We start from the raw sequence: 72,089 nt of genomic DNA on the forward strand, positions 1-72,089 counted from the left end.
AGTTAACCATACTGCATTGCATATTTGAAAGTTGCTGACAGAGTAGATCCTAAAAGTTCTCATCACAACAAAAAAACACTTTTAACTATATGTGGTGATGGGTGTTAACTAGACATATTGTGGTGATCAACACTTATTATAAAATAAACATATACCAAATAATTATGTTGTACACCTTGAAATTTATATAATGTTATATGTCAATTATATTTCAATTATTAAAAAAATTTTTTTAAAAAGATGGTAGAATACATACTAGCTAGAGAGGGGAGTGAAGCCACATTACTTAATCAGTTTCAAATAAATAAGACAATATTGGATAATCCTGTCTTATTTTTTGTTTATTTATTTTTTTATTTTTTTTGTGAGGAAGATCAGCCCTGAGCTAACATCCATGCTAATCCTCCTCTTTTTTTTTTTTTTTGCTGAGGAAGACTGGCTCTGCAATAACATCTATTGCCAATCCTCCTCCTTTTTTTCCCCCAAAGCCCCAGTAGATAGTTGTATGTCATACTTGCATGTTCTTCTAGTTGCTGTATGTGGGACATAGCCTCAGCATGGCCGGAGAAGCGATGCGTAGGTGTGCGCCCGGGATCTGAATCTGGGCCACCAGTAGCAGAGCACGCACACTTAACTGCTAAGCCATGGGGCCGGCCCTTATTTTTTGTTTAAACTACTGTCTTGATATTAAATTTTACACACACACACACAAACACACATACAACATTTAAAAGAAAGGGTGGATGTCATTTGCTCAAAGTCCTCATATTTCAAACTTATGAAAAATCAGCACTGAACAATAAGATACTGTTTTCTAATTATTTAAAAAAATCTGTAAGACACAATTGTAAAGGATAATCCATTTTTATTTTCTTATACCACCAGAGATGGTGTTTGATGGTGTCGTTTCTAGATTTAAAAGACACACATGCCAACTTTTGGAAGAAATATTTCCAACTGTGTATTTCTAATGACGGTACTGCCCTGTCTCTTCCAACTGTTAAAGAACAGCTCTGCTCACCTTTAGGGTCTTATACTACTAATCTCTGTGTATGTTTTATTATTAATTTGCGAGAATTTTGATCTAAGGATCCTCCATTCGGTCAACTTCAAAGATTACCTCAGCAGAGGCTGAATTAATTACACTTGAATAGTTTGTTCTCCAAGGCAAATATCTTAAAAAATACATTAGTGCTAGTAAAAAAAGTCCTTTGCGTATCTTAAATTACCTGCAGATCACGGGATAAAATGAAAGAAAAACAGCAGCAGAGCAAGTATTTTAGGTGTATGTATGAAAAAGCACTGATAATTTCGTTAGTCTTAATTTCAGCCCATAAAAATAGTACACTTTCATGGGCTCAATAAATTAAAACCTAGACTTGGCAATGTTGATATACCCGATGATCCTTTGTGATGGGTAAATTGCCCATAATTAGAATGATGCCTATTGACATTTTCACTATCTCATTTCAAAATGTTTCAGAGCTAGGAAAGTATTTCTGCAAACTGAAATAATCAACTTATTTATGAAAATAAAGAAGGTTATTTCTCCTAACTATAATGGTTTAGACCAGACTCAGTCTTCAAACGGGGGTATTGGCAATCTACTAGGGCATGGTAAGAAAATTTTTAGACCTACAGTAATATATTTTTTCCCCATCAGCATTTTCTTATTGTTGCAAATTATAATAAAAATAACTTGTTGGTTATGTAGAATATACATATATCTAACTTTAAAAAATCATTCATTGGGCATTTGAGGGTCAAAATTAATGAATACATCTCAGATTATCTGGGTGAAGGACATTTTGCTTGTTTGTGTTCTAATTTCCAGTTTATCATGAGCTAATCTTTGGGTCTATATACTATTCAGTGAGGAAAGTCCACTGATCACTATAACTTGTGCTGTTTGCCTAAAATATCCAAGTAAGCACATTAAAATTTTACATTTGTGTGTAGAGAAAATAAATTTAAGTTGAATGAACCCATCGACACTGACTACATCTGAGATTTGATTTAGAATAATACAGTATGTGATGTAATATCTTAACATGAGATTATTTAATAATACAGTATTTTAAAAATAAAATATAATATTTAGAATATTGTATAATGTGTGAGGTACAGTATAGAATAAAGGTGACTATTATTCCTTCAGAAATATCAATACTTAGCTTTGTTTATAACTGATAAATAAAGCTGTATATCATTTATTTATTTATGATTCTTAAACTAAAATTAGGAAATTTTCAACAATGATACTCAAAAATTAACTGAGGTAAATAAGTGACATAGCTGCCAACTTAATTGAATAATTATAATTTATCACAAAAGTACTTGTCTGAGTAACCTGATAAACGACATTGTTACCAGACACAAACAAGGGTTTTTACCCACCACTCAAGAGTGACCAAATACAACTGGAACACCAGGCTTGCAGCGAGGAAAGAGTTTTTATTTTGGGTGACATCAGCCAGAAGATGAGAGTGAGCCCTCAAATTCATCCCATCTCCCCAAAAGATGGGAGGCAAGGGGTTTTAAATGTTAAGAGGAATGTGGCTGCTTGTAGGGAGGGGGAGCCTATAGCCTTGCTGGTGGGTGCTCTCCCACCAGCATGTGTTTGGCCTTGTGAGGCTGCTGGCCAGGAGGAGGATGGTGAGATAAGGGAATCCACAGGTGACTGTCCTTGGTTGTCTGTCTCCATGGTGGATGGTGGATTCTGGTGCCAGGAAGCCAAGGACTTGAGGTCTGGGAAGCTTTAGCTTCTTGATATTCTCTGGACATCAGTTTTCCTGTGACAAAACTCAAGAGCTAGTAATTAGCCAAAACTTCAGTGTGAGCCCAGGGTGAGGCCACCTGGGCTTTTTAGCACTTTGTAACTTCTATCTACCTTGTGAAGTTCAGGACACAAAGGTTTAAAAAAAACGATATTTACATATGAATGTAACTTAGAGAAGCAGGGAAAGGGGATGGGTGCTTTTGGTTTTAACCTCATATATGCTGGGTTTAACATAGGGAAACTGATATCAGTGCAGGCATCAATGTGTTTTAAATAATTTACATATCTTTCTGTGCCATTTTTCATTTTGCTCAAAGGCTTATTTTCATATTTTATTCATATACGCCTTACAAAAACACTTTATTTACATTGATTTCCCAAATAATGACTCTAACTTAGTGCCTTTCTCAGCATTCTCTTTCACTCTAGTTCCAAAATTTCAGGGATCTAAATACTCCCACCTCCCTTTTCCTCCTCTTCTTTTCCTTTGAATTCTCAGGCTATTCTCTCTGAGTGGAGGTGAATAGAAATGATGGTTAGTAAACAATGCAGCATAAAAAGGAGAACAGAGTCTTTTCAAAACAGGCTTTAAGGTCACTGAATGGAAATGATATCACTGAACATGGGCATTGTACATTTACACGTATTTCAGTGTCTTTCACAAATATCCACGAATTAGAATCTCAACAAGGGATCAGGTGTTGGAGATGATTGTCTCGGAAAGGAATCTGGGCAGGAAAATGAAGTTGAGAAGTAGCCTAGCTCACATGTGTGATGAAGCTAACCCACTGTTTCCAGCCCCGCTCCAGCGTTTTTCTTCTCTTGCTCTTTAATGCAACCTGATTGTGCTGAAACTTTTAGGCAATACACTTGAATAATTAGGTTTAGATAAACAGGAAAGAAAAATACCGTAATTCTAGGGACTGGACTAAATGAAGGTACAGAATGAAAAATGAAAAACTTCTTTGAACTCTTCTTTTGAAATTTGGTAACTCAAGGTCAGGAAAAAATTACTGGATAAAGAAGCAATTAAACTAAGACTTCACACATGAGGAACAGTTATTTAGAAAAAGAGGGACAGGAAGGATATTCCACCCAGAGGGAATAGCACGCGTACAGGCCCCTGGAGGGGAGAAATAATGGTGTATATCAGAGACTGACGCCAGTGTGGCTGCAGCCGAGAGCCTGAGAGATGTGTGGATCTTGAGTGGGCTGAGAAATGAGGCAGGCAGCAGTGCAAGCTGGCCAGAGTCCTTGAAGCTGTGGAGCAGGGAGATAATATGCTGAGATTTGACATTTGAAAAACAAATAAATCATTCCATCTAAAGTCTGGAGAACAAATTAAGGAAGGGCAACGTGTCCAAAGGTAGCAGCAGGAAGCTGTTGCTGTAATCTAGGAGAGGCACTGGTGGTTCTGGTGGAGATGAGGAAAAATGGTGGACTTTGGGGGAGATTGATGAAAGTTTTTAAAACTTGTGATGATCTGGATATAGGCTGCGAGAGGGAGAGTAATATAAAAGATAAGCCTTAGGTTTCTTGTTGATTTAGTTTGTTGACTATACCATTCAGTGAGAGAAGGATATGGAAATACAACTTTGGAAGAGACAAATACAAATTAAAAATCTGAACAGAAATCTTTATTCAATAAAAGCAAGTGTTGGAATCCAATCATTAATCTCTTCTTAATCTGTGATCATGACATTTCCATAATCGTGCTACAGAAAATTATACTCATCATACATAGACAAAATAATGTGTTTGCATTTACTATTTGTGCTCATTCTATTTTTTTCATTTAAACATTTTTAAAATGAGGATGCCTCTAACACTTAATCAATGTTATTATTGTAGTAACTTTTAACATAGTATTTGTCTCTTTTCCTGCTTTCTTTTTTTTTTTTTTTTTTTGATGAGGAAGACCAACTCTGAGCTAACATCCAAGGCCAATCCTCCTCTTTTCTGCTGAGGAAGACTGGCCTTGGGCTAACATCCATGCCCATCTCCCTCTACTTTACACGGGACGCCACCACAGCGTGGCTTAACAAGCTGTGCGGCGGTGCGTGCCTAGGATCTGAACCAGAGAAACCCAGGCCGCTGCAGCGGAGCGCGCACACTTAACCGCTTGCACCAGCAGGCCGGCCCCTTTCCTGCTTTCTTTTGTTTCTGAAAAGCTCTTCTTAATGATGTATCTTACAAAATATGGCAATTGAGAACAAAGAAAATTATTTATTCATCAACTCATTTGAACAACAAGAGGTTGACCATAGAAATCACCAAATCTATTTGCCTAAATACTGTTTCAAAGAAAAAATTTAGTAGTAGTATGTCTATATGTTAAAGAAAATGTGTTATTTTAAGCTATGATTATATTTGGGAAGGTTTAAAAAGTACCCATATGTTCATTATTATATAGTGTATTTTGGAATATGTTTTAAAACATTTAATCACAAGAAAATGAACTATTTTTTCAGCTGTTTGACAACGTTCAGCTCATTTAAAAAATATTTTGTTGAGTAAAATATTTCTCCCAAAGGACAAGATTAACAGAGCTCTATTAAGATTATTACAATGTAGAGGAGATTGCAGCAACAGTCAACGTTTTCTTTTTTGTGCTCAGAGTCGTTTTGGTTTTATACAAGTATTTTTCTTTAATTTAATAAAATTGACTAATGTTTATATGGACGTACTATGTGCCAGGTACCAGACTAAGTGTTTTCCTTAAATTAAGTCATTTAATAAAAAACATCCCTGTTTTACAGGTAAGGGAACCAAGACAAAGAGAAGTTAAGAAAGGATCTCATTGTCATAAGTAGCAGAGTAGTGAGAGACAAGGAAAACGTCCTGTTCGTGCACCTTACTTTTCAAAATATACATTAATTCCAATGTATACTAATGTTTTTCCAAACACAGTAATTTGCATAATATTCTTAGGCAGATTCCCTACTTCAACAACTTGTGCCCTCTCTCAGCTATGCCTTATGGGAACCTATGCAGCACCTCAACACCACTCATCAGTCTGAGTAGAAGACTCTCCAGCAGCTGACCCTTCCTCTGGTGTTCTGAATCACAGGAGCCTGCGTTCTCCAGAGTCTTGCCCTTCCAATGAAACTTCATCCTCTTCCAATGAAATCTCAACCAGACCCATTTCAAAACAGAGAAACAAGGGGCGGGGCCGGCCCAGTGGCGCAAGCTGTTAAGTGCACGCGCTCCACTGCGGTGGCCTGGGGTTCGCCGGTTCGGATCCCGGGCGCGCACCAACGCACCGCTTGTCAAACCATGCTGTGGCGGCGTCCCATATAAAGTGGAGAAAGATAGGCATGGGTGTTAGCCCAGGGCCAGTCTTCCTCAGCAAAAAAAGAGGAGGATTGGCAGATGTTAGCTCAGGGCTGATCGCCTCACAAAAAAAAAAATAAAATAAAATAAATGAAAAGAAGTATCAGCTTTTTATCTGACTCCTCTAGCTCCTTATATCCAATCTTGTCGCATCCCTGGAGTCACTAACCTCTATATTTACAGTTCTCAAGTTCCCAGTGTTACATCAGCCTTGGAAAATTGTTTCTATCTAGCTTCTTTCTGTAGTATTTAACACTTATGCTGAAATTGCTTCCCAATTCTGTGACAAGTTTCTGTGACTTATTTTTCTCTACCTGTCTCTGGCATTTGCCTTTGCAGATCCCTTCCTCTTTCCTGGGAGGGCATTGCCATCTGACCTTTTTCCCACATTCCCTGGTGTAATCCAAGGTGTCATTGCTACTTTCTGCAATGACTTTTTAATTTGTCTCCTTCCATTAAATGCAAGCCCTCTCTTATCAGTTCTCCACAAAGATGCCAGAGAGTTCTACCTAAGCCACGTATCTGATAGTGCCTCTTGTCTGTTTGAATGTCATTGGGATACATTTTACTGTTTTCAGTTTAGAAACAAAGCAATAGTACCAAGTTTATTTTTCAAAGGTGGTTATGCAAAAATATCCCTTCCTGGGGCCTGCCTGGTGGCATAGCGGTTAAATTCGCGCTCCCCGCTTTGGCGGCCCGGGGTGTGCAGATTCGGATTCCTGGTGCGGACCGACACACTGCTTGTCAAGCCATGCTGTGGCGACATCCCATATAAAGTAGAAGAAGATGGGCACGGATGTTAGCCCAGATCGGCATCTTCCTCAGCAAAAAGAGGAGGATTGGCAATGGATATTAGCTCAGGGCTAATCTTCCTCACACACACACACACACACACACACACACACACCACACACACAAATCCCTTCCTACATGCTCTTCTTTCAATGTGTAATTGACATTTATACATTGAGAGATGGGGTCTAATTTCCCTTCCCATGAATATAGACTGGATTCAGTGACTAACTTCTAATGAATAGCATGTGGTGAAAGTAACAGTGCATGACTTCTAAGGCTGGGTGATAAAAGGCAATGTCCATCATCAGAGCCCAGTACCCACCTGTAGGGATTCTGATCAGAGGCCTAGCTGAGGTCTCAGCTGTCTGCCAGCATCAACCATTCAACACCTGAGTGTTGGAGTCTTCAGATGATTCTGAGCACTGATGGAGGGTAGGGCAGAGACGAGTTGTCCCTGCCGTGCCCTGTCTAAATTACAGATTCATAACAGGTAAATGTTCTCATTGTTTTAAGCCATTAAGTTCTGTGAGGTTTTTCTTATACAGTAATAAACAAAACAAATATTTTTCTTTTTTTTAATCTTTAGCCTAATCCACCACTCTGTAGTACATCCTTAGCTCAAATTATATTAATTCCCTATAGACACCATGTTTTTTCAGATCCCAAGACTTTTGCAAATTCTATTCAGTTCTTTCTAGAATACCTCCCAACCACCCCACTTTTTTGGGTAGGGCTATTGTTTAAGGCTCAATTCATGACATTTCTCCTAAGTGACTTCTCATAACCCCCAGTTTGCGTTAGAATTCCATTCTTTCTTTTACCTTAGCATCATATATAATGCTATATCGATGTTGGATTAATACAGAAATGAATTAATAAGTTGCAAGTTCATTGCAATAAAATATATAACACCAAAACATAAGAAAAATAATGTAGAGAAATTTCTCTGTTACCTTTCTAGTAAAAGTAAACCTTAGTAACTAAGATTAATGTCAGAATCTTAAATGTGAGCTGACAGCAACAAATGGAGTAATGTTAGCTCTGCTATGTTTCTGTTTCCTATCCTTTGGGGAGATATAGTTGGTTGATGATTCCATTCATGAGTTGTAATCTTATCATTTCAGACACCTAGGAAGTAGTGACAGTACTGACATTTTATTGTCTCTTTTGAATTGTATTAAAAGTAAACCATCTCCTTGAGGCTCTTTGATGTGTAGAAATGTTCTTCTCCTGGATTTGAGTTATGGATACAGATCTTGCTTTGTAAACCTAATCTCTCCACAGTTCGTCTCCTCTGTCAGTGCTATCATTATCTCTCATCCCACCTCCACTTCCCCTACCACCTTTTCTCCTCTCCCCGTGCAGCTGTCTCCAATCACACTCTTTCATGACCACTCCACTTGCTTTCTCCAGTCTCCTAGGAGTTCATACCCTCTGGGTATACCTGTGGCAAATTATTATGCTTCCTTTAACCATGACAGATAATTCACAGGGGTCCGGTGAATAGCTGTATGGCTCTAACATTCACAACTCTTCTATGAATTTAAAATTAATCGACACCATGGTTCGGTGATACTTTTTGTCATTTTTTTCCTCAGTAAAAGAGATATCAGTCAAGTACAGTCATGTGCTGCATAATGCTGTTTTGGTGAATGACAGACTGCAGATATGATGGTGGTCCCATAAGATTATAATGGACCTGAAAAATTCCTATCACCTAGTGATGTGGTAAAGTCATAGCACGATGCATTACTCATGTGTTTGTGGTGATGCTGGTGTAAACAAACCTACTGAGCTGCTAGTCGTATAAAAGTATAGCACATACAATTATGTATAGTACATAACACTTGATAATGATAATTAACGACTATGTTATCAGTTTATGTATTTATTATATTATACTTTTTATCATTGTTTTAGGGTGTACTCTTTCTACTTATATTAAAAAAAAGTTTACTGGGGCCAGCCCTGTGGCTTAGCAGTTAAGTGTGCGCACTCCGCTGCTGGCGGCCCAGGTTCGGATCCCGGGCGCCCACTGACGCACCGCTTGTCCGGCCATGCTGAGGCCGTGTCCCACATGCAGCAACTGGAAGGATGTGCAACTGTGACATGCAACTATCTACTGGGGCTTTGGGGAAAAAAAGGAGGATTGGCAGTGGATGTTAGCTCAGAGCCAGTCTTCCTCAGCAAAAAGAGAAGGATTGGCACAGATGTTAGCTCAAGGCTGATCTTCCTCACCAAAAAAAAAAAAAAAGTTTACTGTAAAACAGTATGCAGTGTTATGCCAGCAGTAGCCTCAAATATCTCGTGTTTACCACGTCTGTAGATTGCATCATTTTCTCTCTGCTTGATTTAATCTCATGTTCTTTTGTTCGTCATGGCCTCTAAGCCATGATGCAAAATCCACTGCTAATGTTGCCGGTAGGAGACCATATCAAGTGATTGAACTGGAATTGAAATTAAAAGTGATTAAGGGCTACAAAGGTGGAAAATCAGTGATGGTTATTGCTTGCCAGTCAGGCATGTCTCATTCCACCATAGCTATGATCTTGAAGAACAAGTAAAAGTGACTGAAGCCATTAAAGGATCTACTTCATTAAAGGCAACAAGGCTAACAAAAATTCAAGAAGGGCCTATATCAGACATGGAGAAACTTCTAACGATCTGGATTGTAGCCCTCTCAGCACCATGACGATCACAGCCAAAGGAAAAAATTTGTTTTGAGGTGTTGAAAAAAAGATCTGGACCCAACTATGATGTTGAACTTATTGCTAACTCTGGGTGGTTTAAATGATTCAAGAATCATTATTCATTATACAATGTGAAAATGAGTGGTGAGTCTGTGAGTGCTGATGTGAAGGCAGCTGAAGAAATTTTTGGAAACTCTAGATAAACTGATTGTGGATACTTGCCAGAGCAAATATTCGATATGGATGAAAACTCCCTATTCTGGAAATAGATGCCTAAAAGGACTTTCACCCATAAGGAGGCCAAGTCAATGCCTAGTTTTAAGGCTTTTAAGGACAGAATAACAGTCTTGCTTGGGGGCAATGTTATAGGCTACAAATTGAAAACTTTTGTGATCTGACACAGTGAGAAACACAGGGCTTTCAAGCATATCAATAAGTACAAAATGCCAGTGTACTACATGATCAAAAGAAGTCTTGAATGACTCAATTACTCTTCAAAATTGCCCTTCTGAATTGCTATGCCAGCAGAATGAAGAATTACTGTCTGGAGAAGAACATACCTTTCAGGATTTTGCTTATTGTTGGTAATGCTCCCAGACATTCTCCTTTTATTGGTGATCTTTATCCCAATATCAAAGCAGTGTTTCTCCCTCCAAACACCACCTCTTTGGGCCAACCAATGTATCAAGGAGTTATAGGAGCCTTTAAGGCCTACTACCAGAGGTGGATCTTTGCCCAGGCTATTGCTGCAACTGAGGAAGACACTGAGAAGACACTGGTGAAATTCTGGAAGGATTACAACATCTATTACTGCATCAAGAACCTTGCTTGAGCTTAGGGTGATGTCACCAAGAAGTGTATGAATGGCATTTGGAAGAAGACACTCAAGAGGTTTGTCTATTACTTCAAAGGATTTGCCAAGGATAAGGATGTTGCAAAAATCAACAAGGTTGTGGTTGAGATGGCAAACAACTTTAACGTGTGGATAAGGGTGACATTGAGGAGCTCCTAGAGGTAGTTCCTGAGGAACTGCCTAATGAGGAGTTGTTGGACCTGGAACAGAAACACAGAGCTGAAGAAGAGGCAAGAGAAAAGGAAATAGCGGCAGAGAAAAAATAAGAGCCCTCAAGAAAATTCCCAGTGAAGGGTTTAGCAGAAGCTTTTGCAGACCTCAACAAGCTCCTTAAAAATTTTGAAAACATCGACCCCAATACCGGAAGATTTTCATTAATAAAAGGAATATTCATGGTGCATTATCTGTTTACCAGCAAATCTATGATGAAAAAAACCCAAACCACCGTGGACATATTTCTGAAAAGAGTGATACCTCTTCAAGAAAAGCCTCAGCCAGGTCCCTCAGGAGGTATTCCAGAAGAAGACCTTGTTATCATAGGAGATGATAGCTCCATGCATGTTATTGCCCCTGAAGACCTTCCAGTGGGACAAGACTTGGAGGTGGAAGACAGTGATATTGATGATCCTGACCCTGTGTAGGCCTAGGCTAATATGTGTGTATGTGTCTTAGTTTTTACCAAAAAGCTTAAAAAGTTAAAAAATAAATAAATTTTAAAATAGAAAAAAAAGCTCATAGAGTAGGGATACAAAGAAATAAAATATTTTTGTACAGCTGTACAATGTGTTTGTGTTTTAAGCTAAGTGTTATTATAAGAGTCAAAAAGTTAAAAAAAATTTAAAGTTTATAAGGTAAAAAAGTTATGGTAAGGTAAGGTTAATTTATTATTGAAGAAAAAATTTTTTTTATAAATTTAGTGTAGCCTAAGTGTACAGTGTTTATGAAGTCTACAGTAGTGTATAGTAATGTCCTAGGCCTTTACATTCACTCGCCACTCACTCACTGACTCACCCAGAGCAAATTTCATGCTGCAAGCTCCACTCATGGTAAGCGCCCTACACAGGAGTATCATTTGTCATCTTTTATACCATTCTTTTACTGTACCTTTCTTTGTTGAGATATGTTTAGATACACAAATACCATTGTGTTACAATTGCTTACAGTATTCAGTACAGTAACATGCTGTACAGGTTGTAGCCTAGGAGCAATAGGCTATACCACACAGCCTAGGTGTGTAGTAGGTTATACCTACCAGGTTTGTGTAAGTACACTCTATGATGTTCACACAATGATGAAATCATCTAACGATGGATTTCTCAGAGTGTACCCCATCACTAAGCAACGCATGACTATAATCACAATTGTATGGGAACATATTATTTTCTTTGGGTATTCAAAGAAAAATTGTAAAGATATTTGTAGACTCATTACTACATATAAGTCCCAAGTTTTAAATTTCATATTTATGGAGTGGTAAAAAAAAAGTAGAAATAAAGGATAAATAAAATGTTGAGTAAAGTTGTATATAATAAGAGGTTAAATTTCTGCATAACATTTTTATTGAAAGCATTCTTACATTTATTTGAAATATAAATGATTTTTAAAAATATAGTATTTCAAGATAATGTTCAGTTATTTTTCTGATAAGCAATAGATTGTAAGTCCAAATTTGAGGTGCACTGTAATTTATAAATTCAGCCACAGTTAATACACGGCTATGAAACTTAGAGAATATGAAAAAAACTTGAAAATAATATTGAGTAGATTCCTCAGCAAACGCAACAAATGTATGATTCCAAAAATAAACATTCTGGTCCCATATCTTGAATTTCTCTTTTTATTTTCATTTTGTATTTCATTCATTGGGGTTAGCCAAAAGTGTGGTATCCAGAAGAGATTACGTCCATACAATCAAGTAAAAATAGACTTTTCAGCATGTATTTATGCCCAAATATCCTTTGTGTATAACCAAAAAGGACTACAGAGGTTGCAGAAACATTATTTTCCCTCTTATTTGAAATATCCCCTCAAATTGTTCAAGAAGTCTGAAAATACTCCTGGGAGTCTCTTGGTATTTAGGGTTTAAAATATTAATAATTGAAATAAGCCAAAATTGGAAAATGAGATGTTCTTGATATTAAAATGACCTACATCACAAAAGGTAGATTACCAAGTTTAAGCTCTTGTGGTTTCAAGTAAAGACGTTAAATTTTTCATGGACCCGTGCAAGATTTGTTCATTTAAATTTTGAGCATATGTCTGCCCGCATACCTCTGTGCATTTGTTTAGAACTGAAGTTTACATGTCATTTTTACTCCCTATAACTATTCATTTCTATAGTAAAACAGTGCACTAGACAGTAAAAGACTTATGGAACTTTTCCAGTCACAGTTTTTATTAATAAGGAAGAAAACTATAGTTCAAATTTGCCAAACTTTTTAGGCCCATATGAATGTGGTGGTTTAGCCTCATGCATTGTGATGTGAAGCATTAGGAAGTTTTTCTTGGGCTGAATGACCATTGTAGTCACTTAGATTAATGATTATATGAGAAGAGAAGAAGTAGTTGTGTGTTTACTGAACGTTCGCAAACTCTATTAGGGCGCATGTAATTTTCAACTTGTCTTAACTCTGGCGCTGATCGGTAAATGTCCTTGAATAAGTCATATAAACTCTTTGGGCTTACTTGCCTACTCTGGGACTGTTCTGAACTGACATTAAAAATCTTTTTAGCATTAAAAGTATGTAAGTCCTGAGGCCGGGTCCGTGGCCTAGTGGTTGAGTTCGGCACGCTTTGCTTTGCTGGCCTGGGTTCAGTTCCCAGGCGTGAACCACCACTCGTTGGCAGCCATGCTATGGTGGCAACCCCCATGCAAAATAGAGGAAGATTGGCACAGATATTAGCTCAGGGTGATTCTTCCTCATGCAAAAAGAGGGAGATTGACAACAGATGTTAGCTCAGGGTGAATCTGCCTCAGCAAAGAAAAAAAAAATGTATGTAAGTCTTAGGTTCTTACCTGTGGATAACCCTAGACATATCTTAAAACTTAATGTTAGTCCAGAAATTTATTTATATAATTGAGATGATGATATGATTAAATCATAGAGCTTAATCACTCTGTGGCTTTGGAATATGAAATGTTATCCTTTTATCTCTTTACAACAAGACCAACTTTATTAAATGTAAATTTGACTCATTCTTTTGAAGAACACAAAAATATTTAAGGATAAATTGATGCACGTAAAGTTTTATAAGTAAAAATTATTTCTAGTAAATAGATGAATGTAACTTCATTTTGAAATGCCTTTAGTTGAAAACCTCTCATACGTCATTACCAAAGCCAAGTTCATAAGTCTTTGTTGACAGAATGTATTATAAAGGTAGTCTACGCAGCACAATTAATAATCTCTTATTAAGGAATTGTGTGTTGAATTGAAATGTAGAACTTGGTTTTAATAAAAATAAAATGTTGAATATTGAGCATTTCCCTGTTTTTTCCCCAAAGATTTATCCAAAATGACTTAAGCATTTTGTCTTTGAAATAATGGCTGGTAGATTGAAATTATACTGCATTTTCTTATTGTCTTCATTCTGTATTTCATCATTTTCTTCAGAAATGTGAAACTTGAGTTGCTAAAGTAGGACTGAAATTTCAAAGCATATACCTTGGAATGGATATTCTTTTCATATTTTTAATTCAATTCTAGTCTATTAATTTCTGTAATTTCCAGACTTTAGGGCTTGACATTAGCTTTATTAGGAAAACTGAACAAATAATTTTAGACTATGGAAAGATTAAGACTGACATTTGTCTTACTGCTAAATGTATTGTCTCCAAGGCCTTATGCAGAGTTTGTCATTAACAGTCATTTTTACTTGAATTAATTAACACTGAAGTATAATGAAGGACCTAGTCAACTGGACTTCAAAAATATTTCTTCTTTACAACACAAAATATCCCTCGTATGATTGACATCACCAAGATGGCGACATAGAAGGCTCCTGAATTTCCCTCCTCCTGTGGACTCACTGATTATACAGGTACACACTGATTAATTTCCTCTGAGAGAAATCCAGAGACTAGTTAAGTGACTCCTACACATTGGATGACTGAGAAAATGCCCACATAGAAATAGGTAGGGGAGACTGGACACACTCTTGAAGTAAACTTTACTCTTAGAACAGGGCCTTAAGATTGAGAGGGCACCCTCAAATCCCAGCTTCTCCCTGAGGAACAAAGGGTTTAGACCACACATGTAGCACCTCAGTTTTTAAGGCTGCCACCAGATGGTTTGGCCCTCGGTTGGCCTAGCTCTGAAAAACAAAGGGGCTTGCTTCCAGGAATCCCACAATACTATAGGGAACAAAGAAGCAATTGTTAAACAGGAGTGTGAGCACTCCTCACAGCTATGTCCCTGGGCTTAGCACAGAGGGAACAGACAAAAACACCTATCTCATAGTTTTTCCCTGGAGGTGGTTTGACTGCATACGCTACTAGCTGCTTCCTGAGGATCCAGCTTCTAATCAACCTGCATTTTAGAGCTGACTGGGTTCCTCCCGAGAGCCTGAAAGAACATGTGGGCATTTCCCTTGCCTTCCCCCTCCAGATAGCTTCAACAATAAAACCAAGTCAGCAGCGTCTCCCTGGAAGGAGCTTGTCCACACATCTAGCACTCCTGCTTTCATAGCAGCCACCCGAGGGACAGGCCTTGAGATCAGAGTGTAAACAAATGAAGCAGAGATTAGAAAGACAATAGAAAAGATCAATGAAAACTAAGAGCTGGTTTTTTGAAAAGATAAACAAAATGGATAAATCTTTAGCTAGACTAAGAAAAAATAGAAAGAAAACAAAAAAATAAAATAAAATCTCAAATGAAAGAGTAGAAATTACAACTGATATCACAGAAATACTAAGGATCATAAGAAACTACTATGAACAAATATACACCAACAAACTAGAGAACCTAGAAGAAATGGATAAATTCCTAAAAACATGCAACCTACCAAGATGGAAGCATGAAGAAATAAAAAATCTGAACAGAGAAATTATTAGTAAGGTGATTCAATCAGTAATCAAAAACCTTCCAACAAACAAAAGTCCTGGACTAGAAGGTTTCACTGGGCAATTTTATGAAACATTTAAAGAAGAATTAATATTAATTCTTTGCAAACTCTTCCAAAAAATTTGAATGGGAAGGAACACATGCAAACTGATTTTATGAGGTCAAAATTGCTCTGATACCAAAGCCAGACAAGGATGCTACAAGAAAAGACAATTACAGGCCAATAGCCATGAGGAACATAGATGTTCCTCAACAAAATAACAGCAAACTGAATGCAACAGTACATTAAAAGGATCATACACCATGACCGTGTCATATTTATTTCTGCAATGGAGGGATGGTTCAACATATACAAGTCACTAAATGCAATACACCTTATTAACAAAATGAAGGGTAAAAATCATATGATCATCTCAATAGATGCAGAAAATGCATTTGACAAAATCCAACATCCTTTCATGACAAAAACTATCAACAAATTACGTATAGATAGAAAGTAACTAAACATGATAAAGACCATATATGACAAGCCCATAACTAACACCATACTCAGGGGTGAAGAGCTGAAAGTTTTTTTGCTAAGATCAGGAAGAAGGCAAGAATGCCTACCTTCACCTCTCATTTTTTCAGCATAGTACTGGAATTCTGAGCCAGATCATTTAGGCAAGAAAAATAAATAAAAGCATCCAAATCAGAAAGGAAGAAATAAAATTGTCTTTCTTTGCAGATTACTGATATTCTATATAGAAATCCTCATAGATTCCACCAAAAAACTGTTAAAACTAATAAACAAATTCAGTAAAGTTGCAGGATACAAAATGAATACACAAAAATCAGTTGCATTTCTATATACTAACAACAAAGTATGGGAAAGAGAAATTAAGAAAACAATCCCATTTCTGGGGCCGGCCTAGTGGCATGTAGTGGTTAAGTTCCTGTGCTCTGCTTCGGCTGCCCGGGGTTCACAGGTTCTGATCCTTGGCGTGGACCTACACACTGCTCAGCAAGCCATGCTGTGGCAGGTGTCCCAGATAAAGTAGAAGAAGATGGGCACAGATGTTGGCCCAGGGCAAATCTTCCTCAGCAAAAAGAGGAGGATTGGCAACAGATGTTAGGTCAGAAGTAATCGTCCTCATGGAAAATAAAAAAGAAAGAAAAAGAAAACAATCCCATTTCAATAGCATCATGAAGAATAAAATACTTAGGAATAAATTTAGCCAATGAGGTAAAAGATGTGTACACTGAAAACTATGACATTGATGAAAGAAATTGAAAAGGACGCAAATAAATGGAAAGATATTCCATGCTCATGGATTCGAAAAATTAATATTGTTAAAATGTCCATACTACCCAATACGATCTACAATTCAATGTAATCTCTGTCAAAATTCCTATGGCTTTTTTCACAGAAATGGAAAAAAGCAATCCTAAAATTCCTATGGAACTGCAAAAGACTCCAAATAGCCAGCAATCTTGAGAAAGAAAAATAATACTGGAGATACTATAGTTCAAACGATATTACAAAGCTATAGTCATCGGTATGGTATTGGCATAAAAACAGACACGTAGATGAATGGAACAGAATAGAGGGCCCAGAAATAAATCCATGCATATACGGTCAATTAATGTTCAACAAAGGTGCCAAGAATTTACAGTGGAGAATAGTCTCTTCAATAAATAGTATTAGAAAAACTAGATATCCACATGCAAAAGAATGAAACTAGGCCCCTATCTTACACCACACACAAAAATCAACTCAAAATGGATTAAAGAATTGAATGTTAGACAAGAAACCATAAAACTCCTAGAAGAAAACAGAGAGAGTAATCTCCTTGACGTTGATCTTAGCAACGATTTTTTGGATTTGACACCAAAGCAAAGGCAACAAAAGCAAAAATAAACAAGTGGGACCACATTAAACTAAAAAGCCTCCACACAGCAAAGGAAACCATCAACGAAAAGAAAAGGCAACCTGTGGAATGGGAGAAAATATTAGCAAATTACATATCCAATAAAAGGTTAGTATCCAAAATATACTAAGAACTCATACAACTAAACAGCAAAAACACAACCTAATTTACACCTGAAATTTATACAACGTTATAAACCAATGTTACTGCAATAAACAAAAAATTAAAAATAAATAAATAAATTAATTAATTAAATTAAAAAATGGGCAAAGAACATAAATAGACATTTTTCCAAAGAAGACATCCAAATGGCCAAAGGTACAAGAAAGGGTGTTCAAGATCACTAATAATCACGGAATGCAAATCAAAACCACAATGAGATATCATATTGCTTCTGTTAAAATAACTATTATCAAGAAGACAGGAGACAACACATGTTGGCAAGGATGTGGAGATAAGGGAACCCTTGGAGACTTTTAGCGGGAATCCAAATTAGTTCAGAGCCACTATGTAAAATGGTATGGAGGTTCCTCAAGAAATTAAAAATAGAACTACCACACAATCCAGCTATCCCACTTCTGGGAATATAGCCAAAGGAAGGAAATCATTATCTTGAAGCGATATCTGTATTCCCATGTTCACAGCAGTATTATTCACAATAGCCAAGGAATGGAAACAACCTACATGTCCATTGACAGGTGAATGGATAAAGAAAATGTATTTATATACAGTGGAATATTATTCAGCCTTAAAAAGGGGGGGACATCCTTCATTTGTGAGAAAATGGATGAACATGGAGGGCATTATGCTTAGTGAAATAAGCCAGACAGAGAAAGGGAAATACTGCATGGTATCACTTATATGTGGAATCTAAAAAAAAAAAAATTGTGGAGTGGTGGTTGCCAGGGGCTGTGGAGGTGGAGGAAATGAGGAAAGGTTGGTCAAAAGGTATAAACTCTCAATTATAAGATTAATAAGGTCTAACATGGTGACTATAGTTGATAACACTGTATTGTATAATTGAAATTTGCTAAGACTAAAGTGTTATTACAAAAAAAAAAGAGAGAGAGAGGTAAATATGTGAGGTGAAGGATGTGTTAACTCAATTTAGAAATCCTTTCACAATGTGTACATATATTAAATCATCACTTTGTACACTTTAAATATCTTACAATTTTATTTGTTAATTATACTTTAATGAAGCTTTTTAAAATATCCACTGTATAATTTGGATATAAATTGGTGTTAATAATATAAACAACTAGTGTAAAAATTTTATGTGAAATAGAACATCAAGATAAACTTTCAGATTTAGCTGATATGTCACTGCTAACATGCCACCTCTTCTTACATAGCTATACCATGGATCTCCCCTCCCCACACCAAAGCTAAGTTATATGTTTATCACGAATGTTCTAGGTCATAAATCTTCCCACTATTCTGACTCAAAAAGAATTGATTTACATTATCATAATAGGAAGGTGGGAAAACTGGACAATTTCCCTGATGTAGGGTTAGTTTTTATCTATATACTTGCTAATGCACACCTATACCTGAGATTTGGACCAGATCCCCCTCGATATTTCCCGGAATGAAAGACTCCCTCCATCCTCAGATATATTAAAAAAATTGTATCTCAAGAGATAAAGGTAAAAAAAGTTAAAAAAAAATACAATAAAAAGGAGCTAAATGTAATGATATACATTTAATTCCAGTTTTCATGAAAATTGTGCCCTATAAGAAGAAAGTCTTCCTTGTGTCTTTGGTTTTATTTTATTTCCACTAATTTTAGCATATATATTAACCTTTGAATCAATTAAAGCATTATATTTTTAAATGTTATAATTTTGCTAATTTCTTTTCATAATCTTGAAGTCCCTCTTGTTCCTCATCTATCCCATCAATAAGTTCTATTAGGCTTTCTCAGAAGTAGGTCTAGAATCCAAATGCTTTTCATAACATCTACAGATTGACAATGGATCAAAGCCGTCTTCATCTTTTATTTGAAAAATATTCTCCAAATGTTGCCCAGCTTTCATTGGGGACTCTCTCTACTCATCTTTTCACAGTAGCTAGATTTTAAACCAGAATATATCCTTTCTTTTCTCAGCGCTTCAATGGCTTTTCATCTCTCTAGGAATAAAATCCAAAATCCAAACTATAACCAATATGGTCCAACATTGTAATCATCCTGCTACTTTTCTGATGTCTTCTCCTAGCAGCTCCTCTCACACCCTATGCTCTAGTCACAATGCCCTCACTACTGTTCCTCCAACATATCAGGTCGCTTCTGCCTCAGGGACTTTGCACTTACTGTTCCTTCTGCCTATAATGCTCTTCTCTAGATACCTGCCTGTTTTCCTTTGACATATCCATGATTGGAAAAACTCTAATACATTTGTGGTAACTAGGACATTCACTAAACTCACATTTCAATTATTTAGCTGTTCATTTTTCCATATCAGTCCACATAATTCAAAATACCTACTGTTATGAGTAAATGAAGGGGTCATAGATTGTTATGTCCTAAACAAAGGATAGAAAGAAAGTTTAAGAGATTAATATTTGAGAGAGAAAATCTTTTGCAGTGCTGCAGTCAAGAAATAAACAAAGACAAGTAGATCTATCAACAGAAGACCTTTAATATAGAAGATTATAGGTACTGGATAACTGAAAAACAAATAAAAAAGGAAGATAATTGAGAACTAAAACCTGTAGTAGGAAGCGTCTATCACAGGAGACAAAATGGAAGAGAAATGGAGAAATGGTTGGCTTCATCAAAGCTAGTAGCTCAGCAGAAGTGTCCTACAGAATTGGTTCTTAGCTATCTATGGGAAGAGCTTTTCCTGGATGTGACTGGGGTCTTTGAGAGGGCATGATAGCATGATATGGTTGGTTAAGATGGAGCTAAAAGAAGCTGGAGGCTAGAACCACCTATCATTGCTTGGGATATACTCCTTTTGCTGGAACCAAAATAAGGAAATCCTTCTGTTACACCTTTCCAAAGCCATCTAGTGCTCCCAATCATCAGCTAGGAAACCAGTTTACAAAGGAGTCAAGCAATGAGGTTTACCAATGATCGATCATCTGTCCTAACATCACAGTACAGACTATGGAAGAGTAGATTTAGAGACAAGAGATTCAAGATGAGAATTTAGACATCTTTATTTTCTATTCTTTTGGCATGACTATGTCAAGTTCAATGATCAGAAAGCTAAGTACCTGAAATTTATTAGTTCTGCCCCTTGCTAAAATGCCTGCAGAAATTTATGATTTAATATCATAGCCTCAAATGAAAAACGTTGAAAGAGGTAGAAGTGGCATTTTAAAATAAGTGAAAATACGTGCATGCATATCTGAGAATCCACGTATAAATATAATTTGGTAAAATGGTTGAAACATCCAGTGGTGTTTAAATATCTTTATAAATGTTGGAGTAATTTCATAATTATTCATATGTGAGCACCCACTCTTTGCTCTTTAGAACATTCTTCCGGATTGACTAATATTTAATATAAATGTAGGAAAGTACTCATTTTCTGATTAGGAGTATGATAGCGAGTTTGATAAAAATAGATACAAATAAAGCATATAATAGGGGCCGGCCTGGTGGTGTAGGGGTTAAGTTCACATGGTCTGCTTCGGTGGCCCCGGATTCACGGGTTCCAATCCCGGGTGCGGACCTACACACCACTCCTCAAGCTGTGTTGTGGTGTCATCCCACATACAAAATAGAGGAAGATGGGCACAGATGTTAGCTCAGTGACAATCTTCCTCAAGTAAAAAGAGGAAGATTGCCAACAGGTGTTAGCTCAGGGCCAATGTTCCTCACCAAAAATAACTCATATAATGAATGTCAGTGGTGCTACTTTTAGAGCTTTTTATAGAAACAACACTGTTTGATTAATCGTTTTGAAAATTAGATGGGAAAATGTTGGTGAAGATCTTATCACCATACTTGTACCATAAATGACAGTAATAACTATAATTAAATCTTTTCATATATGATGTAGATATTATGCAAATTTATGATTACTCATGAAAAATAATTTGCATATTCTAGATTTAATTTCAAGAAATTAAACACAAAATTTGTTCAAAGATTCTATTGTTTGCTACCTTATTGTAATTCAAAGGTTATAAATTTGGTTGGAATTAGTTTAAACCATATATAATGTGTATTTAGATATTTATCCACATGTTTTAATTAACCCTCTTGTAGCCATAGCTACAAGTAAGCTGGAGTTATTTGTGTTGATAATAGGTCTTGTAATTGTTCTGATACAGAGCAATTTCAAAGAAAGTTGAATGTATGTCAACCTTTTAGAACAAGAGCTTTCTGAACATTCTGAGTGCAACCCACAATAGGAAAAACATTTTCCTTGTACGTATGTGTGTGTATACACATATATTTTAATACTTGAAACAATTCTCACTCTTACAAGGTCAAACTGTATTTGATCTAGGAATAGGAGTAGGAAAATCTATTCTATCTACTCCTATTCTATTCTATTCTATTCTATTCTATTCTATTCTATTCTATTCTATTCTATTCTATTCTTCTATTCTTTTCTATTCTATGTACTCCTATTCTATTCTATTCTATTCTATTCTATTCTATTCTATTCTATTCTATTCTATTCTATTCTATTTCCATTCTTCAGCTATTCCTCTTCCTCTTCCTTCTTTCTTTCTTTCTCCTCCCTCCCCCCTCTCCCTCCTCTTCCTCCTCCTCCACATCCTGTCTTTCCTTCTGTTTCTTCTTGTGTGCTGATCATAACCTATGGTGTGAAAAACAACTGCTCTAGGGATATGTTAACAATAATTACTATAGAAATGTTAGTAGCTCATCTTCTTGCCCATAATAATACAAATTCTGCTTAAATTCTTCAGTGAATTGGAGGAAGGATTTTGTCTGTTTATTTCTTTGTTTACAGCTTTCAAGTTTTGCCTTGTTTATCATATGCCTGGTGAACTTTAGTTTATCATTTGTGTGTCTGCATTAAAACATAATTACATGACATTAATTATTTTGCATTATTTTTCTAGTGCTCATTTTTATGTATATGAAAGTAATATTGAGGAAAACAATTACAATTCAGTTGTCTAAACAAAAAGTACATAAAAAACCTCATTAAAAAAAATAAACACTGTTTATCATTTTTATAAGTATCTAAATATTCCAGAAAGAGTGGCTGGAGCTGACTCTGGAGTTAAGAGATTCTAGACTGGTGTTTGAATTTCTATGAGTAAATGAATTCCCTTGAAATGCACATATGGCTATGCACAAAATGAGGGCAAGTAATTTTTAGCGAATTCTTTTAAACACGTACTGCTACAATATTTCATATTAAGGAAAATAATATATTGATTGTAAGAAGCAGTATTGGGGTGGATGTTCTGATATTCTTCTGAAAATGTTGTAGGAGGAACTAGTACCATCATTAATCGACATGAATCTTAAATTTTTAGTTAAAGTAAAACAGAAATGAAAAAATGAACTAAATCTGTTCTTCTGACCTGTTACTCTGTGTATCTGATACCTGTTGGCCCATTACTCTCTAATAATGGATTGTTTCACTTCCTGATACAGTAAATTCAATTTACCTTAAAATTGTAACTATGCTGGCAGTTCTCACTATATCTATTTATCTCTACCTATCTATCTATCTATCATCTATCTCTCTATACACACATATATATATAGAGAGAGAGAGAGAGAGCACATGTGCACGAGAGAGAATGTAAATATTTTACATATATTTTTCTGTTAAGATGCAGTGAATCTTTCAGTCAATTTTAATTTTGATATATTTTAACATTTAAATCTTCATGTAGTGGATATTGTGAGGGCTGCTTAGCACTGATTCTTCCCTTCCTTCTTCCTTACAGAATCCCAGTGTTATTCAGTATCCTCCTCTCCCCCACAGGGCTCTGTCCCTCAGTGGGTGCTTATCAATGCACATCTCTTAAATCATTTTGTCTAGCAGTAATCCTATTTCCTGGAGAGTAATTGGTTCAAGAATGGGCTTATACCCAATTCTCGTCAATTAGGGTTGTTAGGGAAATTCACTGGGAGTTTTCTGAGGAAATATCAATGCTCCTGAGAAGAGAGAGAGAGAGAGAAAAAGAGTAAGCTATAGGAGTAAATCATCCTTTTTCTTTCTATGGATATGGATGAATCTTTCTTTCCCCATCTAGATTTATATGTAGTTATTTTGAGAAGAAATAGTCTCAGAATCTTCTCTAATATCTAAAAATTGGGGCATAACTTGATACCTAAGGCTATTATGCATTTGGAGCTTGCTGAATAGCCTGCTCTCTGTTTCAAAATGAACAAGAGGAATAAATGTGCAATTAAATGAAAATATATACAATATGGCTCTTAACTATGGTATTGTATTATATGAATTTTGGATTCCATTCAAAATATATACATTCCTCCCGGCACATTTGGGCTTGTTATGGCCATATTGACTTTTAAAATTAGCAAAAGCCTGCTTTCACACTTACCAGATAAAAAAGATTTTGATTATGTTAATACCGGATAGGAAAAATCTTCCCGGTGCCTTTTCTTTCCTCCCCACAATCTTTCCCCTTTTCAAGTGGTTCTCATAGTAAGGTCTTGTGCAACTTCACCTGCTTTAAATTATGGTCTTCCTTTCAGGTCTCAAAAATGCTCTAGTGGATTTTGTTTACACCGAGGATTGCTGGAATGGTATATAAGACACACGAGATTGTTAATTATGCATTTGAATTCTCATAATTATCAAGCCCTGACAAAAGATGAATTCTTTGACTAGTACTCCAGCTGCTTCTTCCAAGAAAACTCAATGTGTTACACAGGCTTCACCAGGAAAAGCCATACAGGTGACAAATAACAATGTTTACCAACTGTTAAACACGTGTAAACTCTTTGAGAAGTTCCCCCTGTTGCAGCAGCAGGTGTATAGCTGTGTTGTGTTGCTTAGGAGCGGAATCTATTTTCAACATTACCGAGAGGTTGGGCTGCTCTTGAAGATCCTTCAGGAGCTGGCATTCAGAACAGGGTCAATCGAGAAGGATGCTGGCTCCATGCCTGAATTTTCTGTTATGTTTAGTTCAATTAGATTCAAATATACAAAACATGCCAGCGAGAAGAGAAGGTCAATCATTCGGAAATTATATTAGCCATATCTTAGAGGTAGTTTTTGCTGTGTCTAGTCTACCTACACTACAAATACAAGAATTACGGAGAGCAATATAATAGACTGTTTGCCATCATATAGGGAAAAATATATTAGAATCAAGACAAAAATTTATATATAATATTAAGGCATCCATGGTGTTATAAATTGTCCTGCTCAGCATTACCTTCATCAACTTCTGTTTCACAGAATGAATTTTCTTTCTGAACTATGCATGTACCTTGTCAATATCACGTTTTCTAAATGATTTTACCCTTAAATTTTCACAAGACAAACTGAGGTGTAAATGGGAAGCATTTTGGGCAGGTCACTTGAACAGTCAAATCACTAGCATTATTTTATTTCTTCAAACTCAATATGTACCTCACTCTTTTGTTTCCTCTGTTATTCTATTATTTTATACGGTCCTCATTCATTCTTTATACCTGCTATCATTTATTCTACATAGGATTCTAAAATTAGAAAAGTAAGCCAAAATTAATATTTACTAGAAGAGTTGACTTGAAGGAAGTTTGTATAAAATAATTTGTTTCTTTAAGATATTGATATGTTTCTGTTTACTACATATACTATATTATGGGACATGTCACATTATATTGATGTATTTTGACTTAGTATATATGCATACGTTCATTTTCCCTGTGATTTGTGAGGTTTTAAATTTTAACAGACAGATTAAAGCAAATCATATAGTATATACGCAAGATGATGATCTAAAATTCAGGTATGTGTAAATAATAGTATATTATTTCTAGAGTATGGTCAGACATTATTTCATATGCTTACAAGCTATTTTAAATGTATCTCCCCCTTACACCATGTGCTACCTGTATAAATCTTGTACCAAGTTTTTGACTGGGTTGTTGGACTTTGTTGATTTGGATGAACATCTATGTAACCAAAATTAATAACAACAAGACTTCGTCTTTCAAATGAGATTAAAATATTTTGCTTTCATTTATATTTTTGATTCATGATTTTAATTTTTATATTGATATATTTGTCTACACGTTTTATGGCATTTGAGTTTTCTATCTTAGAAAATTGTAGATGGAAAATAGGTTTAGAGATACACATAGACACATACACACAGACACACACATTCATAGATATATAGATATAGCTCCCTCTGTATATATAATCTTTCTTCTATTATTTTACATTTATATTTTTAAGTATGGTGAGTACTATTTAAGGTAATTAAATATCCTAAAGTGATACATAATGGGTATTTTTGCAAACAAACAAATGAGTTTGAAACCTACAAATTTATTCTTAAATGGAAAGAAATTGGTAACTGTCATAATATTTTTTATTCTTCATTTTAAATTTTCCATATCAGCTTGTAAAAATATAAACATTTTACACACTTTCTTTTGTATAAACTAATTCATATTGAGAATATAAAATTTAATAATAAATGGCACTCTTGGGACTATAGATTAACAATTATTTTAATTAATGGAATTTTGTCACTTTCATTGCATGTCGAAGTGTGTTTACTGTGATTATAGTATGGAAGAGTGTCAACCAATTTAGTACCAACTAAATTTCTGTAAAATATGAGCCACATTTCTGTGTGTTGTCTTGAAATTTATAGGCTTTATCTAGTTTTCCTTGTCCCAGTTTGTATCATTCACTATCAAAAATATAGCCATGACACTGATAAAATGTTGCTGTTCATGTTGTTCAAAAAATACTGTACCTTAGGAGAGTCTCTCTATAAAACACCATTCTGACTCTGAAGAAATGGCATTTGGTGTTTGATCACTCACATTAATATTGTTTTATTTTTATATCAAACAGTAAAACGGCAGTAACATTGAATTACTGATGACATTTTTATTAGCAAACTGTGGACTTGAGATGATGCTTCTAGTTTAGTGGACACGGTAGCAAGCTAACAAGTTAGATTCCTGGAAACATTCAGGGGCTTGTACATGAGCAAAATGTCTTTTTAGCCACACCCATGAGGTCCCTAAATATCATCTAAAATAAATATATATTGAATTGAAAATGTAATTACTAGGAGTCCAGAAAAGAGGGAGAAAGACAAAGAGAGAGACAGAAGGATGGATGGAAGGAAGTAGAAAGGCTTGACTCTCAATTACGAAGATAAAATATTTCCTTTTTTCCATTGTGCTAGAATCACCCAGAAATTAACATAAATTTCCAGCACAATATCCCAATACAAAAACAATTTCATTAGACACTGAGATAACCAGCCATTAAAAATTTGTAATGTTATCTTACTAACCATTATTTTGGTGTCATTGATGTTCTCCCAAAGGTCGCTGCTAGATGCAATGGTTCTGTGTTGATTAGGCAATTATCGGTAGAAAATAGCGGCATTTATATTTAATGTACTGAATACTTTTTATCATTTATAGTTCTTTAAATTTTTATTTTGCTACTATTTCCAGGAAATGACTTATAGTTCTATGATTTTATAAATCAAAATTGCTTTCAGGATTATATAGGTAATATTACCAAGTAGCTTTTAAAAAAAATATCATTGTTACATACAGCTCTCTGGAGAATAATTAAAATTCACAGAAGAGGTTTTCTATTTCTTTGAAATCCAAAAAAAAAAGATTGCCATACGTTTATTAAGACAAAATATTAACTAAACAAACAAATTGAAAACAGAAAATAAGATAGTGATTTTTCCTTTTACTTATTTCATATAATCTTATGTATGAAATACCCATTTTCTGTGGTCCCTAAGCATGTAAATGACTAATCCTTACAGATTATGTTTAGAGGACTCTTACCACAAAAAAGTACCTATATTAATAGCTTAGAGAATCTCTAAAATATCTTCTGGAATAGCTGTTTTCTTGTTTATACTCTTTCTTCTTGAAGGAATTTGCCTGTTTGTTCATGTATGATGTAAATTCTCACCCTTCTTGTTTCATTCGTTTCAGTCATTAGTTTAGATTGGTACATAGATGATGCACTAATAATGGTGGTTGATTTCGTCATTTCAATTCAATCAGGTCAAGCAAAAGTCTTGTTTTTATTTTCATATGTAGTGAAGCTTCACAGTTTTTCTGTTCTGTTCTTTGAGTACCGCATTTAATATCTCATACAGAGTGTAATTTATGATTTAAAAAACAACATGTTTTGTGTTTGTACCGCTATAGGGAGAAAGGGATAAATATGCCTCATAGTGTAATAGTTTTCAAATGAAGTGTTATCTTGTGAAATATGGTTTTCCTGTGTATCTCTTGGTACCTACTAAATAGAGAGTTATTTTCGCACTAGCATTTTTCTTACGTGCTACTTTAATGATGCTATATATCTTTTTCACTTAATTTAATTAGTAGTATTAAACATATAATCCCCTAAGGAACAGTATATTGAATACTCATTAAATTAAAAAGAAACAAATAATCATTAAAATAATTAAGAAAACCATAGTTATTTTTCATAAATTCTATATAATCTGTGTTTAATAATATCCCACCCCACAGGAACACATTTGAGCTGCTAGATGTTCTATTCAAAATTCTTGGTCTACTTTATAAGCTATAATCACTATTGTAAAGTGGGAGTTTTCCTCCTTATTGTTAATTTTCAGATAATTCTGTTGTATACTGATGTAACACACATAGACATTAAAATGGAATGTAAAGAGGGTCTATAGATTAAAATTTCATGGTTGTCATAGTTTCTCAGTATCATCAAAATCATTATCTTGAGGATATAGTCTTCACATTCTGTGCACGTTGCAATTCAAGTCACAAAATATGGCATTATGTGAAAACAGTAAAAGAACAAAGGAATCTGACTATTTCAGTGTGATTTACTAACTGTTATTATTGTATTTTATTTATTCATAAATCTAATAAAGATGATGAGTTACCATTCCACCCATTTGTTACAACAGGGTAGAAGAAGTGAAGGAGATATGCAAATACTTTCAGCAGTCATCTCCCATGTATCATCTTGGCTATTAAAGAATTATGAACTCTCATTTTTGTGACAATAGTTTGTAAACAAAACAGAAACTAGTTTGGCATGAATCTCTTTTTAGTTAATGGAAGTAGTGAGAATAGGAACAGGGCAAAAATCTGTCCAATTCTAATGTACTGTTAAGAATATTGGAAAAATAAAGATAACATTATCATATATTGTATTGTAACAAAAAGGTAGCCCAAATAAGCTTCCTTTCCTAGCTGTTCAGCAATTTGCCTTTTGTCCTCGAAAAGCACAGAATAAAAAGGAGCATTAATTCATCTCTTTTCAGTGCTTTTTTTTTTGGATGTGTGTGCTTGTATGTAGATTTTCTACGTATTCTTATCAACAAATTGATGTTCTTATCCGAAACAGTGAAATACTTTTGAGTCCCGTATTTTATGTTTTTGACTTTCTAAATTATTGTCTCAAATTGATTTTCTAAATCAGTGTATCTTTATAGCATCATAGTCACACCTTTATTCATTTATCAATAGATGTTACTTTTTCATTGATTTTTATTATTAACCTTTAAAGTGTCATTTGGGTAGATTAAAAATTAACAAAAAATAAGTTTATCACTTACAATAAAGTATAGTGTGGATATAAAATAGTGTACAGTGTGGGAATCAGAAGAGGTCAAGTCATCTGGCATTAAGACTTTGGCGTTCTTGACTTCAGTGACAGATTAAATACAAAGACTATCTGGAGTGGGTGCACATATTTGAGACGTGAGCTTGAAATGTAAATTAAATCAAACAAAGCTTTCTAAAAGACCAAAAAGCAATGATCTAGAATTATTTGGGGAGAAATACCTGAACGTTTACAAATTAAGGGGTAGTTGCTTTGCTGAAATCATAAACAACATTAGAAAGCATAATATTTTACCAAGTAACTGAATAATTGGCATTCTGTCTGAGACATTCATGTAATTTCTATGATTTGAATTTATTTTTGCTGCCTTTCAACATGAACAAAGCCAAAATCTTTTTTTAGATATAATACCTAGTAATTTTTTTTGGCAAAAGCAGAGAAAATAAAGTAAATTTAAATTGCATGTGTACTTGATCCTAGAACTCATAGCAAGATCATTAAATAAAAGAATGGGTATAATTATGCATTTTCACTCGAGAAAGTGAGAATGGAAAACACCATAATAAATATGATTCTGGTGGAAGTTGGAATCGCATTATTAAAAAGAAGAAAGTCTCTCACAATGACACTGAGCACACTAAAAGGACAGACAGAATTCCCAAAGTTGCTAGGAGGGGGTGACAATTGCTGCTATGAATTCGATAGTGTAAGATTCTTCAAAAATACTAGCGGTGGGCTGGCCCCGTGGCTTAGGGGTTAAGTGCACAGGCTCCATTACTGGCGGCCTGGGGTTGGGATCCCAGGTGCGCACCAATGCACCGCTTCTCTGGCCATGCTGAGGCTGTGTCCCATATACAGCAACTAGAAGGACCTGCAACTATGACATACAACTATCTACTGGGGCTTTGGGGGGAAAAAAAGGAGGAGGATTGGCAATAGATAGCTCAGAGCCAGTCCTCCTCGGCAAAAAGAGGAGGATTAGCATGGAGGTTAGCTCAGGGCTGATCTTCCTCACAAAAATAAATAAATAAATAAATAAATAAATAAAGCTGTTAAAAAAAAATACTAGCGATTTTGGTTGGAGATCTACGCAATTGCAGAATTATAGTGCCTGTAATTATGAATTGACTACTTTAAGGAGTTTACAATATGAAAAGCAGTTTTATTAATATAACTATTAAAATAGGTTTATATGCAGTGAAACAAAAGGTGTTTCATTGATGAATTCATTTTATCTTTATGATGTGTTTATTACGGAAGCTATGATTTTAATTATAAGAAAGAACAAGATTTTTTTTAGGATATAATAAATTTGGCATGTAGAAGTGGTGACCGGCCTTTGTCTCTCATATCTGATTAAGGGATTTACACTTTTCCAGGGCATATTCAGGCTAATTAAAATCATGTTTGTGTCTTCATTAATGGGAGCAGAACAGTGATTCCTCCAGCTCATGATAAAAATACATACTACATGATATCAAGTTGAGTTCCAGTTTACATTATCAGAGGTCAGGAGAGTAAATGATTCACAGTCTACCTTTATGAAAAATGAGTAACATTTATTTTTACCAGAACAAAAAGGAAAAATGTCTATACACACAGAGATAATCTCAGTTTTCCTTCTGAAATATACTTTACCCACTAATAAATATTAAATAGTAACGTTAAAATTCTGCAAAGCTTATTTAACAGGAAAAAGTATTGCCCGTACTCCCATCCTGGTCTAAAATTTGAACATCATATGCTACTGCAGAGTTATATTTGGCCCATGTCCTTTTCAAATTCTTTTATATTTGCATCTATTTTTTTCATAAGAATATTGATACTTATTATTAAAGCTATATTAGTAACAACAGCAAATAATAGCTACCGTTTATTAAGAATTCAGTATTAATGAGGCTTTGTTGAATGTTTTACTGAAATTAGCTCATTTCATCTTTTTTATAAAGATCTTAGATGTGGGTACTTTTATTATTCCAACTTTGCACTTATTAAATAGCAAAGCTGCGACCTGAACAAATTCTATCGTTGTCCAAATCTACACTATCTACAAAAAGAGTGACAGATATGGAATTGTTATGAACTTCCACCCTGATCTATGACAATCCAGAAAAGTTCACATCACTTACAGAAAAAATAACTAAGGGTGGCATGTCACTGCAAAGGAATTACTCTGCTAGCAAATGAGAATGGAGTTCTCATTTTGCATGCAGCCTAATGGGGCCATTATGGCAACATAACTGTTAACTTTGGGAAGTGAACATCAGCAGCCAAGGGACTAGAGAATCATAACCTTTCCACAGGTTTGGTCTTAGTATCTTTGAAGTTTCTCAATGTTTTGAAGAAATGAAAGAGAATATATTGTAAATAATTGCATAAAATGTCTGTTGTACTGAGATGCCCTATGTTTATTCACACAAAGGAATGTTCTCAGAGGATCTACATTATACTAGTTGAGATTTCAAAGGTAGCTGCTCTTCAAAGTTCTCTCTATGAGTAATATGCAAATTAATCAATCTCAAGAAATACTGGGGAAAGCCCCTCAAAAAGTCAAACAAAAATTCCTTGGTCAACTTATTTCTGAAATGTCCAAAATTAAGTCATTATTAAGATATTTCTAATTTTAAAAGAAAATTTATGTAGGACTTTATTCACCTACATAAACTGATTCATTTGATTCTTTAACACCTGGATCTCTGAGTATGTGGATGATCCCCTCCTCCCTCCACCCCCAAGTTATATGTACTTTGTCTGCTCCATTAGAATAGAACACTTATAGTATTGGGATTAGTACTTTTTAAGTACTTAGTAAGTACTTTGTACTTAGAGAAGGTCCTGACTTCTGGAAAACTCCAGTCTAGATCCATCTAGTTCCTTTATAATTCAGTGGAAGGCCATTGGGAGGCCTTTCTATATGATCCCAAATTCCCTAGTCATAATGAATTTAGGTATGTTAAATGACACAATATGTCACACACCAAAAATTAAAATGGAATAAGAATGTGCATGGCTATTGATACATCCTCTATGAATGTTATCTGAAAAACTGGAAGTTCCCAGTCTTACTCTTTTTTCTACATGTGTTATGTTGAGTCAACACATATCAAAGAGTGGGGCAGAGGGTTGGTCTAAGTAAAGTCATTAAAGGTCTAGTTTTAAGGTCCTCTGTGGCATTCCCTTCATTTGGATAATTAACTATGTACTGAACATATACTATGTGTTGGGCACTGTGCTAAGCACTCGTGATACAACAAGAAATAAAATGTGCTATCAGTACTAGAGAGACTCAGATTTCTTGCAAAGGACAGTGTTAGATTTCTCACGCTGTGTAACAAATTACTGCAAACTTTGTGGTGTAAACAAACACCCATTTATTATCTCACATTTCTGTATACCAGAAGTCTGGGCCGGTTCAACCGGGCTCTTTGATTGGAATATCTCAAGGTGGAAGTCAAAGTTTCAACCAGGCTGGCCTTTTATCTGGAAGCTCTAGGGAATAGTCAGCTTTCAAGCTCGTTCAGGCTGTTGGCAGAATTAATTTCCCATGATTGCAGGATTGAGGTCCCCATTTTCTCGCTAGCTGTCAGCTGGGAGTCTCTCTCAAAAGTAGAGGCTACTCAGAAGGTCCTTTCCACAGGGCCTCCTCCATCTTTCAGCCAGCAACAGTCCCCTCTTGTTTCAAATATTCAACTTCCTCTTTTGTCCCTTGCTAGAGAAAATGCTCTGCTTTTAAATGGCACATTAAATTAGATTAGGCTCACCAGGATAATCAGATAATCTCCTTATTTACTATCATTTGTAACCTTAATTACATCTGCAAAAATCTCTTTTGCTTTTACAGTCATGCTCAGGTAATGACAAAGATACCTTCTGAGAAATGTGTCGTTAGGCGGTTTTCTCGTTGTGGGAACTTTATAGAGTGTACTTACACAAATGTAGATGGTATAGCGTGCCACACACCTAGGCTATGTAGTACAAACCTTATGGGACCACCATGATATATGTGGTCCATCATTGACCAAAATGTCCTTATGTGGCACATGACTGTATACAAGACTGAGGGTCATTGGGACTATTTTAGAATTCTACCTATCCCCACACAGATAGAAGAATACAGAGTATAGAGAGGTGAGCCTTTGCAGTGTTATCTTTATGCTTGCATTTGATGAAGCACTACTCAGTGATGCAAATATCTGGATGTAAAAAGAAATGTTAAAAAAAAAAGGAAAAGGAAGATTGTGGGAAAGTAGCTGAAAGAAATGCTGAGCTTCTTTTTTTCAAACTGAAGCTAATTAATAATCTCTGTCTGATTTGTTATTCCATATTCTGTTTCATGTTATACTCTGGATCCCCTGGTGTTTAGTTTTTGTTGCTGCTATTGTTGTTGTTGTTGTTGTTATTGTTAGCCAGCCACTAAGTATTTGATGTTAACCTCGTAAATGATTCACTTTCCCTTTGGGAATTTGGCAGAAGTTTTAAAATCTTTAATCGAGTGAGTGTCTAGGTGTATCAGTCAGGATTACACCAGAGAAAAAGAACCAGTGGATATATAAGAATTTTATTGCCAGGAATTGGCTTATGAAAATGTAGGAGCTGGCTAGGCAAGTCCTTCATGTGTAGAGGAGGCCATCAGAGGGCAGGCTGGAACTCTGTGGCACAGGCTGAAGCTGCTGTCCACAGGCAGAATTTCTTTCTCTTCAGAGAAGACTCAGCTCTGCTCTTAAAGACATTTAATTGATTGAATCAAGCCCACACAAATTATCTAGGATAATCGCCCTTACTTAATGTCAACCTAATTATGGACTTGAATCGCATCTACAAAATGCCTTCACAGCAGCACCTAGATTAGTGTTTGATTACATAGCTGGGGACTGTAGCCAGGCCGAGTTGACAGATAAAAAACACTACTAGTTTTTGCTTTTGTTTTTAAACAAACAAACAAACAAAAGGCACTTGCTTTCTTTCCAAAGTGTCTTTACAATACACTCTATTGGAACCATCTCTTCCTTTTCACACTGATTTCCTCAAATGCATGTTAAATTGTCAGATGCAGCCATCCACAAGTGTTGTGAGCAAGTGCTTGATGGCCTTGTGCATGACTCAACCATCATAGTATTTTAGGAATGATCATACAGTTACATACTTTATTTTGATGAGCAAAAGAGGTAGACATCAATAGCACAAATAACATTATCACTACATATTTTATAACCTCATTTTGACATAAATTTAGAGTCAACTCACGCTACGATTTTTAGAGTTGTTCATTATGTCCACAGTCAGGGTAGTAAAATCATTTCAGGTAAAACACAAGGTGGCACACTCTTGTTTATTCTTTCTACCCAATGTCACGTTTGCCCATATTCAGAAGAAAGACCTTAAATGCGTTATAATGTAGAAAGCCAATGTTTATTAATGTGGCAAAAATTTTTGGCTGGCTTGGTTCTCAGAGCAAATCTACTGTTTTTCATGTAGACTCAGATTCGAAGCCTGCCCTATGATTACTGCAATTCATACATTATACTAGAGAATGACAAATTGACTTTGTTTTCCCAAGGTAATTTTTAAGTGTACAAATAAGAGGAGAAAGAAAAGCTTATCCGTTTATCTACAAAAATGTTCAGTCAATAAACTTTTCTCTAAAAAACAATGGTATTGCAACTTTCAAGATAAAAAATATTAAAAGCTTATGGCAAAGCTATAATCCTTTTTAGCAATTGTTAAATGTCATTTCAGTTGTATTACCAATAATTGCTGTCACTGTCTTCAATTCATCATTTATTCATAGAACATATAAAGGCATGGAAAACTAGGAAGACAAAATGACTGGTTTTAATTGTTGTGTGAAAGAGCATACTGACATTTTTTATTATTTTCCTATTTAATCAAAAATCCCATTTATTTATATTTGAGTAAAAACTCTTTTTGGCAAAGCTTACATGCTCAGGGCAAATTCTTTCTAAGAAAAATACGTATTAAAGAGCTATGCTTTTGTATGCTTATGAGCTTAGAATTACTTTCTACATTGCTCTGAAGAAATATAACTACAGTTGTCACAAAGTCATCTTCTGGAAATATTACAAAGTATACCACCATATTGTTACGGTGGAGATTTCAGATAACTGAATGCCTTTGGTTTATTTTTGAAAATGCTGTGAGATGTACTATATGATTATTTCAATCCACAAATTTCACCTATAGAGAAAAAATTTAAATATAAATCTATTTTACTGCAAATCATGATAGTTTTATTTTGAAAGGGGTTGGATTTGACAGATTTTTAACTGAAATCAAAACATTAATGTATCTGTAACATAGAAATAGAATTGTGGAAACCTTTTATTTTATAAGTTTATGGATGTCACTATGTTATTTCATAATGTGTTCTGCGTAAATCAAGATTTATATGTTTCTTCTACACAAAACAGAACTTAATTACGTAAAAGAGATGCACAGTGATACAGCACTATTTGACTCATCACTGTTAGATTAAGTGGATATTGCAAAGAACTATTCAAGCCAGTGTTGGTATAGTCTGGGTTGATAAACTATGGCCTGTGGGTCAAATCCGACCTACTGCCTATTTTTGTATGGCTCACCAACAAAGAAAGATGTTAAATTTTTAAATGATTACATTTTAAATTATTCTACAAATACCTACATAATATCCTCGATTTTGCCTCTTTGTTGCTAACTCTAAAACATTTACTATCTAGTCCTTTGAGAAAGTTTGCCAACCTCTTTGTCAAATGAACATAGAACAATGGGCAGTCAGAAAGCCTGAATTCTAGTTTATTGTTTTCAAATTATTATCCATGTGACCTCAGCCAGGATGCACTTAATTTATGCTAGCCTCAATTTTTTCACCTCTAAAATGGACATCATAATACGATTTGCTCACCTTATACATTTAGTACTTCTCAAAGGAAATAACGTGTATGCAAACTGCTGAAAATTACATAACACTATTAAATGGATGTGCTATGGAATCAGAACACACATAAGCCTCCACTTTAAGAGCAGGCTCTGGAGCAATTGCTGAATTTCAGTCCCAGTTAAGCCACTTCCTAGTGTTGTTGATTTGGGGGAAGTCACCCTAAATTAATCTGTTACTTTACCTACCAAACTTTCTATAACCTAGTTCTTTGAAAGAGTTGAGACGTGTCTCTGTGTCCCTGATTAGTTCTTATCTGCTTCCCTCCTGGAAATCTGCCTCCATTGCTCATTGCCATTGACAAATTTCCAGATAATGATTGGTTTCTTCTGGAATGTCCTTCTTATGGAATTGACCCTCTTTGGGGTTCAAATGTCTGGAAAACACCTGACCCTGATCTTGCTCTGCAATTCAGGCGTAATGTCTTTTATTGCTAGGATATTGCCTCCTAGGCCAACTTTCATGGGTGCGTCATTTTCTCATAGCCCCCTCCCACATTGACTTGAAGGTCTGTCTTCTGACTTAATTTCCTTCTCAATAATCCTGGAATACTCAGGCGCTGTTGCATAAAATGCTTGGGTGGGCCAAGCCCCAACACTGAATTCCGAATAGATTAGAGAAGAGTTCTTATTATAAGAACCCCCCCTTTCCTGTGAAAATGCCGTAAATCTCACTTGTTGGCATAACAGCAATAGTCAGACGGCCTAATGTAAACCCTAAGAATGAAAACCTTCTAGTGAATGTTCCCGTGTTGTATACCAGGTCACAAAACCCAAGGGTACAGCAGCGCTCCTATGCTTACTTCATCTGAGAACCACACCAGTAAAAATCCCTCATAAAGATGGCCTTTCTGTATGAAATCAAACACAAATGTTTGTCTTAGACTACTGAAATCCTGATATTTCTTGCTGTCTTCTATATGCTCAAGAGATTGTGTCAGCTCTCAGCTTAGGGCAATTTACAGGACACCTTCAACTTCAGCCAGCTTTAGGGCTCATCTGTGTCCCTGAGCCACTTATGCTCACTACCAAACTTCAGACCTGCCGAGCATTAAGTATTTACTCCTAACACATCATCAGAATTTTAACACATCTATGATCTTGAACAAGCCTATTTCCCTAGCTCTTCTAATATAGACTGAGTTGAGTAGATGATCCTAAGAGGGTTGTCTCCATAGAGATCCTTAGCTAAAACGTCTATTCAAGGATACATCAAAACTCAATTCAGAAAAGCCTGAATTTTTCCATCAAGTTGCTCACTTTGAAAGCAAAGTTCACTAGAACAAGGATAATTGTCTTTCGATTAAATATAAGAATTGGAGAGAAAACATAACATTTACATTGTAGCAATTCTGGAATAATTAGAAGTACTTCCAAGTTATTTATAAAGGGGTCACTCTTGTTGTTCTTATTAGAATTTTTATGTATTTAATTATTGCTAAATCATCTTGCTTTAGAGTAATTTTCATAATTATGTGAATTTTTTCTTAATTAAATCTAGTAAAAGCAAAGTGTAGCAACTTAGTTTTACCACAATCCATCATCTTGCAACTAACTGCGAGTATGTCCTCTGTCATTAGTGTAATAAATTGTATGCTTTAATTATAAATGAAGATATGAATTGTGAAATATTAATTTTATCAAGAAATGTTTATTAATAATATATGATTCTGATATTTTCATATCCGTAGCACTGAGTTTAAAATTAGTAAAAATAAAAGCCCAAAACTTAAAATGACAATTTTATGAAGTAAAAAATAGCTCATTTTTAAGTGGAGAAGAGTACATATTCAGTGAGACTGAAAAACAATCAATTAAATTATAAAGTTGGCTTGTCATTATGAAATATGACTTACATAAAAAGGCACCTTAAAATAACTAGTGTTTTTTCCATTAGAAATGAAGAACCTAATTCTTGGTACTTAGGTAAGAAAAATAACACTCTGTGATAAAAGTAAATGATCCTTGCTTTGTAGCCCCTTTGATAGAACTGCCCTGGCTGAAATAGTTCTAGTGTGGTGAGTTGTGATAGCTTTTCATATTCCCAAGCAGGGCAGAAGCATCTGGAAATCTAATTCTCCAACGATATTTCTGTGCTGCTTTTAAACAGAATAGTAAAATGATGGAGCAGGTAAACAGCTGCCAGTTACAGAAAACCAATATTTTGTTCAATAGGGCATTATACTGTGTGTTCAGCAAATATTTACTGAGTATCTATTTTGTATCTAGTACTTAACGTTAAACACTATGAGAGCTATCAAATAGTTTAGGTCCTTTTACATAAACACGTATGTTTAATTGGAAAGAAGTCAGACAAGATCTAGGATTAAAAACTTAGAGATTGGGAAATTATAATCTGATAACAATTAAAAGGACCAGCTTTCATCTTTGAAATAGTGGGAAATCACTTTATAGGCAGATCAAAGAGAATTTTTAATTGTAGGCCGGAAATTTACATTTTATTCAATAAGCAACTGGGGACTATTGAGATTTTTTTGACCAAATGTGTGACATGTCAATTATTAAGCTTTACAATAAATAATATATCTTCAAATGTTGTTGCTAGCCATTATCAATGGGACATCTTGGGAGATGGGGGTAGTAGCTGCCAGAATCAAGTTTAAAATATTATTAGCCAGCTAACTTCTTTGTGAGGTCTGCAATAAAGTAGTATCAACACGCTATAGTACTAGAGGGAACATGAATGCTGTCCAAATGCTGAAATCTGGTAAGTTAGACTAAATTGTCACAGTAGGCTCATTAGCATTAGTCACCTGAGGCCAAAGCAAAAAAAAACACCCTGTGATAATGATATTATGGAAATTTTGCAAAAAAGAAAAGAAGAAGAAGAAGAAGAAGAAGCCCTTATCTTTTACACAGCACACTGCAATATTTACAGATGTAATAATATAATGTCTAGGATTTGCTTCAAAAGTATCCAAGGTGAAGTGAGAGAACAGAGTTAGAGAATAAGAGAAAAAGGATTGGCCACAAACAGCTAAATGATGGAGCTGGATGATGGGAACATAGATGTCTGTTAAGACTGATTCCTCTACTTTTTATGTATGTTTGAAATTTTATAATAAAATGTTGGAATAAAAAATTTGAAACTAAAAAATAGAAAATAGTCTTTGTCTATTTTTACTCCAACACCCAACATGACTCTCAGATTTGACCCCTCCAATACAAACCAAGATCCTTCTAGAGCTCATCCAACAATGAAAAGCATAAAATTACCCAAAAGCATGGTAAAGATTTTGCTGAATACCGAAATATTTGTATGTTTTTTGGCTAGGCATCTTCCTAGAAGCCGTACCCCTACACAGTAGCTGATCTGTTTCTCTGTGGTATTGGAATCGATTTTCTTGACTTTTACCTATTCTTGATGGAAGGGGATGGAGTGCAAATGAGAATACAGCTAATCCCACTCATCAACCGTAAGGAGTTAGTGATGATTTATTTCAGTTGATACAACTGCCAATGTCATTTGAAACTCAACTATGTGAGAATCAGCATCTACTGTAAAAGAAGTCGTATATCTCTTTAGTTTAAAATATTTAAAACTGAATTTTATGAAATTATCTAAATTGTAGCTTCTCCTCTTTGTTTATACAGACAGACAAAATGTAGAAAACAATTGGAAGACGAAGGGATAAATAAAATAAAGATTATCCCTTTTCCTCATTTTTCTCTAGCTTACACTTCTTACAAATAAGAAATGGTGAGTTAATCTCCCAAAACTCCAACGTCAATCAAGAAAAAGTTTTCAGTTTCTTATGATGCACAACCTTCGTTTAAAATATATACATATATATATATATATATATATATATAAATAGGCTTACGTTGTATTATAATCTTCTTGTTCCTATTAAAAAAACTGTGAAAACCTTTTCATGTTAGAAATATATTGCTAGAATACATTACTGGATGCAGTCATTTATCAAATTTTCATATTATACAATGTTATAAGCCAATGTTACCACAATAAAAAATTAAAAAAGTAAAATAAAATAATAGTATATGCTAAGGTTTACAGTTTTCACTATTATAAAAATGATGTAACACACGATATTGTCTCAATAAACATCTGTGGAGTCTATGTACAACCCACATATACATACACAGCCACACACACCATTTTGTTACAAATGGCAAAATTACTTTCCTGAGACATAGTATCAGTTTATATGTCCACCAGAAATTTATTATTATGCTTTGTAGCATTCCTGCTAAAAATGGGACAGTATAATTTTATTTTACGTGTTTAATGGCAAAATTTTCCTCAGAATTCACAATATAAACAACAGTATGGCATAGATTTAGCCTATGTCCAATTGGCCACAATCATCACAATTAAAAACAAAGTTTTATTTGAAGTTTACATAGTCCCTGTTTAACTAATGAAAATCACTAAATTTACTGAGCCCTCATTTGGGGACAGTTACTTCCTTGGTGCTGTATATCTAGTAACTCATTTAATTTTATTTCTGCATATGCATGAACTCATTTCATACTATTTTATCCTCCTTTCTAATCTGAGGAAACTGAAGATAATATAGTTTAAGCAACTAGCCCAAGGATTCACAATTGCTATTGCTGTTTCTGTGTTGTTTTAATCCCAGAGAGAGAGTCACCAAAGTTCCTGCTATTTTTATCACTATTTTTACTACTGCACTATCATTACAAAAACTTAAGTCCATATATTTGATGTACACGAGGTGGTAAAAATGTTATTTCAGACTACTCACCAGCAGTCTGGGACATGCTAAAACCCCGTATCACTCTGGAGAGTTTAAATTATTTTAATAAGGAAAATAGAGTCAGCAAGGCAGAGGAGAGTCCCCTATTCTTTATGTTGTGGCAGTAAATTATTGACTTTTGCCAAAAGTGAAAAAAAAGCATGTTGACATGAGGGGAAACTGGATGTTACAGTCAGTGTAACTGAGGAGAGAATGAGATAGTCGCTGTGACACAGAGAGAAAAAGTTCAATTTAGTCAATACGTAAGTAAGAGGAAGAGGAAGATCCTTTTAGAGGCGCTCTGTGACAATACCAACTTGATGATGCAACATAAAGTATTTTCATCTTAAGGCCTGCTGAACGCACTTTAGAGCCTGAGAAAGCCCATTATATTTTGGAATGTAGAGTCCCCTGTTGTGGCGTAGATGCTGAAGATATGCTATGGTAAGATTTCAATACACATTAAAGAGAACTTAGAAACAAATGGACAATGATATATGTGTATCAAGAAGTAATTAAGCATTTCACAGTGGTCATTGTTTGAAATGGAATGGCATTTTATTTCCCTATAAAGATTTTACTGGACTATTATCTCGATAGGTACTAGGACATTAAGTTTAAAGTTGTCTTAAACTTTGATTGAATGGGGAATGCTCTATACAATTTAAGAAACCGTTAGAAATATAAAGTGAGTGATTTTATTCCATTTTCAATATGGTTTCTTTAGAAAATAAGAGCTAGAGTTAAAGGCATGCAGATTTTTATCTTGGTATGGATATAATATGGCATTAACCGTTTAATTACGGTAATGTTTCATTAAAGACGAAGATGTGTAGTTTTACAACTTTCCTGAGGTATAACATACAAAATAAGCTGCACATATTTAAAGTATAAATAAAATGAATTTTGACAGATGTATACACCTGTGAAACCACCACTGTTATCAAGATACTGAAGATTTTCGTCGTCTCAAAAGGTTTCTTGTGCCCCTTTGCCACCCTTTGTTCCATCCTCATCCTCCATCAACCACGTTCCTGCCATCTGTCACTGTGGTTTAGTTTTCATATTTTCAATTTTACATAAATGGAATTATATACTAGTTACTTGTTTGAGTCTGGCTTTTTTCAGTCAGCATAATGGTCTTGTGGTTCAGAGTATGGGTGTATTAGTAGCTTGTTCCTTTTAATTGGTGAGTAATATTTCATTGTATAAATGTGCCATAGCTTATCCATTCACCTGTAGATGGACATTTGGATTGTTTCTGGTTTTTAGCTGTTATGAATAAAGTCAATCATTTGTGTGCAAGTCTTTGAATGGACATACGCTGTCTCTTCTTTAGGGTAAATACCTTGGAGTGAGATAGCGGCTTCACGCAATAGGTATATGTTTAACTTTCTAAGAAACTACCAAAATGTTTTTCCAAGTGGTTGCGCCATTTTATATTCCCATGAACAGTACATAGATGTATAGATGTTCTGCATCATTGCCAATACTTGGTATTGTTAAGGTTTTTTCTTTTTAATTTTAACTATGTCAGCCAATAGGTGTATGGTGGTAGAAACAAGTTTAAATAATTAAATATATGGTTATATAGTTTCAAATGAATAGGTCTATCTAAATTAGGATTTTTTTTTAATCCTAGGAATTTTAAGTGAACAGCAAATTAATTTAATACTGTTTATCACATTAGCTCGTCCAAATCTTTCCACATTCGATAAATTTACACTGACTCTACTTTCTTCCCTTTCTGACTCTCCAAAAAGGGTAAAAATATCTACTCAGTAAAGAAATAAACATGCCCCTCTTTTTTCTGTTCAGCAATACTATTCATTAAATAGTATTTTATGTATATTTAGTTAATAACTTATTTTTTAATCTGATAAAAATGTGTGTGGTTTGGATTTTATATGTGTAATTCCAGTTATCACTAATTTTCAATAGCTTTAAGTGAATTTAATACAAATTTAAATTAACATTCTTAAAGTTTTATATAATATTTATTTAATTTTGCTTGTACTTAATAATCACATATAAGAGACATAAAATAAAATAAATCTGAGCTAACAGGAAAGGGGTAAAATGCCAAGCAACCGTGTCTACTGAAAGCCATTTCTTTTCTTTTAATTATGCACTATGCTTTTTGGTTATTTTAAAATAACTGCCTAATAAAGTGAAAATGTGGTTTTAAAAATACAAAATATATTAATAATATATGTCCATTTTTCAGTTGTGCTCCCTAGTTTGTTAATTCTCAATCATTTTAATTAAATCACCTTTCATTTTTAACTGAGCAGGACAATAAAGAAAAAGGCTAAGGATCCTGTCTAGGTGTAGTATAATGACTATGTCCTTTAAAAAGAGCGCATTATGGTTACTTTAAAAAAAAAACAAAGAATATTCTTGACCCTTAGCAAATTTTCTCATCTATTCCATACGCTATTTTAAATCAATGAGTCCTGGCTGCTTCTTAAATTACTTGAACTATGGAAACAAAATATACTTTTTTGTTGCTATATACTTTTTTGTGGCAATAAAATATACTATTTTATTGCCATAACATCATTTATAGAATAAAATAAAGCCATCGGGGCCATGGCAGGGTGGGAGGGGGAATAAAAAGCATATTTGTAGACAACATTTTCTTCTTGACTGCCTGGTTATTTCTGAATTAAGTAAAGGATATCACAAATTATTATTCAAATAGGTAACATAATTTTATAGCTGACTGAAATCTTAGAGATAATATAGTCTAATTTCCTCACATTTTCCAATGAAATTATTAACTGGAAGCTTTTTAAGTGGCTCAAGGTTATAAAGCCAGTTAGTGCCAGAATTTTGACTATAGTCCAAGCTTTCTGAGATCTAGCCTAGCTTTCGTTATTTCCAGAAGTTCATAGTATCTCAATTCATGAGTATATATGAGTGAAGCTGGCTTCAAAAATCTGACAATTTGGACCCAGCCCCGTGGCTTAGTGCGCCCGCTTCGCTGCTGGCGGCCCGGGTTCGGATCCCGGGCGCACACCGACGCACCGCTTCTCCGGCCATGCTGAGGCCGAGTCCCACATACAGCAACTAGAAGGATGTGCAACTATGACATACAGCTATCTACTCGGGGCTTTGGGGAAAAAAAGGAGGAGGATTGGCAATAGATGTTAGCTCAGAGCCAATCTTCTTCAGCAAAAAGAGGATTGGCATGGATGTTAGCTGATCTTCCTCACAAAAAAAAAAAAAATCTGACAAGTTTACCTTAAAGGTAAATTCAGCCATTCCACCTCCATGACTTAACATAAGCAGAAATATGTGTAATATATGAGAATTTATTAGCGTTCAGCAAACATTCCTGTGTTAGTATCAGCTCGATGCTGTTGTTGGAAGACTAATTTATTACTTTGTTAGACTGCTCGTTTGTTTCTTTTTTGTTTTGTATTTAAAACAATTAACACTAATGTTCTGGGATTCCTTCTCTCCTGATAATTAAATCACCACAAATAGATGTAAAGAGGCAATATTTGAAACTGAAGTTCATAGAGAAGCAAAATGAGATTCATATAAGAATCATAAGACCAACAGCTAAACAATTAATATAATAATAGTCAAGCTCAAGAAAAGTCTATAAGAAATCTAAGTGGAGGAATTCTTGTACATATAAATCACAAGCTTCCTACCAGCTCAGAGTAATTTTTCCTTCATTACATCACAATCACAATTCTCGTTCTTTAGAACAACCCCAAGTAAATGAAGAAAGAGTGGCTTCCATTTAGATAACCATTTAGATTCTTTTTTGACTACAACACGATTCAGACAAACATATTTGTTAGACATGGTAGAGAACAATAAGCCTTGACTGGAAGGGAGCACATCAGGTTTTCCACTAACGTATCAAAAATGGAAAGCAATCACTTGCTCTTCTTATTCCTAAATTTCCCCATCACTAAAATATGAGTAAAATACTCATCGTAACCTACTTCACAAGATTCCTGTAAGAATCAAATGAGATAATAGATGGGAAAATTCTTGGCAAAGTTTAAGGACTGAATTAATTTGAGTTATCATCATTTCTTTTGAGACAGAGTTTTTATTAGAAGCTTTGAGAAAGTGTGGTCACAACATTTGTCTGTAAGATTATGAATGTGTCTGAGAATTTCAACAGACCATATGAAATAGTGTGATTCATGTGAGGTTTAAGAAACTTCTAGATAAAGCCTGAAGAAACTAGAAATGAATTTTTCAGCTCCATAGTTCTTTTGAGCTTTGCTATTAGTTTACTCCTCTTGGAGAACTGAGATATCAGAAATCATTTTAATTTTGGCCTGAATGCATTTTTAGTAAATGTTCTTTAGATAGCCATATACCAGAGTAGTGTCATTTTCCTGCTTTTAAAAAATGAAAGTTACTATTTTTGAGAAGTAGGGGAAATGAATTGCAAAAGAGAGAAAAATTTTTGAAATTGACCAATTTGTGCCAATGAAATTACATCATTGGGAAGTTCTATAATGAATTTATATTTTAGGCTTAAGTTTATTTTTGTTGAATTTCATTTTCTGCTAAAATATAGATAAGAACTGTGGCTAAACTGTTACAATATAATATTTTATCAGTCACAAAACACGTTTTGAGGATGAAAAAATGTGTTTTGCAAGTCATAAAAAGAAGACAATTTTCCTAATTCTGTTGGAAGCAGGTATTTTTGTTGACTTTAACATTTGATAATTTCTAAGCATCTATTTAAGATTTTACAGTTGAAGTGACCTGAGTTGTAATTCTGAGATTGCTCTGTCCTGGCTATGTGGCATTGGTAAATTTACTTAACTTCTCAGAGACTTATCTAAATTAATAAAAAATTTAAAAACATAATGCCTGGGGGGCCGGCCTGGTAGCTTAGCGGTTAAGTGCGCGCACTCCGCTACTGGCGGCTCGGGTTCGGATCCTGGGTGCGCACCGATGCACCGCTTCTCCGGCCATGCTGAGGCCGCATCCCACATACAGTAACTAGAAAGATGTGCAACTATGACATACAACTATCTACTGGGGCTTTGGAGGAAACAAAAAGGAGGAGGATTGGCAATAGATGTTAGCTCAGAGCCGGTCTTCTTCAGTAAAAAGAGGAGGATTAGCATGGATGTTAGCTCAGGGCTGATCTTCCTCACCAAAAAAAAAAAAAAAAAAACATAATGCCTGTTTAATAGGATTGTTCTAAGGATTCCGTGGACAATAGATACAGTTGAAGTGCAAACAAAACATCTGGCACATAGCAAGCATTTAATATATGGTACCTATAATTATTACTACTGTATCCTGTCCATACTCCCCCACAAAATATTATTATTTGATTTGTTATTCATGAGTATACTTCCACATAAAATCAATTATGTGTCCAACATAGGTTAAAAAAACTGCTGTAGATTACTCATACTCTCTGTACAAAACATTTAGAGTGGAGGTCAGGGCCAGCTCCGTAGCCTAGTGGTTAAGTTTGGCACACTCCACTTTGGCAGCCAGAATTTTGTTCCCCAGTGTGGACCTACACCACTTATCGGTGGCCATGCTGTGGTGGCAATCCACATACAAAATAGAAGAAGACTGGCACAGATGTTAGCTCAGGGTTAATCTTCCTCAGCAAAAAAAAAAAAAAAAAAAAGGTTTAGAGTGAAAGACCCTTGGGTTCTCTGAGAACAGAAAGACTGGTTATTTGGAGGTATCATCAATGCAATCTTACGCAGTCATGGCTTTCCAGGTAGAAACTACCTACTATGGCACAAAGTTAGCTTAGTGTGCACTTGTTTTAGTTGATGATGATATTTGCTGGTGGATGGTGTTCAAGAAAATAAGCACTGTCTTAAGGTATTAAAAAGTTTTATTTATTTATTTATTTATTTATTTATTTAAATAGAGGTCACTATTTAAGTTAAAATCATCAGAATGAGGCTTAGACCACTACAAGAAAAGAGTGCTTTAATTGCGTGACCACTAAACACCAAAACCATAGAATCCATGAAATTTTCATTGACACGTGCTGCATTAACAACTAGTTAGGATCTTTGCAGAAGAAATTAGCAGATATATTTCCTATTTACTATTTATTTATAATTTATTTATGTGCATCAATTTTTATTTAAACAGCATCTTTTCTGATAGAACACTCTAATGTCAGTCTATAATTGGATAATGGGTTTCCTGCTTAACAGCACAGAAGTTATTCTCCCTCTCTTGAAATGTATCCCCTTGCTTTCTTCACTTTCAGCTCTCACCCTCCGCCAGCTGAGGGAGCAAGAGACCTCCTCTGCGTGGAATGCGGGATGGGCTCTCCTGAGGCTTCTCATGGACGCATCTCCCTTTTAAGTTCAATTATCTGCCCTATTATAGCAACTCAGTTACACCGAAGTTTTATTTCGTCCAAAGAGTTTCATTAAAGAGCTTGAGATACTTTTTTGAAATTTACTTAGGGACATATAAGGCAAACAAATTCTCTATTATGTATGTTTTGTGTATCCCTTTATTGAAATTTGGGATTTTTCTAAGATATATGTAAATATTACAATGCAAATATAGCCTCTCCCTTTCTCTCTTTCTCTCTCTCTCACTCACACACACTCACACACATCAAGGGAATGCCATATGTCTCAAGTGAGACCTAATTGGAAAAAAAGAAATGCTGAACATATCACACAGTATCATTGTGGAGGACATTTGTCAGTTTCTCCCTGGCAATGAGATTTTTCTCGCCCTCAAGACATGCAAATGACTTTTTTCATCTGTTCTTTTTATGTTATTTGAATAATTTTCTCCTATAGAAGTGAGAGCTGTCAAAAATTAACCATTTGGGGCTTTTTCTTTTAGTTACGTGATTTTTTGGAGAGAAGGAGACCTATTTGGGGGAAGTGGTGACTTTTGATGTCAGAGAGGTTGACGAGCTTCTCAGGGGATCAGTGGATGGGTATCAGCAGGTCGTTAATGGCAGGTGACTACATTTAAATGTTTGACATTTTGGATCCTCTCATACCCTTGCTTGTTTTTGTTTTAGAAAATCAATATTTCAACAAATAATAGAAGAGGTGATTCAGATAGGTGTAACGTATTCACCTATGTTACTCAGGTTAATAGTATAATGCAAACATTTTTGTAAGTGCGATGCCAACTTAAAATGCTATTTGAAAAACTACACAAGCCATGCTCTATGCTCCATGCCTTGATGTGAGGGCTTGTGTCTGTAAGACACTGCCAAATACGCTTATTTAGTGTGAATACTTCCTTTTTATGAGTCAGAGAGTTGCACTCTGGAGGACTGTGATAAACCTTTAAATTCATTTTACATAGACAAAGGTGGAAGTAGGTACCAGGCTTGGGGCAAAAACAAGTGCAGCTCTCTCTCTTATCACATTGCTTTAAACATTTTTCAGCTTTAGGCTTGTCTTACAAATCAGCTGCATCTGTCTATTAATTGGTTCACTGTACCTGATATCTGACACGAATGCACCTTGTAAAACAGTAGGGGAAAGCACATTTGTTTAAGTCCTTCCATGACTTAACACTGTGGCTAACCTCCTTGCAAATTACAGTCGTAGTTGTAGTTCATCCGTTAGGCTGGAAAAGACAAGATTCCCAAGTGGTCTTGGCGCCTTTCCAATTCCCAGGGGACCCGCCAACCCTCCGCGTGTGTTGCCTGCGCGCAGGGAGTGTTCCCCGCTAATCAGGTCAATGATTATCGCCCAACTCCAGGGACCTGACAGGAGCCTATCACAGCAGTTAGGGAGCCGCCAAACGCAGCACGCTCGCGGAGGATCTCCCGTTAAGAAACATCGCTTAGTCCTCGTTTACTCACTGGAGCCTCTGAGGATTTCAGCTTATCTTTTTGTCCTCTTAGACAGTGAGGGGATCACCATAAACAGGAAAAAGAAACACAGCATGCAGCCCCTTGGAGGGGGTTGATTGAAAACTTCGATCTCCCCACCCCATTCACGGTTGATTTGACTGATTTCTCACCTCGTTCACAGAGAATATTTCAATTAAGGTAAGTGCTGCTTGGTCTGCGTGACTGCATCGCACTGAATTTCTGCATTGAAAGTTCTAACTGACTAAACTGACATTCTGCACTGCAGCAAGTGACTGTTTATGTGAGGAAAAGGCTTAGTTTATAAGCAACTGTCCTAGAATGAAAACCGGCATTTGGGGATAATGATATTTCAGGGCAATTTCTTTTGAAATGTAAGTCTTCCGCCTTGTATCAAGAGAAAATATAAAGAAATATGAAGACAAGAGTTAATTTCTCATTTTACCTTTTTAATAATCTAGAGAACTGAGCATCGCTAAGATAGCTTGATTTTGACTGAAGTGTTTTGTTGATGTCATATGGAAAAATCTCTGAGGCTAAAAGCTTCAAAGTTAAATTAGACGGAAAGAAAATTTGCAAATGAGAGTTGAGATTTTATGCAGCTTTCTACTTTAGCAACGTTCCTGAGCTCCCTCTGGGTTTAAGGATTTAAAACTAAATCCCTGAATATTTTAACAGTGTCCATTTCGGAATTAAAATTTAAATGATAAAGTTTCTGATGTAGCTGTTAAGAGAAATAAACCAAAAAGAATTAATATACCATTGATATTTATAGTTCTTATACAGGTGACATGAATTTCTTTTATGAGATAGATTAATAAAAAAGAAAGTAAAGAAAAATTAACTTCTTTCTAAAATGCTTATTTTTAAAAGGAGAATTCTTCAATAAGAGATTATGTGTTTATTGAAATCTTAGCTTTTATCTTTGAGGTTGCTCTTTGTTATCAAACTAGAGTGAATTGAGGTTAAGCTTGCATTGTACTTAGTTTGGAGCAATTATCTAGTTAATTTAGATAAACTAGTCTACATTATTTCTTCTGAACCCATTTTCCTCCTAAGGTTGTTAAAAATATCTAAAGAGAATGGAAGCAACTTTTTTCCAAAGTTAGATTTAATTGTCTGAACAACTTTTTCTTTTCTACTTTACTTTGCGCGTGTAGAGTCTGATGGTTTTATTCCACATTATGATAAATTTCTATGTAATCAAGAACAATAAAATAATTCTACCACAATAATTATATATGACTGATTGATTGATTAGCACTCTAAGCATGTGAGTGAATATAGCAACTGCTTACCTTGTTAAAATGTAGTGCTTATATTTCAAAATGATATTCAAATAATGAAACAAATACTATGTAAAATATAAATATTTTATATCATTATAATAAGATTGTTATAAGATAATACATTTATCTTACAAGATGATACATAAATTGAATTTCGATAACTAATCTGTTATGTTAATGCATGTTGTAAATATCTAGCTGCTTTTGTGTGAAGATTTATAATACTATCTTAAATGTACTTTTTAAAATGAGCACTCATATTTCATGAAATGGTGATTCTACCTCCCTCCTATGAGTATCCTGAGATGGGACATTTCATAAAGATGTCAGAACACTGTTTATATTAACTGGCCATCCTTCTGAAATCCTCTGGAGAGCTTTTCAGGCTGATGTTGATGTTATTGCTTTTCCCACAGGAATAAAATATTTTCAGGATACCCGTGGGCACTGACATGTACTTGCTGGTTGTCTAGATGTTTTCTGCCAAAGCCTGAAGACATTTACCTATCTCTGTTACACTGAGACTTCTATCTCTTTTCTCCAGGGAGATAGTTTCTCAACTGATTCAAAGAAACCTGAGAGAGGAGTGTGTTGACTACAGTTACTGTCACTGGGTCTTGGGCTTCTTTCTTTTTTTTTTTTAATCAATGCTGAAAAGCAGGCAGAGGCAACATTAACCAAACAGGGTCCCATTTGCTAGTAACAAACTTGTACATTGCTGAAAACATCTCGGTATTATAGGCTGTTCCTTGTGCCAAGTTCAACACTGATGATGGTATCCTACCTGATGAACTTTTATTGGATGTACTTACTTGATGTATACAACCACTGAAGGATATGTTTAGTGTATACTGAAATATTTTTGTTTAAAAATGAAGGCAACTGGGGGGGCCGGCCTGGTGTCATAGCCATTAAGTGCATGCACTCTGCTTGGGCAGCGTGGGGTTCGCAGGTTTGGATCCCAGGCGCTCACTGACGCACCCGCTTGTCAAGCCATGCTGTGTCAGCATCCCATATAAAGTAGAGGAAGATGAGCACGGATGTTAGCCCAGGGCCAGTCTTCCTCAGCAAAAAGAGGAGGATTGGCATCGGATGTTAACTCAGGGCCACTCTTCCTCATGAAAAAAAAAAAAATGAAGACAATTGTAGTTCTTATTCAAAAAGGTATACCTGAAGTTTTTAAAGGGGTTTTATCATTGTAATTTGCGTTATACAGGCTGAGAAGGGAATGGAGAAAATCTTGGGTACAATTGAGAATTAGGAGCTGTTTATTTTAAGTAGTACCTGCCTCCACCATCAGACTTCCTTTTCTTTTCACTTATTATATTATCCCGGGTGCCACCTTTCCTCTAGATTTTATATTGAATCCATTTTTCACTCATTTGATGGTAATTTTTTCCTTCTGTGAGATCGGAAAACATCTTATAGGATAACCTCACTTAGAGTAAGCAGCTGCAAAATTTAAACCAAAAAGTCTGTTAAAACTTTATAAAACTTGCCTTAAGATTTATAACCTGCTCCTCAGTATGTGGTATTTTCAATGAAAGACAATGGGAAGAGGCAGTGTCTAATATGCCTCCTAAATGACAGACGGTGTATAAACTTTGTATGTACAATTATATAATTATCAAATCAAAATAACATGGAGGTTATTCACCCAAACTCTCTGGATGAGTAGATGCTGGGAGAGGATACGTAACTGGGGCAGGGTGTACCATAGTTGGTGGACCTATGATTCAAATTCAGATCAGACTGTGTTTAAAGCTCATAATCTTTGTACTATACTTCCTTATCACCTTATATGTGGTGACCTTTTCCAACATTTGGTGTGACAATCATGAATATTTTAAGATGATTTTTAAGATAGTGCAGCTTAATTATGTTACCCTCAGAATAATTTAACCCTGGGCTTACTCAAAATAAATGATTGTGTAAATTCCATAGCTACCAGTGTTTGAAACAAGCATATCTTTGTTCTTTTAGGTTCTGAAAGGGGTTAGTTTTCAAGTCTTTGCATTAAGCTGATTCTGATTACTACTGACAGACAAAGCACTCTACTATATGGATAATCAGTACTAAAATTTAGTATCTGTAATATATGTATCTGTCTGCAAGAGGCAGACATAGTCTCAGGATAAAATCAGAAAAAAGCAGAGACACAAATCCAATGCCACTTATATTGAAATGAGATTAAAAAGAATTTAAGGAGAATTAATGTTCATGGAAAAAGACATCCACAATATTAGAAAAGATACAGAAATTAACAGTTGGATTTGAATGTTGGAAAGTGGACTGAAAAAGAAAACCAGATTTAAATGTGTGGGAGTCTATTTGCTCTACTGACTTTATATAAACCTTCTGATATGCACAGAGATTTGCTATAGCTAATTATGCTGATATTGTGACAGTATTATCCAAACCAAAATTTGGATCAATATATGACAAAAAAGGAAAGATCTTATAAAACTAGGGTTGAGCTGGAGAATCGAATATGATTAGCTGTCATATCCAAGCATGTGCTGAGATGGTGACTGGAAGTTAGGTTGCATAGTTATAAAGTATGATCATTTGTTGTGCTCCAACATGTTCTTAAACATTTGAAAAGATAATATTGTATCAGATACTGCAAATAATGAATTCAATAGTGATTAAAAACATGATCAAGAAATATAAATGCATAATCTCTAACCACCAGTCAGCTTAATTTCCATTCTCTAGGTTTTATGGCAAGCTATTGGCTTATCCTAGTTGTGTATAAGAATAACAGAAAAACAAACTATATATAGATAATCTCCTTTATTACTATTCCAAAAGAATGAACAGGATCTGTAAAAAGCAGTATTGCAGAGCAGCTCCTTATGCTGAGTGTCCACAATGCATAGGTCTCTCCACCCAGAAACTATGACCATGTGTCTAGGCCCCACTGGCCACAGTAGTTTTGACCAGAGATGAATGCACCCAGATTTAAGATAGCCATCCCTAGAGGAGCCAATGATCACTATTTGGCCTTACAAAAGAACCATGCCAATAATGGATGCTCTGTGTTATTAAATAGCAAATATTGAACTTGGTGACTTTAAATATAAAATAAATATATATAACCAGAAGTCGGTGAGCAGGAGCCAAAGTTGAGAAACATAGAGACGGTAGTGTGCAGAAATTATGAATAAGCCAAAGTCAGGAGATTGGTAGGAAGTAAAGAAAAGAGGTATATGCCCTTAGGTCAATTAGAAGAGACACATTTTTGACTCATCATAATGGCTAGGCACAAGAAGGAAGAAGTGCTTCCTTGTGGAGGGGCAATGAATTGGATATTCCAAAAATGCCATGCAGCAATGAGACTTTTTCCTGTTTTCCACATTTATCTCTGTCATTTCAGTCCCATTAACAAATTCAAGCTGAGCACATCTGTATTCCTTACAAACTAAAAGATTATAATTGGCCCAACGTCCTACATATTCATAGTCTTGGTAGACAATGGATAAGGTAGAAGTGTAGTGGCTATAAGACAGGTTCTGGGTTCAACTGCTTGGATTCAAATCCCACTGAGGGCACTTGCTAGCTCTGTGACCTTGGGCAAGTCAGTTAAGGTGTCCAAACTTTGTTTTTATGATCTTTAAAATGGAGCTAATGATAGTACCGATAGTACTGTAGTAGTGTTGCAAGAAATAAAGGAGATAACTGATATAACATACTTACAATTACTCAGGTGCTCAGGAAGTGATACTTGTTGTTATAAATAAGAAACCTTGTTATTAGTCCCTCATCCTATCTGTCAAGTAGAGAAAATTAGAGACATTCTCTCTCCTTAGAAACAATGCACACTTGGACCTTACCAGAAGCTCCTGAAACCACTTCCTGACTCTGTGTTTATATGAGTGAAGTTTCTTGGAAAAAATGCAATTCAGTAGACAGTTTATAGAAAACGTCCTGTTTTTGTCAATGGCTGTTTTCATGCTATGAAACCATATTTCAATAGTTGAGTGCAAAGAGATTAGAGAGCCTGCAAAGCAGAAAATATTTGCTATTTTATCTTTTACAGAAAAAGTTTGCTGGCTTCTTGTTTAGAAGAGAAACTAATTCATGCTGCCTGATATTTTTGTTATGAGCGTAATAAATATTTGGTGTCATATTTTTAAAATATCTTGAAGATAACTATCTAAATGTCTGTTTCCAGACAGATTCAAGCTTATCATTTCCTCTTATCTACTAACTCACCCATATTTTACTATAGGACTTAAATCCTCTAATTATAAATGTTGAAAAGTTATCAATTTCCAGATATATATAGATATAGATATATGCAAAAGTATTCCAAATTTTGTAAATTGATTCAAGTAACAAGCATAGTGAAAATGTATTTTCCGCAATGGCGTTCATTATTTTCCATCCTCCAAGCCACACATTCTTATATTTTGGTATATATGTAGGAATCAACAGCTATGTGTCTTAAAGCAGCAGATTGCTGGATCTCATACCTGGGGTACTGATTCAGTAGATCTGGGACAGGTACCCAAGAACCAGTTTTGAGACATATGCAGCTTATTCTGATAAAATCAGAATACATAGGAAGGTGGCCTAATCATTGGGATTTAAACAACTTCCCAGGTAATTCTAATATGCAGCCAAGGTTGAGGACTGCTGCTGTAGATGAAAACTCCCAAACTTGAATTGGCCTGCAAATTATCTGGGGATCCAGTTCAGTGGTTCTGGAGTGGGGCCCAAGATTCTGCATTTCTAACAACCTCCCAGGGATGCCAGTGCTGCTGGTCCGAGAGAAATACTACTCTTCTTGTGGCCCCACTCTGCTCTATGGTTGCCAGAGGTGGGTAAATGTTCAAGGACCTACCACAGGATGTGACTTACAGCCCAGCTCACCTGGGTCAAAGGTTGATAAAACTTCTCAAGAAACTCTTTCCATCACAGAAGGGTGATGGGAAGTTCTGAGCCAGGTCAAAACTGAGAAACATTTTTTTTTTTGAACCTATCATTGATTCCCACTTACCCACTCTGGAGATAGAATAATTGGATGTTTAAGAAAGCAACATATTTAGGTAAGCATTGATAACATTTAATTTTTCACAGTTAAGAAGGAGCAGAGTGATCGTTGCTTTTTCAACCCCACTTCCCAATGTGTAGAAGTTTTTGGCTTTAGCATCACCCTGGATAACTCTGTACCAAAGTTCAAAACTTATCAGAAAATGCTGACTCCTCAGAAATCATTTCAGTTCTCTTCATCCTGGGAATGCAGTCTTAGGTTTTATTATTTGTCAGTTCAACTTTCTACTTCTCTCCCCAAACTAAATGGCAAGGATATTGATTTCATCTCTCTCCTCTAGTTAACCTTTCTCCCTTCCTGTTCCCAACGGCCACATTTCTTTGTTGTTGCTAAAATCTGCTAAACACAAAGGGACGTATCATATTTCATTAATATAGATACAAATTTTGGACAATTTATATATTATCATTTTTAAAATTACAAACATGCCCATGGAATTCCCCACTACTCTTCCATATTTTTTTCTTCTAGAATGCTTCACATTGCATTAACATACACTTTCTAATTTATTTGATTATTTTTGTCTCCCTGTTCCACATTAGCCATTACAGTATAAGCTCCATGAAGACAAGGTTTTTTGTTTCTTTTATTCATGGTTGCAACTCAGTCCCTAGAATAGTGCTTGCTGTAAGATAGATTCTCAGAAAATATCTACTGGACAAAGAATTAATGGATATTCCAAACTAGTCAATTAGTTATATGGTCTTTGTGTTAAGATTGAGGCCAGTACCTAAATAATGACAATTTTGCTTTTGCTTAGGATTGCATAGGATTCAAGCACATTTCCCAAAAGATTTACATTCATCTACTTAATATACTCAATAATTATTGTGTACCCCTTAAGTGTTAGGTACTCTGCTATATGCTAGGGACACACCTAGTTCCTATCCATAATATGTTCTGCCTGTTGGTCAGGGATGGACAAGAGATAGAGCAGTTACAACCCCCTCTGGTGTGCAATCATGGAAGCTATGTACAGATATTGTTAGTGCATAAAGAGTAGCTCCTGACCTACCTCTGAGGGGCCATGGAATACTTCCAAGCGGTTTCCTGAGCTATAAATTGAAGCTTGAATTTAGACAGATAGGAGGGGTCAAAAGCTCCAACTAAAAGTCACCTTATGTTCAAGGGCACAGAGATATGATGAGAGAGTTCCTGACACTCTCCCACACCACATTATTTTGGTATAACATTAGGGTGGAGTGTTGTATGTGTAAGAAGGGGCAACTGTATATTTGCCTCTGTAAGGAGTGTGGACTTCAACCCAAGAGCAATGGGATCCCATTAAAGCTTTTTGAGAATGGGGGAGACCGATATATTGGTATTCTGTTCTTAATCTGGCATTTTATTTTTCACTACTTCAAATTGAAAAGAAAAATATATATATACAGTAAAAAAAATAAATAAATAAAAATTAAGAGCAAAACAAAAATGTACCAGAGGAGAAAATTAGTTTTTGGTGGGGCAGAATGGAGAGAGTAAGACACTTAAAATACTGTGCCAAGGGTATGCAAAAGTTCAGATATAGGACTTGGAACTGAACGAGAGGTTGAATGAGCATGAATTTGGCCAAGTATGTACCCATACGTGACTTGCAAGGACTCTGCATTGCATAATAAGGTGAACAAACTTATTTCAATTTCAGAGTTTAGGAAAAATGGCAGAGTATGGATGGCCATATCTGCTAGTATTGGCGTGGAGAAGCATTCACATTCTCCTATCTCCTGACTGTGACCTAACAGAAAAGCCCACATTCTTACCTCTACTCTTACTGGATACTCAAACTCAAAAGTGAACTGTTCAAGTTTAATGTCATTAATATTCTTAGGAGGATAACAATTTGACCCTTTCATTTCAGAGGTAGAATACTAGGTGTTACTCTGTTGAGCAGAAACTCTGCCTCTTTTGTACAGTACTTTGTTGTTGTTAATTGTAGCTGAAATTAAATGGATCTCATTTATTCACAGACGTTTTCTGTTACCATTCTACCCAAAATATCACCCCCTCTCTCTTTTTCTCCTTCCTATTCATCTGGCATTTACTACTTATTGCCTGATGATGGTTTCAGTAGGACCCTAAGCTCCGTGAAGATAAGAACCTTGTTTTGTTCACTGCTGAAGCCTCAGCACCTAGATCAGAGTCTATTATATAGCTAGTGCCTGTTTGTTAAAGAATGGAAAGAAAGAAAGAAGGAAGGAAGCAAGGAAGAAATGGAGGAAGGGAAGAAGGGTGAGAAGGAGGGATCAATGCAGCTTCTAATGTCACCCGTCCAAACCTTTTCTACCTATTTCTATCTTTTCTTCACTATCTCAGTAAAGGGCACTATAACCTACCCACTGGGTCAAATTAGAAATCCAGCTACCATCTTTGCCTTACCACTTCTCATTCCCTACACAACCAATCAAATCTGGTCCTTTCAATTTTGCCTTCTAAACCTCTCTCACATGGGTTTTCATCCTTGCTTCCCCACAGTTCACGTCACCTTCATCTGTCACTTGCTTACAATCTGTTTATTATACTCCTCCTCTCCACAAAATAATGATCCCTGCCGCCAGAAGACTGACCTCTCTAACCACAAACTTGATCATATTACTCTATGCTCAAGGCTCCTCCTTGTAGTGCCCCCTCTCTTTTAGGGTATAATTCAAACCTTCATGAAGTATCCATTTGTATATAAGGTCTGGACGCTGAATCCTCTCTAGTCTTACCTAACCCAGCAGTCTATTTCCCAACCGTCTTTTGGTTCCTTATCCCTGAAATTTCGTGTTTGCTGCCTGTCATATTAAATTAACTTGTTGCCCAGCAAGATCTCTTGACTCTCAGAACACAAGGTGTCACTTTATCCAAATGATTTTTGGCCACTACCAGTCTAGTGGAAACGCCCTTCCTATCAGTTTTCGTAACACATCTTATGCCCCTTCCACTCCATCCCTGAAACTCATGACTTCATTTAATAATGCTCAATCCCAAACTATTTGATAGTGGGCTCTATGCCTGTTTCATTAACTACTGTATTACCAGTGACAGACACTTACGGATACAAATCCTTTGTAAAAAAAGGGCAGGAAATGTTCCTCTTTGAATTCAAGAGCAATCATTTATTATAAGCTTTTTCCTTCCTCTTGAGTAGTTAAATTCCTGCCATTCCGAATAGAATTTGGCTCCTCCCTGTCACCTTCATGAAATGTCAAAAAACACAAAAATATAGTAACAATTCGATTAATTCAAAAATTTGCCATGCCTGTAACCACTGAAATTTGTGTAATGTATTTTATACATCTTATCCACCTTATGGACTATGTAGATATCTTTTCCTTTAATGAACAGTAAAAATTGTTCACACACGTTTGGTAAAGGTCACCTATTTTCAATCAGCTCCTCTCTGTGTAATAACTAGGTGACATTTCTCATCCATTTGTGATCAATGAACATGCATATTTTAACTCAAAAGTCCATTCTCTTAAAAGTACCGCTCTTATAGCTTCTCATGTCATAACGAGACGATATTTAGTGGAGGAGAACTACAATGATTCTTGTTCTTAGGCTTTTTGATCTTTAGAGGAAAATAATTGATAATAATTGGTAATAAAGAACAAACAATAGAAACTGGCTATACTTGAGAATCAGTAGTCAAAAAGCACATCCTGAATAGATATTCTTTGATCTTTCATGTTTAAGAAATGATTACACCATTATATTTAATATTACCATAATTAAACTATATTTTATTACTTGTCCTTTAGATGGGCTGAGGTGAAATGCTCTAAAAATCAATATAGAGTAAACAATAGCATTAATTCTGGAAAGTATTTCTCTCACAGATATTTAGAAGCAATCTTCCCTGGAACTATAATCCTCAAAAGGAAATTGCCATCCTTGCAGAAACACAGGTTGGGTCATCTGGGTCCAGGTGTCTGGATTTTTCTAAAAGCCTTCACAAGGCACAAATGACATTTTAAATAGCTTGTCAGGAAAAGAAGTGATTTTTAATGCAGATCCACCAAATATAATGTTTTCTATCAGTGCCCCCAGAGGCAAACATCTGAAAGGCAGAGAGAAACATAATACCAAGATAAATGTTGTGACTAGTGTCTAAGGAGGAACATAATATTAAGATAATAGAGAAATATCTCTTGTCAGGAAAAAAAAGAAAGAATAAACAGGTTTAATATCCCACAATTCTATATCTCCTCAGAAGTATAATTAGATATCAGGATTTTTTTCTCTACTGGATGCTAAGCCATTTTGTTTTTAAGACATTTTTGGAAAAAAGAGCAGACCCAATTATACTCTGGTCTGCAGGCATGGGGAGAGAGGCCAACACACAGTTAAGCGGCAGCAAGCGAACACAGTTAACACAAAATCTTTTAGGAGGAATAATGAAAACGTCACACTGATTCTTTTAAAGAAGTAAAACTTGCTGTGTAATAATGGTTTATGTTACCCTTGTTCTTGACCAATATACCAATTTATGAAGCTATCAGTGCTTTTACAGCCTCACTCCCTTCTAGATCTTTCTTAGTCCAGTTTTTACAAACCCTTATGTTATTTACCCCTCAGGTCTAAGTAGCCACACAACTATAGAGATAGAGCCTCTTTACTTGTCTTTTGTTTGTGTGTCTGTGGTAGTAGTATCCTGCTCAAGAAGTTTGGAGATTCTGGTTTGAGTAAAAGCAGTAAAGTTAAAATGTTTTGCTTCTCAAAGTAGTTCATTCCATCTTTGGAGGAACCCGACTGGGAAACCTTTTCCCCATTTGAAGCAGAATTCTGTACTCATGGGTACCACACACCTTAGAGCCATATAAATCAAATATTAATTCCTCAACTGCATTTAGTTCGTTCTGAAAAGTGGGAGTATAAATTAATTAACAAATAAATAAGCAAGATAAAATTCTCTTCCGTGTGAAAACCGATTTAGTTATCGGTGGTACCCAGGCTCTGCCTCCTCCCTGCTTTAGGGCTTCCTGTACAATCAGGATTGTATACTGAACCCAGACGCAATCAGTGTCTAGGTTCATGCATTTCTCCATTGTCCCCTTTTGGACACAGCGCAGCTTGAGGTTATTAAAAGACCATTCACTCTCGTTCCTTTGACGCATTCCAAATAAAAAATTAGGCCCTATTTTCCTATCTGCTTGCTTTACAAAAAATCAAACCTTGTCAGGGTTGGGAAACATTTCAAAATCTTGAGAGTTGGTAAGAAGGGTGACCATCCTAGTGTTACACTCATTGAAATGTTTCATAGGCTTTGCATTCCAAGAGGACACTCCGGAATTAAAAGTATTTTTGTCCACATGGAGCCATGACCAATGAAAGTAAAAGATGCCATCAAAAATCAGCCTTGAGGTGCCGGCCCGGTGGCATAGTGGTTAAAAGTTCGTGTGCTCCACTTCGGTGGCCCGGGGTTTGCAGGTTTGGATGCTGGGAGTGGACCTACACACTGCTCATCAAGCCATGCTGTGGCAGCATCCCATATACAAAATGGAGGAAGATAGGCACAGATGTTAGCTCAGGGCCGATCTTCCTCACCAAAGATAAAAAGAAAAATCAGCCTTGAGTTTTCTGAATAAACTACTTGCTAGCTATCACAGAATTGTTGACGTGAGTCATGATAAAAAGTAGGATTTCCATAGGTTCCTGAGCTACTTATCTAAATCCGACAAGAGCATAACAACACAGGCAAATGGAACAAGCTTAGCATTTAGATTGCTAGATATAATTTAAATAGAAGAAACTGTTAGGAATTATGCTATTTTCGTGTTAGATGTGATTCCTACATAAAAATAAAAATATGGAAGAATGTCAGAAATGCCTATTTCCAGTATTTTCTACTAGGTAAATTGTTAGAGAACATAACTATCATCTATATACATGTTCAAAAAAGATGTTCATTTGATGTGCAAAATGCATTTGAAGTCTAGTTTCAACCTTGTTAGTAATTATATAAAATCAAGGTATAATGAAAAGAATAAAAATGTTACAACATTATTCACTTAGCCAACATTATGAGTGCTTTCCTTTGAGGGGATTGACTGAGAAGGCATACAAAAGGGAGGGTTCTAAGGACCTGGAAATGGGCACCTCAATGTGGATGGTGATACATGAAGACAGACAGACAGATAGAGAGAAATAGATATAGATATAGATATATACACACACATACACATATATACATAGTATGATTTTTAAATATTAAAAAAATTATCCATTCTGCATGGTTAGTTCCGAAGTTTGTTGTAATTAAAAATAAATTATCTGGAGGTTTTTTTCTTTGCCAAATAAGATTGAGACTGATTTTTATTGTGAAGGGAATAATATTCATTTTCTTTGGTTATTTTCATCATAATGAATTTGGTCCCACCAATTTGCAAGTGAAGAACACCAAGAAAATTCTTTTATAGTTCTCAAACTGATTCCACACAGATACATAGGAAAAGAAATGAAGACGCATGTAATAATTTTCTGCAAGAAGCACACAAATTTATAAATCAGAAAATCCGTACTTGTTTTGATACTTTAAAAATTGTAAAGGTAATAATTTTGTGTATGAGGAGATAATCTTGTGAGAGGTTGAAGTAGAAATGAAATAATTGCTCTGAACTTTTTACTGTACAGATGCATTTTAGGAAAAAGTGATAATAACATCATAATTTTAGATGAGGACTCTATAAGAAGGACACTTTACCAATACATGATCTCATAAAAAGCAATAAAAGCCAATTTAGAATAAAACAGAAATGTTGTCCAAACAGAATACAAGTAGTTCTGCTGAGAGCTACTTTTCTTCCAAAGCATCTCCCTGGAACTCTCTGACAAAATCTACATTTCCCAATATTATTTCCACTCTTTAAACTGGGATTCTAAAGACTCTTGTGTTAGAAATGCAACTAACAATTTCTTACTAATCAATATCTTGTCATGGTATATTTTTATCTGATTGGCTGGGCATTGAGAAAATGGGACTGACCCACTCTGAACACTAAGTGTTGGTGGAAAGAGGAAAGGTCTATTGACTGAGATAATTAAAGGGCAAGAAGACCCAACAAGGAACTACCCTGTGCCCCAGACTCACAGGTACTTGACTCGGAGGAAGAGAGGAGAGCAGAGGCAACAAGGAGAAGGATAGAGAGGCCAAAACTGCACTGAGGATGCTTCCAGAATTTTCTAGGCCTGATTTGCATGTTGGAGTAAATTCCCTTATTCCCTTGGCAGATACCCATTTTTATGGGGACAAGTAAGAGGATTTTGAAAGCTGTGTAAAGTCTTCTATTTACTTGAGGTCAGTTCAAGTGACTATATATGTGGCTTGCATACAAGATACTGCCTGGAATGGAGCACTAGAAATAGCAGTAGCGAAAATTCTAATTTTCTCTCAAAAATGAATAAAAGTGTATATATATATATCTCTCCACATATTTGCATATATATACTTTTATTCATTCATATACATGTACACATATATACACACATATTCACACACACACACACATACACTATTTCCACAGAACTTCTGTAATATAATGTGCAAAGTGAGATGTAGCATGTTCTTATTTATGTTTTTATTTAATTTCGTCTAGACATCTAGAGTTAAATCCTGTGATCAACATGAATGCATACTTCTTCTTTGTTATTACTAATAGATTAAAACTGAGAAAATGTGATTGGGGCTGTGTGTGTATGAGAGAGTGTATACGAGAGCAAGAGAGACATCACACAGAAAAAAGAGCGAGTATTTAATCCCCAGGCTTTTATTCCCTGATGTTGAGCTACATTCAGGAACAAGAAAGTAAGAGAAAGAGACTGGCAGAACAAGTTCTGTTTTGCAGAGGATTATGGAAGAAGAGAAATCCTCGTAAGAAACAAATTTGGTGGCCATACAGGAAGAGTAAGCTTCTTGGTGTTTAAAAGGTGTAAAATATACATTTTTATATTTCCTCATTGGTCGTTTTGAGAATTAAGTGAGAGAAAATGTGATAAATCACCCATCATAGTGACTGATGAATAGCAATTTCTCAAAGAAAAATAATAATTGCTTTTCCTAGGCCTTTCCCAACATTAATGGGGTCACCAGGAAGCACTTCCAGGGCCTCGAAGTGCATCAGCAAGGGGGAGGGAGGTGATGGTTAAAAGAATGGGTTTTGCAGTTCAATAGATTGAATTTTCAATCCAGTTCACCACTTACTACCTGTGTAGCTGTAGGCAATTTTCTTCACTTTTTAAGGTCCTCGTTTCCTTCTCTAGTATACTACAGATAATAGTCATGACCTCAGGGGTTGTTATATAATGAGAAGCCATAACACACGTGTTTAGCAAAGTGCCTGGCTTATAGCAAGCCTACTGCTGCTGTGGAGGTTATCATTATTACATTTACTGGGTGGCCCAGGTCCACATATTTCACTGGCCTTCCTCATGTATTCTCCCAAATTCTCTAGGTTTCAGAGTTATCAGGATCTTTGTCCCTGATCCCAGCTACAACCTTCCCCCCTCCCCGCCCCCAGAGTCTCTAATAATTTCAAGCTAAGAAAGCCACTGTTTACCCAGTGGATGGAAAATTAAGTTTTATTGAGACCTGTGACAACCTCAAATGTCTAGGCCTGGGATGCTAAAATAGGATCTTATTTTCATCAAGTACCACCTTTATGATGGCTCAGGACCCACGGCCTTGATTGCTGCACCTGAGCCACTCAATGTCTCGCGTGGCTCTTTGTGAGTGCTCCCAAGGTGCTCGCTGGTGTTCTCAGAAACGAGATTCTCGCGTCTCCCTCTCTGACCTCCTGCCTTTTGCCGGGACAGACTCCTACTGCCGGTGTCTCTTGGGAGATGGCAGCTCCTCTGGGCAACACTGTCCACTGTCCTAGTCTCTATTGCTCATGCAATCGCAGCTACAGGGAAAGAACACTGTCCTTCTCTTGATCACTTTTTACTGACAGCCTGAGCTTCGCCTTTTCATTGAGGCCACATAGCGCACACAGATCAAGTGGCACGTTTTTTTCATAAAGTAAAGAAATAATGGTAGGGAGTGGATACCAAAGACATAAATCGAGTGTGAGGCGATGTGTCAACTCTGAAGTTCACAGACCTGGTAACTGAATGTCTCATCTCTGTTCACCTACTTTTCAACGGCCGGGGGTCAGCTTTCTTTTCCCAACAAGACTGCATTAAAACATTATCTTCTGGCACAGAGGTCAGGACTTACCTCCGTGAGGTGTCAGAGACATAACTCCAGACTCCATCCTGGGCTTTGATTATGGAACTCTCATTTTCATTTCCAGATTCCGAATCTAGTAAGGACTGGTTGTGAGAATGTCCACTTATTTCATTTGAAAAGAAAATCATTCTTCACTTTCACCCACTAAGCTATTCTTAATAGAAAAATTAGAAGAAAATAAGCCTACATAAATTCAGTCTGTATTAGTCATTCTTTTTTTTCTGTGTGTGAGGAAGATCAGCCCTGTGCTAACATCTGCTAATCTTCCTCTTTTTTTCCTGAGGAAGACTGGCCCTAGGCTAACATCCATGCCCATCTTCTTCCACTTTATATGGGACGCCACCAAAGCATGGCTTTCCAAGAGGTGCGTCGGTGCGTGCCCATGATCCGAACTGGCGAACCCCGGGCCACTGCAGCAGAGCACACGCACTTAACCGCTTGCACCACTGGGCCAGCCCCGTATTAGTCATTCTTAAATGATGCTTTGTTTAGGTTATCACTAATCCAGTAAGTTGAACTGAGCCAAATCAGGTTCTTAATCACTAACATCTGCACTGAAAGGGTACATCGGAGTCTGCTGGTCCACTCAGCAATCCTCATGGGTTTTGCTCCTGGAAAGCAACTATATGGACAATCGTACAAACATGAATCTCCCCAAGAAAGTACCTGTCAAATTTCGCAGATTAAACAAACGTGCATACATACAAAGAAAAAAAATTCAAAGAAGCAGAAACTTGAAAAAACCTAGCTCTAATCTCTAATAATAACAGAACGATTAGTTTCTTATTCTAAGTTGTGTGCATTCAAGAAACAGGTGACATTCAGGACAAAGTGGAATCCTACCCCAAGAGTCTCTCTTCCACCACCTGTAACCCTCAATGTCTAGGAAAGTGACCAGTGAAAAGAAGGAATGAATGGATATATGATGTTGAAAGCATGAAGGAAATAGGAGTTTTCCCATCATCTAACATTTACAGCTTCAAAAAACACTGCATCAGAATTTTGTTTCAACCAAGGGACCCCATTACATTTCTTTATGCTCTTGGTTAAAATTCTGAATGTGTTTTCTCCTAGAAACATTAAGCCTGAATTTGGGAAGTTACAATACCTTTAGCTCACATTAGAGTTTACCTGCATACAAATTGGTAGGAACATTTATTATTCAAAAACAAACAAGAGAATTATATGTAGGACTCTAATTTATGAGTCATATAAGTTAAAATACATCTGTTAAACCTACATTTTCCAAGCATACATGTTTGAAATCTGAGTGTCTTCCTAAACTATGATTATTTCTTCCCAAATTTCCTCCCTGTATCATAGTTCTTGTTTTTGTGTCCTAATTCCTTAACTGTGTAACCGCATCTGCATCTTTGCTGTTTCTCTCTTATATTCAGGCCCTCATTCTTGCCGGAACTCAGCCTCCTCTTCAGTATGCTAGCTTCTAGTCTCTTCTTCTTCATGCCCATTCTCCTAGCTGTGATCTGTGTAAAATACAAATTTAACCTTGCCACTTGCTTGCATAAAGCCTCTACTGGCTCTGTATTATCTACAAAATGAGCTCCAGTCTCTCTCACAGGGAATATGAGGCAGCACCCCCAACTTCTCCCACCCTCTTATCTCTCCCATTCCTTTCCCTGCGCATTGACCTTTAGTCACTGTGAACAATTTGTAGTCACATGAATAAGCATACACACACACACACACACACACACACACACTTAATGGTATTTGTGACCCTCTGTGCCTTTCGTCTATGCTGTCCACAGTGTTTGAAATGTATCTGTACTTTTCCTTCTTATCCTTCTACTCCTCCATAACTCTTCTGGCTAATTCCTATTCTCTCTTCAAAACTCAAAACTGACATCACTTTCACCAGGAAGCTCTCCCTGATCTCCAGCCATCAGCCTAATTGATGATCTATTTTACTACATTTGCCATATTGCTTCCTAATTTTCTCTTTACAGATTTGTGTTACCTGATAGGTTACAAACTCTGTGCAGGCCCAGACTATGTCTTAAGTTTGTTTATATCCTCAGTGTCCTGTACTGTGTCTGTCACATGTTAATCCTTGAGTACTAATTTTGCAATACGTGAACACGTATATGAAAGAATATGTTCTTCAAAGACTTTTGATATCTGTGGCCAAGTTATAAATGAACATTGAGTAATGACTTCTGAGACCTCTCTCATCCTTAGTTGCTGAATACACATTTTGGAGGTTTTTGAATATAATATCACCTTATGATTCATTGACTTAATAGCGAGCTGTCTGTTGGGTGTCAGAAACTGGGCCAGATCTAGTGTAACTATAAGCTAAAATAATCACCAAAAACACCTATAAATAAAAATGTGGAAGAAAGAAATGTGAATGGTATTAGAAGAGTGTAGAAGGGAGGCCTGGCTTGGTGTAGAGAGACAAAAGAAGGCTTCTTGGAAGAACTGATTCTGAGCAGAGATCTGAGGGTGTGTAGTTAACTGGATGGAGAGGGAAGGAGGACTGTGCTGGGCTGATGGAAGAGTTCAGGCAATAGCAGGTGGGATGTTGGTGTACTCAGAGGATCGAGAGAAACTGGGATGGTCAAAACAGAGTTGGAGGGCACAGCCATATGAGAGGAGGCTGTGACAACCTTGGAGAAGGAGGTTTGGAAATGGGACAGAAATGTGAGAGGAAAACTATTATGTTACTTAAGAAATACATCTGGAGTCCCCTACATTGTGGTGTTGGAGAGAAATGTGTGGATTTGAGAACTATTTAGAAAGAAAAGTCAACACTGTTTGATGATAGATTGGAATGTGATGGCTGTGGGAGGGAGAGGAGAGAGGAATGAGTATGAAGATTGATTTTCAGAGCTAGTGGGTTCTTTCATTGAGAAAGAGACGGATCAAGATGGCCAACTTCCATGAGGGATCAGCAGAGAGGAGAGCTGACGGGTCTGCTTTGGACTGTGATTTTAGGTGTGTTTTAGCAGCAGAGTTCTACCATATGACATTTCGGGAATCACAGATATGGACAGAATGTGGAGAGAGAAGGGAAGGAACTCATGGCCAAACTATAGGAAATTCTAACATTTGTAGCTCTATGCAGACAAGAAAGAGGTGAGGGTGTTACCAGACCAAATGTGGTTCCCTTCTTAGGAGTTAAATCAAACTGTACCAGAAGTAGTTGTTTCACAAAGTAGAAGTTTTATTTGCAGCATGCAGCAAAGAAAAATGGAGACCATCGGGAATAATTTCACAAAGCTATGGCCTCCCAGGCACAGGGAAATAGGCATCTTTATTTGGGGCAGGGAATGAATATTCAAAGGGGAATTTCCATCATCGAGTGTAGAGGTGAGCATAAGCTTGCACATGCATGGTTTGAAATCATGCTTCTACATACATCGCATGACCTAAAAATGGCTGCTTTGCCCCTCCCAGAGGAGGGTAATTTACAATGTTAATGAAGGCGGGTTACTTTAGTACAACTCACTGCCTATCTGTGTAGGTGTCAGTCCTGTGGTTGTGGTCTGGGCTGGCCTAGTCTGGTTCACAGTGGCTGGGTCCATAGACACTGTCCTTTAGAGCTTCTTCCTGGAACATAGCTGAAAACTGCATGAGCTCAAGGCCCCAAGGTATTACATAAAGGAACACTTGCACCTTTCAAGAAGACAACAGAATTGGGTCAAAAACAAAGGTTAGAGTTTAGGTAGGACAAGAGAAGTGGGTTAGGGTCCATGTCTGGTGACAAGGGGTCATCCTCAATTTGTTTTTATATATGTGTTTGTTGTTACCGTAAACTTTGTAAGAAAGACAAAAAAAATGGACTCTTTTTTAATGTGGTCACACAGCACCAAAACAATGCAGCAGCCAAAGTGGGATCCTTAAAAAAAATAAAAGGTAAAAATGTTGGCATGAATTGAATTGAAATGAGTACTTATCATCCAAAAATCATTAAAAAATCTACCTGAAAAATGAAAAGTATGTGTCTATACATAATGTCATATTTTTTAAAAATACATTCATTCTAGGGGAAAGGTGAGGGATATTTTTAGTAATGCTTTCCTTTTAAAACTAATTATCTCAATTTGAATTAAGTATAGACCAGTGGTCATCACCCAGGACAGATCACGCTGACTCAATATGAGGATTAATTACAAAAGTAATCATATTTGTTATCCAGTTACTCAAATCTTAATTATGACTCTGCTGGCCCAACTAGTCGGAACACAAGGCTAATGTTAGAGTTGCGTGGATACTCAGCATGTGTGCCTAAGTGAGAGGCATCTGTTGCCAAGAGGTGAAGTGATGGAAAGTGTCAACTCACCAGCTGTGAAGTGAGCAAGCCTTAGAAAAGTGCACAGGAACCAGTGCAGTAATTCAGCGCACTGGGCCGGGTGGAGGTTAGCAGAGGGTGCACCTGTATTCTGGGGGCATTTGCATGCTCTGGGTGGACTGCAGATTGCAAGCCATTGCTTATCTCACTACCGGGTGCTACTATTAAAAACAAAAAGAAAAAGGGACCGGCCCCATGGTGTAGCGGTTGGGTGCGTGCGCTCTACTGCTGGCGGCCCGGGTTTGGATCCCAGGCACGAACGGACGCACCGCTTGTCAGGCCATGCTGTGGCGGCATCCCATATAAAGTGGAGGAAGATGGGCACGGATGTTAGCCCAGGGCCCGTCTTCCTCAGCAAAAAAAAGAGGAAGATTAGCAGATGTTAGCTCAGGGCTGATCTTCCTCACACACACAAAAAAAAGATATAAAGATATTTCTGTTCCTTGTCCTTCGCAAGTGGATAATGCTGTAAAAAGAAATGAGCTAGCAGGAAATTTTAAACAAATAAATATACTTTTATCAATTCATTAGAATCATTTATGGCTTCTAACATTTACTTGATTCACATTATGTCTAATAAAAGAAATAGGACTCTACAGATGAAATATCTACTTATTATAAGTATAATTAATAAAATAATAGAGTCCTTGATTGGTACTATTGATTTTGACTTTAGTAGCATATACTATATAACATCTCAGCATCTGCTATATTTATATGCTGTTATTGATTTTGACCATATTGTATAGGAAGGATTCTATTAATAATGCTATTGATTTTAAATATCTTTATTATTAATATTTGTCAATCTTTCATGTTGGTATAAAGTCTTTATTGAACTATAATCAATTGTTAGTGAAAGGGAAGCTATATATAAAGTATGACAAAACTGATTAGAACTTTAAGTACATCAACTTTTGACCTAACTTTTGGATTTGCTTTCACTGTTGGTCGGCACTGTCATTGGTTCAAGTTTTTATTAATTCACATTTTGGAATGTGTGAGTGAAAGAGTGTTTACAGTGATTGAAGTCAGAAAATGTTAATTTACATGAAATATATATACATCTTGCTTCTGAGTGTAATGGAAATGATTTCAACTTTTTACTTTGTTTCACAGAAGAAAATTACATTTCAACAAAATTAAGAGTTTGGGGAGCTTTTCAGTAGTGCATCTCCATGCTCCATTGTTATTGAATCACAATAAGAAACCGTGTTAGTTCTCTGCTACTGAGCAAATTGCTTTCCACAATTATGGTTTATGTTTTAATGGGGATAGCTTCACATTACGAGAATTATTCCAAACGAGGATTGCCTCTTGATGCCACACAGAGCAGCACCCTGCCTACTTTACAAAATCCATGCCTCCCGTGTTGCCTCTAAGGAAAATATATAAATAAATGCTTGCCAATCTTGCTTCTGAGAGAGTTTTAATTGAGAATAATGAAACATCCTGAGCTCCAAAATGAGAGTATGATGGCCACAAAGCCCTTTACAATGCTAACAGGCAGAAGACATTTATAGAAGTTTTGTGAGATTATGCAGCACAGTAATCGTGTAGGTAGGTGATAATTTATCAAGTTTAGCTGCAATGATCAGACCTCTTTTCCCTCTTTCTGTTTCTGATGCTGACATGAATGAAGGATTTAGGATGGCAGAAAGTTGGCACCTTCTACACGAAGCTTCCTGCCCTTTTGACTATACTGCCTCTACATACCACCCATTAAGAGAGGGGAAAATGACCAGCATGAAGCCAAACCGTTAACTATACATAACTTAATGTTTCTGGGCCCCACTTCCTCTCTCCATTTCAGTTGTATTTCACCTGAAGAATACCTCTCTCTTTAAATCACAGTGACAACGTGAACAGCACATGTATACTTTAACTAAGAAACTTACCAATTCAAGTGGGTTGCCTCAGCTGTAAGACATGAACTCAGAAGCGATAAAGCACGGCACTACTTCAGTAAAATGGAATAAGAAATCACTTTGACAGAGCCTAGATTCTGGTCTGGGTTGCTAAATGTGGTTTTTCTCTACTTTTTTTTTTTTTCTCTTTCAAGGTCGATGCTCTTTATTTTATGTGGAGTATATCTTCTGTGACAGCACAGGAAGAAGTATAGGCAGCCCAGGTTAATGCATTCGGGGTCAAAATGGACTTCAAAGTGAAGGGAATCAGCCCTCTTGAGATATTCAGCTAGCATTCACAAGTTTAAGAGGACTCTTGAATAAATGGCCATTGTTGTGAATACCAAGAGCTGTGAGAGGCATGAAAGGAAAACTTTCAGTTGTTTATTAAACAAAGGGAAACTCTTTATTTTCTTTTGACTGGGGTACAGCACAAAGGCGTAGTTTAGAATAATTCTTGTTGCAGCCCCTTCCACCTCAGGGATTTATAAGTGGGATATTTTCATTTCTGAGTTGAAAGTGTTGGTCTCTGGGATTTGAGATGACAAGTGTCTTTCCCCACCTTCATCACCTGCCAGCAACTTAAGCACCATCTGCCAAGGTGCCAGGCACTGGTCTACTGCTCCTAGGGACTTCACCTGTGCTTATGTGAGTGTTTGCATGAGAGAAATCAGTCACAAACCACATGCCCTATTGGAAAACACCAGTAATTTAAAAAAAGAACACCTAAAAAAAAAAAAAGGCGACGAAACGTTGAGTTAGCAACTGAAAACCAAAGTCATAGCCTAATGATTGATTTGTATATGAGTTTCCTCTTTTTTATTAGGAAACTCCCAATCTTAGTATTTCCTTTGTTTTATAAATTTATATTTTAAATCAATTCCTGGAACACTGAAACTTGGAGTTTAACAGCATCCCTAAAACTGTAGTTAAAATTATTTTCTTCAAGAAATTTACTTGGGTGGGTATTTTCATTAATACCTCTTGTGTTATTAAATACTTTTCCTAACATACCTTTATTTCTATCTTACTCCAAATTTGAAGCATAAGTATTCAAGTTTTTATCAACTGCATCATCAAAAATTAATTTGTTACTGTGAAGTATCTCATGAAAGTTTAGAAAAAGCTATAGATTGTGTCCACAGAATGGCTGCTGTATCTCTCACATTACTGTAAAAAAGAAAGGTGAATAGATTTTCATTTTCTTTATCTACAAATATTCAGCAAGGTTTGACTGTATGTTTAGAGATTGACTTCAAAACGTTTTTCTATGAAATCAAATCAAAAGGAAGTAGAAAAACAATTTGGCATTATGAAATTTCATTTCAGGGTTTTCACTGAATGACAATACTTTTTGACTTTAAAAAAGTTTCTCATATATGAGGGTTCTGAATTGACTTTGAAAGAGGCAGCGTTACTTTTGCCTAAATTTTATGCTTCATGTACAAGAAGGCAGTGCAAAATTAAGATTCTTAATAATGTTAGGCACTTAACTCTGCCAGAGAGATCCTTCTCAAGGGCACTTAAGGAGAGAAGATTCCCAAGATGTGATGCCCAGATGAATTTCTGACAAGTGCATTTAGAACCAATTGAATGACTCAAGTGTGTTTTCTCAAAATGTTACGGGAATTATGAATGTGTTCA

The sequence above is a fragment of the Diceros bicornis genome, chromosome 20 (assembly GCF_020826845.1).
Source record: "Diceros bicornis minor isolate mBicDic1 chromosome 20, mDicBic1.mat.cur, whole genome shotgun sequence".
In the NCBI taxonomy this organism is placed as follows: Eukaryota; Metazoa; Chordata; class Mammalia; order Perissodactyla; family Rhinocerotidae; genus Diceros; species Diceros bicornis.